The 70,772-nt window shown below is 50.5% G+C and overlaps 4 protein-coding genes and 1 pseudogene across 4 annotated transcripts; 1 reads left to right on the forward strand and 4 right to left on the reverse strand.

Annotated features, from left to right (window-relative positions):
- Positions 1–12,280: 12,280 nt before the first annotated feature.
- On the reverse strand, positions 12,281–13,950 carry LOC136453124 (NDR1/HIN1-like protein 13). Its single transcript, XM_066453698.1, has 2 exons — positions 13,843–13,950; positions 12,281–13,353 (listed from the first exon to the last, which is right to left on the reverse strand). Exon 2 carries the CDS (start codon positions 13,318–13,320, stop codon positions 12,427–12,429), a length of 894 nt encoding a protein of 297 aa, XP_066309795.1. The 5' UTR covers positions 13,321–13,353; positions 13,843–13,950; the 3' UTR covers positions 12,281–12,426.
- A 20,633-nt stretch (positions 13,951–34,583) lies between these two features.
- Positions 34,584–37,632, reverse strand: LOC136455151 (protein Rf1, mitochondrial-like). Its single transcript, XM_066455294.1, has 3 exons — positions 37,431–37,632; positions 35,823–36,523; positions 34,584–34,859 (listed from the first exon to the last, which is right to left on the reverse strand). Exons 1-3 carry the CDS (start codon positions 37,630–37,632, stop codon positions 34,584–34,586), a joined length of 1,179 nt encoding a protein of 392 aa, XP_066311391.1.
- Positions 37,633–39,281: 1,649 nt separating this feature from the next.
- Positions 39,282–39,465, forward strand: LOC136455679 (U2 spliceosomal RNA; annotated as a pseudogene).
- A 10,018-nt stretch (positions 39,466–49,483) lies between these two features.
- Positions 49,484–51,996, reverse strand: LOC136455152 (uncharacterized). Its single transcript, XM_066455295.1, has 5 exons — positions 51,641–51,996; positions 51,372–51,540; positions 50,412–50,661; positions 50,004–50,162; positions 49,484–49,926 (listed from the first exon to the last, which is right to left on the reverse strand). Exons 1-5 carry the CDS (start codon positions 51,994–51,996, stop codon positions 49,484–49,486), a joined length of 1,377 nt encoding a protein of 458 aa, XP_066311392.1.
- A 5,101-nt stretch (positions 51,997–57,097) lies between these two features.
- LOC136453125 (uncharacterized) lies at positions 57,098–62,635 on the reverse strand. The gene is made up of 3 exons (XM_066453699.1): positions 62,243–62,635; positions 59,435–61,585; positions 57,098–59,195 (listed from the first exon to the last, which is right to left on the reverse strand). The coding sequence occupies exons 2-3, from the start codon at positions 61,551–61,553 to the stop codon at positions 57,535–57,537; spliced, it is 3,780 nt and encodes a 1,259-aa protein (XP_066309796.1). The 5' UTR covers positions 61,554–61,585; positions 62,243–62,635; the 3' UTR covers positions 57,098–57,534.
- Between the last annotated feature and the right edge of the window lie 8,137 nt (positions 62,636–70,772).

Genomic DNA, 70,772 nt, shown 5'->3' on the forward strand with positions numbered 1-70,772 from the left:
AGCCCCTCCTTGGGTGACCGGCTCCTTTGGGTCAGCCCTCGCGGACACCGCGCCATGTTGTATGGCGGCTTGTGCCTCCGCCACCCAGTGGGCGGTGGAGCTAGGGCTCACCTTGAGCGCCTTAAGGGGCACCAAGGTGGGCACCTCCGCAGGTCGCTTCTGGCTAAAGACAAAATACTTACAGGGTCAGCATGAGACCAAAGAATGAACGGAAAATGCTGCAACTCTGCCGAACATACACTTACCTCGAGTGGGGCTACAGCCGCTTTGGCATGGCGACCCTCCTCTACGAAGGCGGTGGCGGCGGTAGAGGCGCGGCCTCTGTATCCGACGGCGCCGGCCGGTCCTCAATGGACCCCAGCGCCCCCTCGATCCTCTGTAGGGGCAGTTGCGTCGCCCCCACCGCCACCTGCTCCACCGCTACCGTCGAGCCCACTGGGCTAACGGTACGCTTTCCCAACGCCCGTGCCTCGGGTGTGTCGGCCTCGGCCCCAGGGCCGGCGATCGCTGGCCCCGAAGCGTCTCCTCCTCCTCCTCCTGGGAGCGTCGGGCTGCTTGCCGACGCCCCGAGCACCGTCTCCCCGATGTCGGGGAGATGGTCCAGGGGACCCCACCCCATCTCGCTCTCGTCATCTCCGCCCGCAGAGTCCGTCGACAGCGACAATGACGGAGATGACCCCACCGGGAGACCGTCCTGCCTCTGCTGCCGACGGTGCTTCTCTAGTTCCTCGTGTGCAAGGATCTTCCTCATGCGCTTCGCCACCTTGGCGTCCTTCCGCCTCTTCTATGCCTCGGCATGCGCCCAGTTGGCCGCCCGTCGTCGTGCGTCCTTAGGAACGGGTGGCGGGGAGTCTCGCACGTCCCTCATCCCCTGTAGGAACGATGAACACGGATAAGAGAATAAGAAACGGTGAGAAACAAGGAGGCCTCGGGGGCTGCAGCGGCGCATGACTTACCAGCGAGAGGAACCCCCGCGACAGGCGCATCGCGAAGGGGGTCAGGCCAGCGCTCCTCAGCTTCGCCTCCACCATTTCCCTCACCCGGCAAAGAATTTCCTCGTCGGAGAGGGCAGAGGCAGACATCTAGATGCCCTCGATCGGCTCATCCGGCCTCATCTCGAACAGACACCGCCACCGAGCCATCAGTGGCAGCACCCTCCAGCGGTGGAAGGCGGCCACGACCACAGCCACAGTAAGGCCGTGGCCCCGCAGCCTCTCTAGCCCCTCTAGGAGCGGCTGTAGCTTGGGCTAATCTTCCCTCAGGACGCCATACTTCCACTTCTCCGGACAGCTCTCCACGATTCGCCCAGTGTAGGGGGGGAGTTCGTCGTCGTCGTTGCGAAGGTAGAACCAACTGGTGTACCAGCGGCGATTGGTTGACGCGAGCTGGGCCAGGATGTAAAGGTGCTGATGGTCCTGGCGCACTTGGAGAGTGTAGCCACCGGCCCTCATCGCCTTCCTCGTGCCCGACGTACCCGTTGGCTTGGTGGTATGCCCCGCCCGAAAGAGGTGGAGCCACAGCTCCCAATGGGGAGCAATCCCCAGATACCCCTCGCAGATGGCGACGAAGATGGCCGCCTACGCGATGGAATTGGGGTTGAAGTTGTGGAGCTCCACGCCGTAGTAGTGCGGGAGCGCCCGCATGAACCGGTCTGCCAGAAGGCCGAGGCCATGCTCGTGAAAAGACATGAAGCTCATGACGTAGCCGTCGCAGGGCCTCGGCTCCGGCTTGCCTGACAGAGCAATCCACTCTGGCCTGTTGGAGTCGGTAACCGGACGGAGAAGACCGTCGTCGACGAGTGACTGGAGTGTCTCCACGGATACATTGGACAGGCCCCAAGGGTCCACCTCGATGACAACAACGTTGCCGGCCATGAGTGTGGTGGAGAATTTGCCTGCGGCGGTGAGTCTCTCTCTCTCTCTCTACCTCGCTCGTCTCCCTTCTTCTTCCCGGTACTCTCCGCTCTGGCGACAGCTCAAGGGCGGCAAAGGCTGATGTAGGCAAGGCAAAGAGGGGAGGGGCGAGGCTTGTCACGTATTTATGCAGGGAGAAGGTGAAACGGATGGGCGACGAAATCGGGGAAGTTTCCCTCAGATCCGGCATAGTTAATCTAGATCCGATTTTACCGCCCATGTGCCCACCTTTTCCTCATTAATCGCATGAACAGTTATGTTCCACCCGCTGACACAACGTCACGTCCAGCCGCTGCAGCGGTAGGCGCCATTCTGCCTCCTCGAGAAAATTGCCTCAAAAGGCGCGCCTACCGTTGTCAAGCCAATGGGGGAGATATCCCCCACCCTATTCCTTTCAGACAAAGGAACTAGGCGCTGAGCCCATTACAGTCCAGGGGTTTGAAGGCTGGGCTCTCGAGGGTTTCGACAGCTGCCCCAGGGCAACAGAGTCAGGGACGACTATAGGCGAGCCCATACGGGGCCGAGACCCAAGCAAGCCAAACGCTTGGGACGCCCTAAGTCATGTCCAAGACCGGCAGGGAGGTCTCCAAATGGGATTCCACCGTAGGGAGGCACCGAGCCACCGGGGCCTAGCGAACGGCCCCGGCACCCACTAGAAAAACCCTCTGGTACTCTTGGAGTGCGTCTCTGGACCGCTAGCCGACCCCTAGCGAACGGGGCACGGGCCTCCACTCGGACTTACCCGATAACAGCTTACCAGAAGTGCCACCGCTCGCACCCATCGAGGGTAGCCTGGTATATTCCACCCCTCCTTCTGAGCGAAAAGGAAGCGCGAGGGTCACACAAAAAGTCAGGAGAACTCCCGATCGCCCTCTCGCTCCATGCAGAGGCTCGGGGGCTCTTCCTGCGATCCTGCCGAGACCCTGCGACCCGAACTCACACTCGTGGGCTCAACGAATACGATAAAATCCCTCGACTCAACGTGGAAAAAGACCCTAGAGGAATAAATCCACTCCCCCAGGGCCTCGGGGGCTACACCTGGTGGGTGTGCTCGTGCGTAACCACTAAGGCCTTGAAGTATGAAACACTATCCCGTCAGGAGCTACCGCAGGTCAAGCCTCGTCAAAACCTCAAGAAGAGTGCTCACGCTCTCCTTGAGGCTCGGGGGCTACTGTTGGGTATCATAAAATAGGGTACCCTGAGCGTATACCGAAAATATCGCCTAGACCCCATTTAACACAAAGCCAAAAGGCAAACTGTTGGTTAACCCCTGGCCTTGTCTGAGCCCACCGACTCTCTGCCTCGCTCGAGGCCTCGCACGGAAGGCCTCGACGACCTGCCAAATCTTCGCCTCGCTTGAAGCCTCGCATGGGAGGCCTCGGACGGGGAACCAATTCTCTGTCTCGCCCGAGGCCCCGCGCATAAAGCCTCAGACGAGATGTCGATTCTCCGTATCGCTCGAGGCCGGCTCGGCAACAACCTGTCGCTTCTGTCTCGACCAGTATCCCCGACCGAGCGTCACATCCCATTAATGCGCCAACCACTCCCGCGATATCAGCCGGACAACGGCTTGACACTGCGGAGCGGCCGACGAGACAGGAGGTCGCATCAACGCCATACCATCTAGGATAGGATGGGGCAGGGGTTACCGGCCACTGTGCTCTGGTGCTGTGCCCACAATTAGCGCCCGTACTACACCGCGCCACCTAACCCCTGCCCCAGGAACAACGCGGCGTGGGGAGTCAAGTCTGGGCCCCCATAGCCTCGGAATCAGCACACGGGACCAACTGCACCCCCCGAGCCTCGGCAATATACTTCAGGGTCTCGGCAACCTCAGGATTTGCGCCCGCCGAGCCTCCCACGATGGCTTGGCCTCGGCACCAACTGAGTCTCGGCTTCTCATGCAGTCAACACACGGTGACCGGCGCGTCGACCGCCACGCCCCGCTTCAAGCTAACACCAGAGCTCCCACGACGTACAGGGTCGGATGTGACCGACGCGTCGCCCCAGTACTTCAAGGACGGGACCACTCCGTCGACCACGCCGCCACAGTAACAGGCTACAGGGCTCGGACATACCGCCTTCGTTCGCACGACGTTGAATAGCTAGCGCATGTATCACCCATGTCCCCCCTTCAACTAGAAAAGGGAGGGACCAGGGTCGTTCTAGGGGGCGGACGTTTACGATTAGGCCAACGCCCACGCGACGAACTCACGCATAAACACACGGACGAACACACGAGCTTCCCCGCTGCTTGAGATCAACGTCTCAAGCAACCCACGCCGCCCCACGTAGAGACCTGGGACTAGCTCCCTCTCTCGCCCCGCTTGTAACCCCCTACTACGAGCATTTCGGTGCAAGGAATACAAGATCGAACTCTCAGACTGGACATAGGGCACCCATTGCCCGAACCAGTATAAACCTTGTGTCTTTTTGCATCACCATCCGTGATTGGGCACACGCAGTATAAATTTACTAGTTGGTTGAGGGCCCGCCGGTCCGAAACACCGACAACTAGCAAGTCCCTTAAAACACAGTTTGAGTTTCTATCCATCGAAAGAAGAAACATAGTTTTTTTTGGGAAATGTGTATCCTTGAATGATGTTTTTATACATGAATTCGGGTAGATAAGGCTAAGGGTCAATTTGAGACTGCTACGTTTCATGTTTTATAGTCAAATAGATACACCTCTTTAAATTATGTTTTTTTTAAAAAGAATAAGTTGGGAGATCACCTAAAGAGGTGCTCTAGAAATTCCAGAATTTTTATGAAGTTACTTCAATGTACAGTTTGTGGAGCATAATTGATGGAGCAGTTCTAAACCGCCCTAAATCTTAAGTATGTATTCGCGGCTCAGGGATAACTTAGGGCAAATGATAAAGTTAAATGATACAGATTGTTATGTTAAATTTAAATAGAATGGACCAAATTGCTTATCCGCATTGTTAAATTTCAAAACAAAGAAAACTCTCAATACTATAAAAGTTACTATTTGGATATTATCTGGAGTTAAATATTTTTACCATTACAGTTATTAAATAATCCGTATAGTTTAGCATGATAAGATTTACTCTCTTCGTTCTAAATTACAAGATGTTTTGTTTTTTTAAATACATTACTTTTCTATGTATCTAATGTATATATATACATAGCAAAAGTTATGTATATAGAAAAGTTAAAAAAATCTTACATTTAAAATGGAAGGAGTATTTTTTTAAAAAAAATTGATTATTCACATGTTAATTTGTACGTTAAACCAATTGATGGGCCAAAGTAGGCATGGTGACTTAAGAAAAAGTGAGAAGCGCAATCTTTGTAAAACAGATGTAGTAACAAAAAGGAACATTTAAAAAGCTCAAAAGCAAACAAGAGAACATTTTCTTTGCTTGATAAAAGCGGGCTATAAGATACTTTACAGCCGTCTCTCGGTCCGTCTATATAGTAATTAGCTTCTCATCATTGTGTGATCTATTTGTCTCTCGCACATATTTTTTTGGTTAACATTTAGCCAGCTTTTCTTCTCTCTCCTCTTCTCTCTCTCCTCCGAGTCAATATTTATCCAGTTTACCGCCACTTATTATACTTGCTCCTACCATTTTGGACTCATGCAAAAGTTCAGATAGCATGTGTTTGGTTGGAGGGGTGAACCGGGTTTAGGTTGGTTAGATCCATTTTCGAGAGCGTTCATCCGCTTCTACGGAAACGAGTGGACGGGCTTCGACCCAGTCGCGCGTCTCGCGTCCGTCCGTAGAGCCCGCGGCAGCGCCGAACAGCACCGCGGCCAGGGGAGTGGCGTGCGGCCAGGGGAGCTGCGGAGGCGCGGCCATGGGACCTGCTGCGGTGGCGCGGCCACGGAGCAGCGGCGAGCGACCAAGGGAGCTGCGGCGGCGCGGGCACGGACCTGTTGCGGTGGCACGCGGCCAGGGAGCTGCAGCGGCGCGCGTCCGGCGTGTGGACTCGGAGAGCGGAAGCGGCGCGCGGCCACGGGATCTGCGGCGGCGCGGCCAGGGAGCTACGGCAGCGTGGCCAGGGAGCAACAGCGGCGTGGTCAGGGAGCAGCGCGTGGCCGCCGTGCGGCCTCGGGAGAAGGAACGGCGCGCGGCCGGCGTGGCGTCGATGAGCTAGCGAGCACGAGCAGCACGAGGCGGAAGAAGAAGTTGAGAGGCTGTCACGCGGGCCCCACCAATTAGTGACTTATCTCACTCTTACAGAACCTGTACAACCAAACATTGAACCGGGTTCAAACCTAACCTCCTAAACAAAACACTGAAGTTCGCCCCATTCAAAAATAAAGGTTGGTTCAACCCATCCCCGGTGATCCCACAACCAAACGCACGCATGGTACACCAGTAAACACCAATCGAGGTAGGAGTAAAATAAGGGCATGTTTGGTTTGTGTAGTAGCTACTAAATTTAGTAGTCTTCAGTCACTTTAGTAACTTTTTAACCAAACGTTATGACTAAAAGCTACTAAAAGAGTTTTAGTCCTCTCTAATAACTCTAGAATTACTAAAAATGACTAAACCGTTTAGTAGCTATTAAAATTTAATAGCTCGAACCAAACGCCCCTAAGCACCACTACATCAGCAGCGAATGGCTGTGAATTAAAGAACACTACGTCCCATCACCACGGATGAGACCTGGAGTAAATCACAGCAATAAGCGCGAGTCAAAGCGTCAGGACTGGCCGGAACACCGAGATAGCTGCTGAGACGGACTTTTAAGGGCGTATTAGGATCCGGTGACTAAAATTTAGAAAGTTTATCGGAAGAATGTTGTATAGGATATTCGAGTATTAATAAAAAAATTACATAATCCGTCAGTATTCCACGAAATAAATTTTTTAAGCCTAATTAATCCGTTATTGGCATATGTTTAATGTAGCAAAATATTGTTAAATCATGGATAAATTAGGCTTAAAAGATTCGTCTCGTAAATTAGTCGCAAACTATGCAATTAGTTTCGTAATTAGTCTATATTTAATACTCCATGCATGTATCCAAACATTTGATGGAACAACGATTAAAATTTAGGAAGGCTAACCAAACACCCCTAAATCCATGGTAGTAGGTTGTAGTACCTGACAACGCAGGGATCTCTCTGTAAAGAATACACAAAATCCTTTACCACACCATCCTTAGGCTTTTATTTTAATATCCTGTTACCATGCTTTGATTTTGTAGAGTGGTACTCCATCCGTTCTAAATTATATTTCATTTGACTTTTTTACCTCAAGTTTTATCGCTCGTCTTATTCAAAAAAATTATGTAAACATAGTTAAATTAAGTTATTTTTGAAGAACTTTTATTAATAAAACAAGCAACAACAAAAGAAGTGATATTTAATACAAATTTTTGAATAAGACTAGTGGTCAAACTTGAGATAAAAAAGTCAAATGAACTATAATTTAGAACGGATTTAGGGGGTGTTTGGATCTAACTACTAAAATTTAGGAGGTGTGTCAGGAGGATGTTGCATGGGGTGTTCGGATATTAATAAAAAAACAAATTACATAATCCATCAGTACTCCACGAGACGAATTTTTTAAGCCTAATTAATTCATCATTAGCATATGGTTACTATAGCAAAACATTATCAAATCATGGGCTAATTAGGTTTAAAATATTCGTCTCGTAAATTAATCGCAAACTATGTAATTAGTTTCGTAATTAATCTATATTTAATACTTTATACATGTATTCAAATATCTAATAGGACAATGACTAAAATTTAGGAGGGCAAGCAAACACCCTTGGTATACAGAAGTCTAGTAGATGGAAGTCGGCACGACGAGCACGGGAAAACACAGGGAATGGCTGAGGCTTTTTTTCCCTAAAAAAAAACTAGGGCCCATTACCACTGTACGGATGAGATTGAGACCTGGACAAAATTTCGGCAATAATAACCCCAGTCAAACCGCCAGGAATGGCCAGAACGAGATAATCGACAGGGAAGTCATTGCAATTCCAATTCCATGGTACTCGTCACCTGACTCCTGCTCAGTAGGGTGTAGTATTCCCGTTCGCGACGACGCTGCTTTTAGGTTGTGTTTAGTTGGAGAAGCGAAATTTTTTTTTTTTCACATCGGATGTGTTGAAAGGATGTTGGGAGGGATTTTTGGATACTAATGAAAAAACAAATTACAGAACTCATTAGAAAACTGCGAGACGAATCTAATGATACTAATTAATCGGTCATTAGCACATGTGGGTTACTGTAGCACTTAACGCTTTCCATGGACTAATTAGGTTTAAAAGATTCGGCTCACGATTTTATTGAGAACTGTGTAATTAGTTTTTTTTCGTCTACATTTAGTACTTCATGCATGTGTCCAACACATACTCTTTTACTATAGGAGGCAAAAAAAAATTTGAAAACTAAACAGGCCCTCAGTCTCCTGCTCTACCATCTGCACAGTCAGACTGCTTTGGTCACATCGGCATACTGTACATGCATCTAGTAAGGCTATGTTTAGTTCGCGAAATGAAAAATTTTGGATGTCACATGGGATGTTTCGGAGATGTCGGAAGGGGTTTTCGGATACTAATAAAAAAACTAATTACATAGCTCGGCTGGAAATTGCGAGACGAATTTATTAAGCCTAATTAATCCATCATTAGCGCATATTAGTACTGTAGCATTTATGGCTAATCATGGACTAATTAGTCTTAAAACATTCGTCTCGCGATTTCCAACCAAACTGTGTAATTAGTTTTTTCGTCTATATTTAATACTCCATGCACGTGCTGCAAGATTCGATGTGATAATTTGGGATGAAAATTTTTAGGAACTCAAACAAAGGCCTAAGAGTCGAGGCCGACGTCGGCAGAAGCCGTCACGAGTAACCACGGGAAAAAACGGCGGGAGCAAACCACGAGCGTTGCTGTGCCTGTGCAGTGTGCACGACGTTTTTTCCGCCCAACTGCGCAAGGCAGGCTGTGCGGCTGCAGCAGCAGGAGTCGCCCTTCCCGCCCAGACGGCGCCAAGCTGGCGGCGACGCGGGAAAGGAAGGGACGCGAAAAACGCCGCAATTTTGGTCGCTCGGTCCCGACGGCCATGAGCTGACGATGATGGGTAGCGTTGCCGGCAGCGCACCCCGTGTTTCTTCTTGTCTTGCGGAACGGAGTACTGCAAGGTAGTACAAGCTACGTACAGTACGCAGTCAAACTCGTTCGGATGCGAGCGAGTACTAGGCCACGTTTAGTTGCACGCCGAATCGGCGTCGCTGGAAAGCCTATAACACTGGTATTTCGTTTGTATTCGGTAATAATTGTCTAATCATTGACTAATTAAGCTCAAAACGTTCGTCTCGTAAAGTATAACTAAACTGTGCAATTAGTTTTTGATTTCATAAACATTTAGTACTCCATACATGTACCGCAAGTTTGATGTGACGAGAAATCTTCTTTTTGTATAGTGCCAAAGTTTAAATTTTGGTGCAACTAAACATGGCCCTAGTCCCATTCCCATCAACGTGTAGTAGGATCTCGCTGTAGCACTAGCAAGCACGGATCAGAATCATCAGTGCAATGATTTTTGGCTCAATTCAATCAGTAGCATGACGCGGTCCCATCAGCGCATCCGACCGGCGTCCAGATCAGAGACGTTATCCTTCCCTTGTGCTCGACTGCGCAAAGCCAACACGCCGAAAAGGGGCCGATCCTGAACCTGATCCACCCCCACCTGTCATTTATTGCCGAAAACGACCCAGGCGCTAACGCACGCGGCACCACGAGCATGTTTGCTCCATGCGCGCAGCTGCCAGCAGCCAGCCAGCCAGCCACGCATCTCTCTCGTTCGCCTCGCCGCGCCTGCACTGCACATGCCGCGGCGGCGGGTCCATTTCTAACCCGGCCGCATGGGCCACAGGGGTTGGTGCCCTGGCCTTTTCCAGGCGGCAGGCGGACCAGGATGGCGTCGTCTCGTCCGCCTACAGCGACCTCGTCTCATCGCTCGCCACACGCTACGGCTAGATATGATCACACGCTGACGCTGCGACGCGCGACGAGCTACCAACCTGGTACGGTGCGCGAGCTCATCCGAATTCATCTGCGTCTCTAAAGTTGTCTTTGCGTTTGCTTCAACATAATGCCAATCAATCATGCGCTGCATGCATCAGCCTGGTGTTTAGCGTAGCGAAGCTGACCGAAGCACATAGTATTGATCGATCTGCTCCTCGTGCTCCACCAGTTTCCGACGGCAACGGCCAACGGGAGTACGGGACTTTAGCTCTATTTGAAGAATCAAAGGCACTCGTGCTTTTGACGCGCTCAATCTCATCAAGCAGCCTGATTGTTTGGCTGTGGCTTGTCGTAAACGATCGTAAATTTTTAGCCGGAATAGTATTTTTCTCTCACATAAACCAGCCAGCGGTACTTCTTCACGAACCAGCAACGATATGAATCAGCCAACCGAACGGGCTGAGATCGTCCGAGAGTGAAATCTTTCCGTGCTGCATGTGTGCGCTGCATGGCAAGCGGCTGCATCGTTCTGTTTGAAATCTGCGTGTTCATGTTGTACGCACGTCTCCTTTTTGAGGTTCGTGGAGGCGCACCAACAATGTGTTCAGAAATTCAGAACTGGAAGCGGATATGCAGATCTCAGCATTGAAGCGCAAAAGCAAGGAAAGAAAATAATAACAAAGCTCACGACAATTTCACTGGTGTAGATTTGGACGATAAGCCGGGCGCGGCCACCACGTGGATGGCCCTACTAAAGTTAGCTGCCCGGACATCACGATTCACCAGAATGAATTGACCAAGAACCGGTCTTAGACTCTCCAACAACCGCGGTCCAAAATATAAGACTTATTCATTTTTTTGGTAGCACTATAGACAAAGGATTCAATATTTATTTTTGGTCTTCTCTAACAACAAGACCCAAAAAATACATCTTTCTGCAAATGGGTCTCTAGAAGAGAGGATACTCAGATTTATGTTATACCTCTCTCAGCACCTAAAATAGATCGTCCATATAGATACTGTGTAGGAGGCTATAGGTATTGTGTTGGAAACCCATTTTGAATTATAAGTACGTAGAGCAGAAATGCTCTTTGGGCCATTCCTTGTTCTGGCATTGGAGATGGATGGATGGATCGAAATGCTTTCGGTATTTCAGAAATTCATCATTCGGATGCTGTTGTCAGGCTCACCTATGCCCTCAGACTCTTCCGATGCGTCTAATTCAGGATTGAGTTTTTCCTTGCCAGAGGACGAGCATTCCACTTATATATATAGTCTTCAATAGCTAAGGAAAATAAGAGTACAGTGTACAAAGTTTTTTAAAAAGATCCATCATAAAACTAAAAACTAAGAAGGAAGAATTATCTTGCTGTACATTTATTTATACGATCAAAGGACATTTTACATATATATGGGTATGCCAATGCTCCCACATCTACTATGTTTTCTTCTTTCTCCCTCTCTATCTGCACTCCCTCGAGATCAAATCTACTGTCCTTGCCCACCTTTATCGCTACCCACCATCCATTACAACAGCGTTGTCGCAACCCATCCTTCCCTAACCTCTGCATTCTTTTTTTTTTACCTTCTCAACCTTTTTTCTCACTATGTTACCCTACCACCACCGCTTCGATCACCATCTTGGCCGTTGGCGACCTCACCGTCCCACCTCCTACTATCGTCGCCTCCACCCTAATGGCAATTTTGGAGGGAGGGGGGGGGGGGGGGGTGCCCCTCGCCCCGGTTGTCGACTCTTTCCATTCGGTTGTCTTCCGCCACCTCGCTCGTCACTCATTAATTGAACACAGAATTTACATCAAACAAAAATAGTAAAATATGGTCTAATAAGATATATTTGCCCCTACTAAAAGAATAAATGTGCCTGGGTCGACGCTGGCGGCAAAGTGGGCGGCCCGGGCAGTTTTCAATGCGTCCAGGAAATCGAGGTGGGCCTCGAGCACGAGGTTGTGGAGCACGAGGAAAAAGAGGCCCAGCGAAACGCATGCTGCGTTGAGCAGCCCAGCACGTCGAATCGAGCGTTGGTCAGCGACATCGGACGGACAGCGAATCGTGTGCGCGGAGCGCAAGAAACACTCTTTAGTGCCGTGTAGATTAAGCGGAAACTTTTAGATCATGGTGCAAATTTGAGTTGTACCTGGACAAAACATTAGAGTCAATTTACTTGACAGATTTACCCCGTATTCAGGTGATCATGCCACCAACACAACAGGCAATGTTTGGAAGTGAAGTTACAACTGGAAATCGTGTCGCCAAGACGTGTATTTAGTTCCAAGTGTTCACAGTCAGTTTTCAATAGCGTTGTTCAGGTGCAACGTAACACGAGTAGTCAACTACAAACAACGGTTTCCTCAGTCTCAACTCTTGAGCAAAAGAACAGGTGAGCAACTCACCAGCAGCACAAGTCGCAAGACAATTTCGCAGCATCCATGACATGATATTACGATGATATGATCCATATTGCTCGATCAAACCAACTTACAAATGAGGAAAAATGCATCCTAAAACAAATAAGAACTGTTTTGCTCATGTAATCAGTTCCCCCAGGACAGGAGGTGCACCTTGACGTCGCACGACCTGGACACCACCTTGGCGTCGGCGGCGAGCCTGTCGACCGCCACGGTGCAGTGCGCCCGCACCGGCACGGCCCACGTCCTGACCTTGCCGAGCTGCAGGCGCACGGGCACCTCGACGTCCACGTCGAACGGCACCGACCGGAGCCGCTCGGCCGCGGCCATCTGCCCCCGCACGCGCTGCGAGAACCGTATCCGGGACCCCTTCGCCTTAGCCACGAACACCGTCACGTTCCGGGGCCCCTGGTAGAACGCCGGCCACGCGCCGTCGGCCAGGAGCACGCCGTCGTACGACACGGAGACGCGGCCTCCCTCGTAGCGCACGCCGATCCTGCCGTTGGGGTTGTCGGCGCGCACGGTCGCGTCGAACCCCGGCGAGAACACTCCCGGGGACGAGGAGGCGTCGTTGCCGAGCCCGGCGAGGCCGGACACGGCGAGCGCCTGGACCGTGTACGCCGGCCGCTTCGGCCTGAGGACGAGGTACGCGACGCCGGCGAGGGCCGCGGCGAGGACGGCGAGCGCGACGGCCCCCGCGAGCAGGCACGCGCAGACGCGGACGCAGGAGCGGCCGCGGCGGCGCTTGGCGCGGCGGGTGTAGTGGTCGAAGAGGCGCGCGTTCTCGGGCGGCGGGACGCGGAAGACCTTGTCCTTGGGCACCTGCACCACGTACGTGCCGGGCTGCGACGGCGGGGGAGGATGCTGCGGGACGGGTTTCTCGAAGTGGAAGCTGTAGAGCGGGCTGGAGGAGGGGTCGGACACGGACTGGTTCATCTCGCCGGAGAAGTCGGAGCTGGAGGACGCCGGGTGGACACGGCCGTGGCCGTGCCCGTGCCCGTGTCCATTCTCGTGCATCATCGGCTGCTCCTCGAGGCGCTCGTGCGAATCAATCTGCATGCAATGCACACGCGCGCGGGGTTATAATGAGGCCATAATGATCACTCAACGGTGTGAAACTGTGAATCCGTTGTTGTTGTTGTTGTTGTTTGAAGAAAAAGATCTAAAGCATGCCGTGTTCTGCAGTAGTAACGAGAATTTGGAATGCCATGTGCTGGTTGCAACAAATTGATCGTTTCAAGTCCCAGGGTAAACTCTCCAGAACCCAGATAAGATAAACTCTCCTACCGCCATTTCGCCTTTTGGAAGAAAGTTTTACACGTCACAACTCACAAGAACCACCAACTGCTACAGATCACGAGCGAAGCACCTAGGACAGACATCATTGACGACGCAACTGGCAGCTCTTGCCTGTCGCCGTCGACAAAATCCGGTGCGAGAGACTACAAACTGATGTGTGCGACGAGAAAACCTTGGCTCATCACGCGCAAACGAACGCAGAGGGCAAATCAATCCAAAGATGAGAGCGAATGAGACGTGTACCTTGCCCGCCTGACTACTAGTGCTCGTCGTTGCCGATGCCTCTTCTCGAGGTTGCCCGGTGTAGTGTCTTGGGGATTCAGAGTGGCGCGCGGCCGGCCTCGACGCGGGAAGCGGCGGACGTGCGAGGAGGTAAAGCTGGTGAATAACTGGGGCTGAGCAGGTGTGGACGGGGAGACGGAGACGGGAGAGGCGGCAAAGGTCTGGGGGCGAAGGGGGCGGACTTTATACGATGCGCGGGCACGGGGGGCCAGGCGACGCGATCGCCGACCGATCGGTTGCGGTGCTAGTGTTTTCCAGGGAAAGAAGAGTTGGAACCGTGTCGTGCGCGGCGACAGGTTTAAGGAAAACGAAGGAACCGGCCTGGACTGATCTGATCTGGGAGCCATCGGCACTGGGCTGGGCGCACGCACGGCAGGCCACGCGTGTTCACAACCATCGTCCAATGGCAGGCTTATCCGTTTGACGGTAACTCGGCTCCTCCTCAAGCTAGACGACAGACCTACAAAAAGTATTCGTACTAGTGGCTGAATAGCTTCACAGTGAAGGTATGCCCACGGTAGCACCGTAGCATACCAATCTGCAAGCTGACAAGCTGTAGCCTGCTCGTTGGCAAGCGTTTCGGGCGGCTGCTGGCCACGGCCAGCTGCTACACAGCTCAGAACGCGCCTGACAGTGGACCACGCGGGTCAAGGATCAGACTGCTACACGTAACCAAGCGATGCGGTGAAATTTTTGCATTTTGGTCTCTTTTCAAAACATTTTTTACAAAAAGACCTATACCAAAACGTTTGCTGAAAATAGACCATTTTTAGGCGTCTTAGAACATGACGCCAAGGTATGAGAGTCGGCGTCGACTGACACGACGCCGAGGTCTTGCCACGTTACGGACGACCCCGGTCGACGGCGACACGGTGGCGTATGGGGTCCGACACGTCGGCGTTGTGTCAGCCAACGCCACCGGCCCAACCTCGACGCGGTGGGACTACACGCCGAGCTATTGGCACCATCCGGCGCGCGGCCCAGGCGGCCAACAACGCTTCGTGGCCCAATAGCTCGACGCGGGGTCCCTTAACGCCGAGCCACCAGACTCGGCGCGGCCCGACTCAACGCCGAGGTCTGGACTCTTGAAGCCGCGCCGCGGCCCCCTTCTTCTTCCTCCCTCCATTCTGAAAGCGCCGGCTCTGCTCTCTTCGTCTCCCCCACGCCCCTACGAAACCCTAACCCCCAAATGCGACCCTAGGTGCCTGGATCTCGTCTCCCGAAGCTTCCTCGAGGTAATGGTCCATCTTCTCCTCCAATCTATCCGCGTAGATGTGCTTGCATTGTCTCTAATCATGTGGAATCATGGGTGTATGGTGTTTTGGTATATGTGTATTTGCATTTGCAAAATGTATGACTTAGGTTGATTGAGTGCATTGTTGTTTAACTGTTTTATGTGCTGAACATGTTAGGTTAGTTTGGTTTCTAGTTATTTTGGTCATTAGGATTCTTTGTTTATTGTAGGTGTCATTAGGGTTAGTTATTTGTTGGTCATTAGGGTTAGTATGTATTTTAGTTATTTGTTGGAAATTAGATTTCAATTTTTTATGACTAGAAATGATTATGTTGTTGGGGTTGAAAAAGATGAAATGATATATTTTAGTTTCTACTTATTGGATTGAAACTCGCATGATATATTAATATGTGACACTACTTGTTGTGTGATGGCTGTAGATGGATAAATTAGTGAGGTTGCATCATGGAGGCCGTATTGTTAGAACAAGAGATGATAATTTGGAATTTCTGGACATGTGTGAGGAGTTGTTGATTTTTTCTGAAACACCATCTTTGATCCAGTTAGTGGAGCGAGTGAAGGTTAAGTTAGGCTGGAATGAAGGAGACGTGCATGTTCAGTTTGAAGGTGTCATAGATGTTGGGTCGTCGAATGGTCCTCGGATCAAGCGGTTGCTCAAAATTACAAGCGAGTCTGAATGGAATGATTGCAAGGCAGTTGTATTGGCCTCAGAAGTGTGATCTTTAGATTTAGTAGTAAGTAAGGAGTCCGGCTTAGGAAATGATAACTTCGAAGCATGCCCATCTTTCCCCGCTCACATAGGTTATGGTCCTTTGTCTGAAGAAGAAATACTTGTCACACAACTAGGCTACGGTGGTGGTGAAGTGTTTGGATCGCTCGAGCGTGATGGAGGTTGGTTTGAGGGCGGTGGAGATGAGGAGGAGAATGCGGTTGTCGATGGTGAGGGCAATCATGATAGTGATGAAGAGGATGATGATTATGTAATTGGTGATGCAAAAGAAGGTTTGGACGACGCTAGCGGAGACTTTTCTATTGAGGATGAGCTTAGCGACGAAGATGATCTTAGTGGTGAAGAATACTTTGGTGATGCTAGGGCTACGAACCGTTTTGACATGGAGATAGCTAAAGATGATGAATCCTTCGTAGAGGAGATAGCCGAATACTCTGATGACGATCGCCCTGTTGGTCGTCTCAATTATAGGGAAATAGAGATATTATCTAGGGCCTTGCCTTGGAGAGATCCACTAGTTGGTGATTTCGAGGACCTTAGCCATGGTCACAGGGCAGTAGCTGATGGTGGGCCAAGTGATACAACAGTGCCTGATGTTAGCGGTTGCCTCATCATACGGAAGGGCATATTGTTTGCTACCATGGATGAGTTGAAAACATGGTTGCAAGAGTACTCCATTGTACACAACCGATCTTTTAGGGTCATCAATTCATTCAAGGAGAAGAGATACACTATTGCTTGTGAAGAACAACAGTGTGGTTGGAGAGTATGTGCTAGGAAGAGGAAGGCAGGCAAATGGAAGATTACCTCAATGAAGCAACCACATGTTTGTGCCACTGATGAGGCAGAAGAGAACCATCTGCAGCTCAATTCTAGGTTCATTGCAAGGCAGTTATGCCCCATGGTGAAGCATATGCCAACCATTACGGTGTCCGCGTTGGTTGAGATCATCTTCTAATGGTACAATTACTATGTCAAGTATGGAAAAGCATGAGGGCAAAGCAGCGTGCACTGGAAATAATATTTGGAAATTGGAAAGAAGCTTATGAGCGCCTCCCTATAATGTTGAACGCAATGAGGGCTATAAATCCTGGGATGCACTTCGAGTATTTACCTAAGGAGGGTGAAACAAGGAATGGTAGCCAGGTATTTGGAAGGGCCTTTTGGGCGTTCGAGCAGAGCATCGAAGCATTTAAGCATTGCAGGCCTGTCGTCTCAATTGACGGGACCTTTCTTACAGGGAAATTTGAAGGCACAATGCTTGTTTGTATTGGGACAGATGCAGAAGACCAGCTTGTGCCATTTGCCTTTGCGATTGTTCGGAAGGAGGACACGGATAGTTGGTTTGGTTTCTCAGGCTAGTAAGACAAGTGGTAATTGGTCTGGGACGTGATGTTTGTGTGATATCCGATAGGCATGCTGGCATTCTGAATGCCGTAGAACAAGAGATTCCTGGTTACGGCCAAATATATCACCGGTGGTGCACCAGACACCTTGCTCAGAATCTTATAAGGCGTGATCACACAAAGGACAACTTCAAATTATTTGAGGAGGTTTGCAGGCAGCAAGAGGTTCAATTATTTAAAGACAAGCTAGATGCCCTGAAGTTAGCCACAAATGTTGATGGCAGGCAATTCTTGAGCGAGTTGATGGCGTCGAAGGATAAGTGGTCACTTGCATATGACACCGGAGGTTGGAGATGGGGCTTCATGACTAGTAACATGGCAGAGATGTTCAATAGCCTTCTAAGAGGTTGTCGTGGTCTGCCTGTGACTGCTATTGCCTCATTCACCTTCTATAAGTTGAATGCTTGGTTCGTTTCGAGAAAGAAGCATGCGAGGTCTCTATGGACAGCAGACAAAGCTTGGCCACTTTTAGCATCTCAGGAACTAGCTTTCTCAAAGAAAAAGTCTAAACGACAGAAGGGTTCATGTTTCGATCCAATCAACCATGGATATGAGATTCTAGAGGGTGGTGGAACTAACATTGGTGGTGAAGACCGGGGTGCTCGAAAACATAAAGTAGTGATCAATGAGAACAAGTGTACGTGTGGAAAACCGACCATATACCATAGGCCTTGCTCCCACATGATTACAGTCTGTCGCCTTAGACGTGTTGACGCTGAGGTCCCTCTCCGTATGGCTACGGAGTTCTCTTTGAGGAACCTAATGAGCACCTGGAATCCTCAGTTCAAGCCATTTCTTGACGAGAGTCAATGGCCTACTTATGATGGCCCCAAGTATGTGGCTGATCTAGGTTTACTCTGGAAGAGTAGAGGACCTAGGCGGCGGAAGCAGTTTAGGATGGACATGGACCGAGCCACGAAAGGTAGATCAACCACGAGTAAGGTTGGGACACATTTTGTAGAGGACACCCAAAAGAGTCGTTGCTCTGGTTGCCATAAGACGGGCCACAATAAGAGAAAATGTCCTGAACTACTTAGATAATAGGTATCCACCAAGCTAGCTACTTGAATTGCTTTGTGTAATAGTGCATTGGTTTACTTTTGTTTTTTTATTGTTATGTTACTTCGTACCACATATACATGCTTTAACTTATACTAATGCTTTGGCATTCCTTATGTTGCAGGATGGATCGGTTCCCCCTTCTTGATCCAAGGTTCGATAAGCACCACCGGGCTCGGAGGATCGAGAACGGAGAGGTATATTCAATAATTCGTATGAAACAATGCATTGTTCATCTTTTGCTCTATAGTCCATGCTCTTTATAAAGTGACATGAACTAATACTTTTTCATGCTTGTCTTTTTTTTGCAGGTTTTGAATGTGCTGAGGACAATGACACATGAGGCCTCTACGACCATGGTCTACGACAAGAGGTACACGCCCCTCCTAAAGCTGGCAAACCTTGCTACCGTTGCTCATGTTTGTCATCGAGGCACGCCACCTTTCAACCCAGCGGCGCTGACGGCGTTGATAGATCGGTGGCGTCCGGAGACACACAGCTTTCACCTACCGTGTGGGGAGATGACGGTCACTCTCGAGGATGTTGCCATGATCCTTGGAGTCAAAATCCAAGGATTCCCAGTGACAGGAGACATGAAGTCTGAAGGATGGCAGCAGCGGGTTGAGCACTTCTTGGGACGTCCCCTAGCGGCAGTTGAGGCTGGCAAGAAACGGCGCAGCAGTGGGGTGTCCCTGAGGTGGCTTCGTCAGCAGTTTCGGGAGTGCCCACCCAACGTAGACGCACAGACCGTGACATACTACTGTTGGGCCTATGTCCTGCACATGTTTGGTACGGTTCTCTTCCCTGACGGCACTGGAGACACGGCGTCCTAGATGTACATCCCGTGCCTTTGGAACTGGGAGGATGCCGGCAATAGGAGTTGGGGCTCAGCTATACTTGCCTTCCTGTACCGTCAGCTTTGCGAGGCTTGCCGCTGTCCTAGAGGCGCGCACGCTATAATGTCAGGGTGCATCACACTGTTGCAGGTAATAAAGCAAAGTTGTACAAGTTTCCACTACAATTCAATGTTTTTTCTTAACAAAAGTGATTAACATGCAAGTTTCCACTCTTTTTTGTAGATTTGGATGTGGGAAAGGCTTCTAGTTGGGAGACCGCATTAGCTTGATCCCCCACAACCTTGGTTTCCTCAAGGAGACGCAGTTGTCGCCCCTACCGTGGCACACCTCTACGAGCGAGCCCATAGAACTTACCACGTGTCACGCCACGCGTACATCAGCTTCACCAACGAGCTAGACACCCTTTTGCCACAGCATGTAAGTTTCCCACCCTTTTGGCCTAATCGAGGATATGTGCACAAATTGAGAGTCGACTAGTTGATGACGACGTTGTGTACAGGTTGAATGGCGCCCATATCGGCGGAGGCAAGTCACGGATCTCAACTTGAGCTCCTTGTGCATGGTAGATGAGGACGTCTGGACGATGAGGACCCCCCTTATTTGTTTCTATGCAGTGGAGTACCATCTCCCTCACCGTGTAGCACAGTAGTTTGGTAGGCTACAACCTTCTCTGCCCAAGGATTTCTCCACCGGTTGGCAGCTCCACAAGTACGTAACATGCAATATTTTGTTCGTTTCACATGAATGAATCATTGAGTAGGCCTTCATATTGCCGCTATGGTGTAAAATTTGCAGGTTCAGCAGACAAAAAAAGAAGAAGATCACCAACTGGCAGCTGGAGCACCAGCGCTACATTGATGAGTGGATGTTGATGGAGCAGAACAACATGGGCATCCACGCCATCCATCGTGACAAGGCATTCGATGATTACCTTGTTTGGCTTGGTCAACGAACAAGGCTTCAATTGAGGCCTGCTTGGACAGAGCAAGACATTGCTGACATTGCGAGCGAGGATGAGGGCAACAACCCATATGACCAAGCTACCCGAGAAGGCAGGCAAGTTAAGATCGCCCCTGCGTTAGCCAGAGCTGTAAGTGATACAACTATTTCCATCTCTAAGGTCTTTACTGTGATGGAGACTTAAATTCTTGTTTTTGTTGCATAGAGCACGGAGATAATGAGGACAGTGGCCGAGCAAGGAAGGGCATTGATGATTCCTGTGGGCGATCCTGATGAGGCCTCCATGTTACGATAGTACATTCAGGTAGTCTCCTATCATTCAGTTGATGTTACATCTTTATATAGTTTTGCGACCAACCCCACTTACTAATAGTGCTTTTAAAATGCAGCGTGCCATGCATCACCTCCGAAAGGTAGCTACACGCCTTGGATGTAGACGTGCCCTGGATATGGCAGTCCCACAACAGCTTGGTGCTGGACCTTCTACTGCACATGTTGGAGGGACTTCATCTTCACATGGTCCTTATGATGATAAAGGAGAACACCAGGGAGAAGATGATGAAGGACAGGGAGAGTACTATGAGCATGAGTATGATGAGATTGGCATGTCCCAGCTTGAAGATGCACCCCAAGGAACTCAAGGCCCCTCCGGTTCTAGACGTCCACAGAGGACGCTCAGACCAGTGGACAGGTACACTCCAGGTACCTATCCGTTTGGGAGGGGAAAGCGTTATGCTCACCGTCCACGTTAAGGTACATCTTTTGATATGGTAATCATGATACTTGGCTCAGATTTTAGCAAACACCAAATAGCTATGTGAAGGTAGTCTCATTAATGGTTTCTAACTTAGCTCAATATCCGCTAAAAGTTGTGAAAATGGACTACTATAGGAAAAAAGAGAGACAAGGAGAAAATGATGGAGCATTAGACAAGGAGCGAGCTAAAAGATCCAAAGACTTCATATGCTATATTTTATGCATGGACTATGTATGCATTGGACCTTATGTAATGCACTATGTATGGACCTTGTACTATGTTTGGACTATGTTGGATGATTGATGAAGCATATGTATGGACTATGTATGGATGTTGAATGTGTTGGACTATGTTGGATGTTGAATGTGTTGGACCTTATGTATGTATGGATGTTGAATGAATGTGTATGTCGGTGTGGTCATTTGTTATGTGAAATTCTGTATGCTCATGTATTCTGTCATGTATTCTGTGTATTATGTGTTATGTGTATGCTCAGTTCATTGTTTTTTGGTGAACCCAGGAGCTCGGCGTCAATTGAACACACGCCAAGGGTGGGAACCTCAGCGTTTAGTCAGTTGACGCCGACCCCTGGTGCATACTAGAATCCTTTGCCTCGAAGCGACGAGGTGCCCAAGCTTGGCGTTCCGTAAATTGACGCCGAGCCATTAATCTCGGCGTGAAAATATTAAACGCCGAGGTAGGCGTGTAATATGACCGACGACTCCCATGGCCCAAACGTCAGCGTGGCTCGACTCGGCGCCTAGCTGTCCGATCTCGGCATGGGTCATGGTGATCCAAACCCTAGGGTTGGCGTGGGCCGACTCGACGCTGAGCCTCAGCCCAACACTTCACGTAAACGGCCAAGCCAAACCCTAGGGTTGGCGTGGGCCGAATCAACGCCATGGTCATCTACCTCGGCGTCGTCCGACTTGACGCCGAGCCTATAAATCATAAGAGTATGCACCTTTGGTATAGGTTGAAATCCTATTTACATGATTCAAATGAAAAATCTTTCTCAACGATTCCTCTTCTACTAACACGAGTTATACTAATAAGAGTAGACATGCTATATTTATGTTTGTTCCTGCAGGAAAAACCGAAGGTTGGTTCGATTTCAATCCCCTATTTTTAGAGAGAGACAAATCTTTTTTCAGTTTGGGAATCAACCATAGTACATGAAACTTAGAGATAGGTAAACTGCAATTTATGAAATAGCGAATGCACAACGATTACACTCACATCAAAACTAACAATGGCATGTCGCAAACTAAACCTAGCATGCCTTAGGGGATTGAAAGAAACAAGTGATACAGACGTTGCAAAGGTACTACGATTACACACTCACATGAAAACTAACAATGGCATGTTGCAAACTAAACCTAGCATGCCTTAGGAGATTGAAAAGAACAACTCATACAAGCATTCCACATTCGGATTGACTAACAAAGGTTGGTCCTAATAATGCTCCCACATCTTGAACTGAGTTGCGCCTTTCCCATAGTATCTTCCAGTTGATGGCGGCGGTGGCGGTGGCGGTGGAGAAGGAGGCCCGTGCTTCTTATGGTACGAGCACTGGCAGTACAGATTATTGCATAGTGCCTCCTCTGCATCATTGCTGTTGTCGTCGTCCGACTTGTCCCTGTTACCACTTCCAGGGCCATACTCTAGGTCAAAGATGCGTCCCTATAGATATGTGATATACTATTGATGGGGATAGATAGGAGGAGGGTCGACCCATCTAGTGAAGCCACAGTTATCTGGACAGCTTGAATCCTGAAAACCCATCTACCAATAAGTACTACTACAAACCAAATGCAAATCTAAAAAAGGAGAGAGTTCAAAGAAAATACAAATCCTCGCGGGCATCTGAAGAAACAACGGCCTCCACCGTCACAGTCATTGTACATCTGCACAACGCAATCCAAACCGTGGCGGCATTTTGGCCAATCTTCAATGCGCTTGTCGTATGATCTAAGAGGTCTCTCATGGGTGAAGTCACTCTTCCTCTCCAAAGGAAATTCCTCTATTAGTTCTTCAAAAGAATCAGGACCCAGAGAACCCTCCCACACAATCGGAGGTCCCTTCCTCACCCCCTTTCCTCTCCCTCCGCCGAAACCCTTTCCACTCGAGGAACCTCCGCTCGACATTTGCTAAAACTAAACCAGAAAACAAGTTGTGTGGATGTGGAGCAAGACATGGAGCACTATATATAGAGATGAAGGCAGGTTCACCATGAATGCTACTTGACAAAAAACTTGTGTGCGTACTCATTTATTGAATCTGCAAAGGCTAGATGCTTCATCTGAAAAGCCTACATCCATGACTGGTCATTTCATCTAAAAAGGCTACACCTGTGTTTTGTCACTTCATCTAAATGCAGTACATCACTCTGATATTAATTCATTGCGTATACGGATACAACAGTAAACGAATCTAGGCTTTTCAGTAAGTTTTCAAATAGACTTTTCATTGACTGCAACTGTACTTGTAGCCCTTTCAGTAACTGCAACAGCACAAGTAGCATTTTCAGTGATACAAACAGTAGCACTACAGTCCTAGGATAGTTAACGAAGTACAGGGCATAAGACCATCTGAAATAAAAGCATAGTGCATTACAACTCGCCATGTACGCAGCAACACGCCTCCTTTCCTCCTCTTCCTTATGCTCCTTTTCTATAGCCTCTTGTCTGTGTCTCTGCTCAAACCTCTCTTTAACCTCCGCATCCCACTCCTTCAGGCCTTATAGATGCTGCTTGTCTGACTCCTTGATCTCAGTGTCAATCCACTGCTCAAAGTCACACAGTGGTGGAACGGTCTGCAAGAAAAACAAATTGTTACAAAACAAATAAATAAGCAATACTTAATATCACAAGAAAATTAATTAACACACAATAAAAATTCCTCACAATCGATGCACGGCGCTGTTGCTTTGTAGGTTTTCATGCATAATTGGGACACATTCAGTATCTCTGTCTATATGTTTTGTCATCTTCAGAGATGTCTACCTTGCAAGGATCACCACAAAAGCACATGGGTCGAGGAACACCTTCAGGGAGAGGCTTTAGGTCGTAGGGATTTATCCTCTGGCGACCATAGCTACAATTGAAAGAATTTAGTCATATTAACGGAGAACCAAACCTAAACCTAGGGTTTTCTATTTGTTGCATAAATAATGAATAAACATTGGGATTACCTTGGAATACGAGCTTTACCACGCCTTGGCATCCTAACATTACGTAGAAAAAATCAATTCAAAGTACCTTGCAACGAATGTAAAGCTACTAACACTAAATCACCATACCTCCCAAATAAGCTTTTCATTACAAACCCTAAGCAAATTTGAATCTCAACAAACACAAAATTTAACTCAATGATTATAAACCAGAACATATACAACAACAACAACAACAACCATACATTTGGGTCATTCAATCATTTGAACCACCATACATTGCACGAATGACATGAACATGAACCAAACCTATAATGCCAAGTTCAAAAAAAAAAACACAAACAACCGAATCTAAATGGATGAAATGAAATAAGGGAAAGAGGAGTACCTTGGCAAAACGTTCTAGTCATAAAAAATTAAAATCTAATGACCAACAAATAACTAAAATACATACTAACCCTAATGACCAACAAATAACTAACCCTAATGACATCTACAATAAACAAAGAACCATAATGACAAAAATAACTAGAAACCAAACTAACCTAACATGTTCAGCACATAAAACAGTTAAACAACAATTCACTCAATCAACCTAAGCCATATATTTTGCAAATGCAAATACACATATACCAAAACACCATACACCCATAATTCCACATGATTAGAGACAATGCAAGCACATCTACGCGGATAGATTGGAGGAGGAGAGGGACCATTATCTCGAGGAAGCTTCGGGAGACGAGATCCGGGCACCTAGGGTCGCATTTGGGGGTTAGGGTTTCGTGGGGGCGTGGGGGAGATGAAGGGAGCAGAGCCGGCGCTTTCAGAATGGAGGGAGGAAGAAGAAGGGGGCCGCGGCGCGGCTTTAAGAGTCCAGACCTCGGCGTTGAGTCGGGCCGCGCCGAGTCTGGTGGCTCGGCGTTAAGGGACCCCGCGCCGAGCTATTGGGCCACGAAGCGTTGTTGGGCCGCCTGGGCTGCACGCCGAATGGTGCCAATAGCTCGGCGTGTAGTCCCACCGCGCCGAGGTTGGGCCGGTGGCGTTGGCTGACACAACGCCGACGTGTCGGACCCCATGCGCCACCGTGTCGCCGTCGACCAGGGTCGTCCGTGACGTGGCAAGACCTCGGCGTCGTGTCAGTCGACGCCGACCATAATACCTTGGCGTCATGTTCTAAGACGCCTAAAAATGATCTATTTTCAGCAAACGTTTTGGCATAGGTCTTTTTGTAAAAAATGTTTTCAAAAGGGACCAAAATGCAAAAATTTCACAGCGATGTGCTGGCTTCATTTATGCTGCGGTTAACACGTAGCCGATCATAGGAGAGCGAGTTCTTTATATTATGATTATGACTATGATTGCAGTCAAATATTCCTGCTGTACGAAGTGTTCAGGTCAGGTGCCCCAGGAATGTTCGCACCAGCGGCCAAGGCCGCGAGTAATGCGCCCCACGCTCGCGCGGCCGGCAGCCGGCGAGGCGGCGAGGCCTGCGCCCGTGCGTCGGCATCGGCACGTCTCGTCGTGCTGGTCCACGATGCCAACCCAGAGATAAACCAGTTCATTATGTCAAGATAATTGCCCAAGCAATCATATATAGATGCAGCAGATAGTATATTAGTATCATGGACCCTCACATTTTTCATCTTGTTCTGCACTCAAATGCCGTAACTTGCAGGTAACTGAAATCATTGCTTAAGCAGTGGTATTGTGTGGATTCTATGGTGAATGTGACAAAATAGACCGACCAATAGATGATCTCTAGATCGATCGTGTGCACATTCTGTGTACACGGTTTAAATTCATCACTGGTAACAAAAGCATGAACCATCAAAACATAATGTCACAAATTGTGCCACGGCGGAATACAGTACAAAATAATGTGTAGGAAATAACAGGACATGATACATGAAATGGATAACAAAATTCAGAGATGACTCGATGAGAAACAGGTAGACCCTGATATGGACGCCGTGCCTGCTGCAGTGCTGTTGCGTGATCAGTATCACTGTATCACCCAATAGCTGCCTAATACTAGGAAAAAGGTAACAAAGCAGGACATGACACTCTCAATGAAACCATGGCATCTTCTTAAAAAAAAATGAAACCATGGCATCTCCTCCATGGAAAATGCCCACTACTCCGTTCTTTTAGAACACACTATGCTTTTTTTCTAAAAAAAGATCATATGCATAAGTACAATGCATAGTCCGCAGACAATTTTTCCATGGCTGATTTATATATTACTGTCTTTCTATGAAAAATGAAAATCACTTATTTAAGATGATGAGATCAGTGAACTTTACATATAGCTGAAGGAGAGCACTAGAGAACCCTTCCTCAATTCCTGGAGGAGCAGCCACGGGAGACCTCTCCATGGTGTGTGAAGCCTACATGAGACTAATTCTGCAGTTTTGCGAGCATAATTTCAGCTATGCACGCCTTGTCCGTGAGATTGTTCAATGAAAATTGTAATAAAGCTGCTCAACTGATGAATTCTCAGGAAAAAAAATCCGGTCAATTGAATTTTGGAGAGATAAAAACAAGTTGCTCAATTAATTTTTTTGGGTGATTTTTGGAGGGATAAATACTGCCCAATTAGGCATGGGATAGTTCGAGTATGATGTAAGCCTTATTTCCTGCACGAAATGCAGGAAAATGAAAGAATACCCTACTCTATACTGCGCTTCTCTTGTTTTCCTATTTTATCTTACAAGGATGGGAACGGTTCAGATTCTACATGTTTGGGCTTCAGAACTCCGGAGAACTACTTAGTTTGGTGAAATGATCCCAAAAATACTGTTAGAAATCTCGAAACAGGTCCAGATTCTGCATGTTTGGGCTTCAGGTTGGAAATCATTTCAGAACAATACTACATGACAAAGTACCCAAAAAATACACTGTGTTGTCTCAAAGATTACATACAACCCTTATTGCTATCTGATATTGGTGCCATTCAGAGTAAACCAACTGTAATGATGCACACTAAAGATGTTGAACAATCCTAGCATTTTATCCATACCTTATTGAGATCATTTTTTAATATCCTGGACCAACTTTTACCACTGCATTTTTTAAAATCATCCTGTGTCCAATCATAAGGTACGTTCCCAATAACAGCATGTGCTTATGCTGAAATTTGGATTATACTGATGCTTATGCTGAAATGTTGTGAGAGGAAAACACTGTTCCATGGCTGAAAAGTAGCTCAAGCGAACAGGGTGAAGTATCTAATGGGAAATGTTTAAAGTGCAACCATCGAGTACAACTCAATTACAACGCAACCACTTGGTCATCATGCAGGGAATTCTCTTGCTAATTACTCATTGTACCTCGTGCAGTGGACACTTAAATAAGTACAGAGACATCTCCCGCAACTAACCCAGCTAAACATTTCAATCCAATGGAAGAATATTAGAGGTGTGTTGACTGCAAAAGGAATGGGGAAAGTTCTAACAGCATTTCCAAAGAACTGCAGAGATGCGCTATATGCACAGTTGCACTCATGATCAACACAGCATACGAAAGGCGGATACTACGAGATGAAAAAAAAATCAGGAGTGTCTTGTACAAATATGTATAGGACTAACTCTTAACATAGCTTGTGTGAGGTAAAAACAAAGCAAATATCTTACACTGCTAACTTTTTTTTGGGGGGGGGGGGGGGGGGGGGGGTTAGGGCAGGGTTTCTTCACAAATTATGCAATACATGCAGCTGATTCCTGCTGTCAAGCTAACTAGGACTGCACGCAATTATTTTACCTGTTGACAACTGATTCCTGCTGTCAAGCTAACTAGGACTGCACACAATTATTTTACCTGTTGACAAACTTGATTGTGAAGTGCAGTAACAAGAGAACATTTCTCTACAAGAATACCACAAAGCATGGCCAAGAAAGTTAGAGCACAACACAGAATAGTCACTCCAAATTTAAATGTCCCATAAAGATGATCAGAACTGTTGAAAACTGAACTCAAGTTTTTTCAACACTCAGTTGTTGGCTTCATTGAGAAAACGATATTTTTCAGACAGGGACTGCCCTGCTTATGTCACACTCATTTGTTGGCTACTTGAGCGATCTAACTTTGCGACGCTGCTAGGATCGAGTGGCGTGGTGAATTAAGTGACTAATCCTTTAAAAAATGTTTGTGAAAATGCTAACACACTTGCACTTGATGGTGTACACTTGATGGTGTTGGCACATTTGCAAAGGAGAAGTTGTTGGAGTTGAATTGGATCAACTTAGAGAAGAGAGAGAGGTTTTTCAGTGTACTCCAAACTATAGGATGGCTCTTGATTTGGAATTCTGCATTGATCCATTGTGGTTTGGATCAAATATGCAAGTGGGTTTGTAGCCCTCTGAATAAGCTTTCCAAAATGTCCAAGATCATCGAAATCGGAGTTCAGAGCCAAGAGTTATAGCTGTTTTAGCGCTGAAAGGTATGTAACCGGACTCTGTGACCGGACACGTCCGGTCAGTACCTGCGAGTCTGGTCAGTGTTTTTAACGCGTCCAGGAGCGACTGGACTCGCGGAGAGTCCGGTCAGTGATGACCTGACGTGTCCGGTCATCAAAAGAGCTCTCTAGAACCTCTCTGGAAGTGACCGGACTCGAAGAGTCCGGTCATAGGAGAAAAGGGAGTCCAGTCAGTTGTGCAGAGGCGCGTTGGTGACCGGACTCGGCCTCGGCGCGTCCGGTCGCTGGACCTAGGTGCGTCCGGTCAGGAGTATGAGCATGCAGGAGCTAGCCGTTGGCGAGCAACAGTCATCTTCGAATGGCTAGTACACGTGGTGCATGAGGAGCGACCGGACTGTGGACCGGACTCTGGGGTGAGTTCGGTCAGTGCGCAGAAATCAGGATGAAGGGGGTAACGGCTATTTTAGCCCTTAGGGCTATAAAATGAGTGAGTGGCCGGCCTTGGCACACACTTAGCACCCTTAGGACTTTAGTGTCCATGCTTGGGGAGTACTAGGAGAGCCTCTAACTCACTTGTGCACATAGTGGTTGCATCCGATTACGAGTGAGTGTGATTCTAGTACGATTGCATTGTGAGGTTGCATTGAGTGACACTAGGTGATCGAGTTACAAGCCGGTGGTGCTTGTTACTTTTGGAGGTTGCCACCTTCTAGACGGCTTGGTGGGGGTCTCCATCGAAGCACGCAAAGAAGATTGTGCGGTGCTCCGGAGAAGTGATTGTGAGGGGGATTGTGCTCACCCCGCGGGAGCCGTAAAGAGCAACTCTAGTAGAGCGAGACACGAAGGACGACAAGTGGTCCGGTAGGGTCAAGTGCTAGAGCTTGTGGTAAGCACTCCACGTGTGAGAATGTGACTTGCGGGTCACCACTAGCAAGAGGACCGGTGGCAACCTTGGAGCTTGTCTCAACGGGGACTAGCGTGTAGGCAAGCCCGTGAACCTCGGGATAAAAAACACCACGTCATCCTTGTCTTCTCGTTGATTTGCATCCTCGTTACACAAGCTTGTATTTACTTCATTTACATTGTGCTTGTGTAGTTGCTCTTGTAATTAGTTAGCTTGTGTAGCTTGCTAGTTACCTTCTTACTTGTGTAGCATAGAAGTAGCTCCTTTGCGTGACTAATTTGGTTTGAGTAACCTTGTTAGTCACATTGCTTAGTTTGTGTAGCTAAGTAATTTGCGCTCTCTATTTTGGCATTAGTTTTCTTATTATTGAGCATTGCTAGTGAGCTTAGGAGCTTTGTGCTTTTGCTTATTAGATTGTGTAAGAGCTCCCCCGGTTGTGCAAAGTACCAGTGTATAGGTTTGTGTGACATTGCTCTAGAATTGATTAGGTGACCTCTAGCTAGGCCAGCACCTTTGTTGCCTAATTAGGATCCTGATAATGTGCTTGTGAACTTAGATAGAGGGGTGTAGTCTTGGCTAGACCGTTAATTTTAATTCCGTATTTATGTCGGTTAGCCAACGCGTTTAATTTTAGAAATGACTATTCACCCCTCTCTAGTCTGCCATCTCGACCCTACAATGGTGCTACGTGCGCTGTCACGCTCCCGAATGAGCGCCTCCGTCAGCGCCATCACCCGCTCACCAAGCGCAAGACAAGGGTTGGGCAACGAAGCGGGCAGGGACCTCCTGCCCCTTCCGGAGGGGCTAGGGAGCACCTGTAGGGCGACCTTCTCCTACTCTCGGATGAGGTCTGACTTCCTCCGGGAGTACTCCAGCAGTACCTACGACAATGCCAACAAAGGAGCTCAGGCAAGATCACGGCGCCGACCACAGCGTTAGGCTCATTCGACTAACACTCACCCCTCAGGAGTCATAGATCCCCTACTGAAGGTCGATGAACTCCCCCTCGTGACCTACCATCACAATGAAGGACCATGAAGGAGTCATAGAAGAAGGCGACCAGCTCGTCGAAGGCGCTGCACCACTTCATCAACTCTGACCACGTGTCTACCTTGGGGCCACCGTCCAGAGCATGGGCCCCCCTGCCGGCGATGCGAGGGGAGCTAGCGCAGCCATCGACGAAGAGCCAGCTTCCTCATGCCTTGAGGATGGGGGGAGGCCAGCGGCATTGGCTTCTTCCTGGTCCACCTCCGCTTCGGAGGGGAAGCTCCCTGAGTGGGGGCCACCTCCCGTGGCGTCAGATCTCACCTGGCGCGCTGGGGCCGCAATGACCGACCTACCGCGGTGGCGTCCAGCATCGTCACTCCATTCACTCGGGGCGGCAGTAGCGTGCGGCGGTGCACCTTTAGCACCAGTGGTCGGACCGAAGCCACCGCACCACCCGAAGCCCCCGCCGAGGAAGACTCCCTGCAAGTCAACATCCACGTCATCAAGCAATGAACAAGCCACCTCCAGGAAGGGGCGTCCTAGCCGGTGAGGACTCTTACCTACCGCTCAAAGAGAGCCTTAGGGTAGAATGCCTTTTCTACGAAGGCACCCCTGCCCCAGGGGAACTCGAGCAGGGGCGCTTCCTGGTGGACCAGGCGGCTGGTGACTCCCCTAAGGACAGTGTAAGGGACGTGCCACCCAACGGTGAAGAAGAACCTTTGGAGGTGGCCTTAGCTCCCTGGCCCTTGGGGCTAGGGGGAATGGAGACCTCCCCTAGATACGGGAGGTCGTTGGGCCTCAGCTCATACATCGAGAAGGGAGCCGGGCCTTCACCAACCACCGGCTCCCCCAACGCAGATCCTAGCACCATCCACACCACTCCGACCATAGACTCCTCTAGAAGATTGCCTTTCGCCACCATAGATGGGTCCCCTGCCCTGATGTACTCCCACATCGGGGTTGGCCTCGCCATCAGTAGGAGGATCTGGCGGAACAGGAACTCCCGGAGCACCGCCTGACCGGTCAGCCTAACATCCTTCAGGGCAGTGATCTAGCCTAGCAGCCCCTCGACGACCTCAAGGGCAGGCCCCTCTGGCAAGCTCTTCCAAGACGAAGGCATCGTAGGCCCTAGGCGGTCTGGGGAGTAGGCCAAAAGGGGCCTAGAGGGGTCAAAGAGGTAGAACCATTTTTGGTGCCATCCCTTTTCTAAGGTAGGGAAGGAAAGCTCTAGGTACCACGACTTTAGATTGTTGCGCAGCTGGAAGGCGGCGGCGCTGATCCGTTGCACAGATCTGTCGCCGTCCTTGTTTAGGTTTAGGCGGAAGATCTGCCTCCACAAGTCAAAGTGGAGCTCGGTGACCAAGTAGCACTCACAGAGAGTGACGAACACCACAAGGTGTGCCACCCCATGTGGGGTCTGGTCATGAAGCCATAGCTCAAAGTGGCAAAGGAACCTCCCCATGAACGGATGCGTGGGGACCCTAAACCCGGCGAGGTGAAAGGGGACAAAGGAGATGACCTGCGACTCCCCTGGCGCGGGCTCCACCACCTCCGGATCTGGCAGATCCTATCCGGAGGGGGGAGAATCAACCATGCTCAGGCCACCTCCAACATCTTGCCCTCGGCCTTCGACGTGTCCCACTCCGCCATTGTAGCTCAACCTTGGGGAGGCGCAAGCAAGTGCGATGGCGCTCGGACTGAGAAGCTATGAGGAAGCAGGAGAGAAAGGTACGCCCACTCTCTTCTCAATCTGACCCTTTCTATAACCCAAGCATGTAGGTGTGGACACGGGCCAGCCCAGACATGTAGCCTACTTTGTGCACGCCTCTTCACGGGACTTGGGGATCCACCTCCCCCTAGGCCCACCGGCTATCATCGATGGATCAGATCCACGTGCACCAAGTGCCATGGCTCCTTTGTGCACCAGATCTGTTCCACGTGGCCCCGACATCCCATCTCCCAAATGAGACAGGATAGCATGGGGGTGCGCGTGTGCATCATAAGTCCTCCACCAGGCACGACGGCCCAGACGCCATCAACCGCCTGCGCTAGGCGTCAGTGGATGGGATGCGCCCAGAAGCCTCACCCTCCGCTGGCAAGAAGGCCCCACAATGGCCTCGGGGGCTGCGCCAGCTCCCTAGATGGAGCAGTCCGACCCCCCCCCCCCCCCGGTCAACAGACGCTCGGGTGGCGCATCCCCCCAAAACCAACCAACTCCCTAGAGTTGGGTCGGGAGCCGCTGAGCAGTGAACCCAACAAGGGCCTCCATCCGAGCCTCAATGTGCTCCCATTTTCCCAATCTATGGCTATAGATGGTCGGCCCCAGAAGACCGGCTTGAGAGGATCGTGACCTATTATCGTAGCCCTCAGAAGGGCGTGGAGCTCCGGATGATCAGACGGCCCCGAGCCAGAGCCCAACGCTCTTGATCACTCGACCCACGGCATGCTCTGGTCAGAAAGGAGGGTGCCCCAAGCCTATAGTCGACAACTCCTAGATGAGTCCACCAAGCTCTCACTCAAGTCGAAGACCCATGCGACATGGACTCATGAAGGGATCAGCATCATCTTCGCCTAGCCTTGAAAGCCAAGCACCATCCATCACACTAAAGGAGAATACCCTAAGCAGGGCACAACACTCTCGCTAGCTAAAGCCATCCCCGCTAAGTTGGGTTCGGTCACCAGAAGATTGAATTCAGCCCTTCATCGCCATAACACCAGGTGAGGCCACGAAGGGCTCGAGGATCGCCCAGGGGCTCAGGGGCTATGCCCAATGGGCATGCTCGTGGGCACCCTCTGGCAAAGAGACCTAGCCGAGCCTAACTCGACCGTAGCTTCCGCCTAGGGCTCAAGGGCTTCCCCAAGCCCTGGGCTCCTGATCCACGGCATGACCAAGCCCGGTCCTTGGCTCTTGCCCGGCTAATGGTGCCAACCAAGGCCTAGGCAAAAGAAGACAAGCCCCAGTCTACCGATGCTCGGGGGTTCCCTAGCGTCGCTCCCTAGGCGTGCCCCTACCAACTGCTCCTTCGACAAGGTCATGTCCAGGACGTGACACAAGTAGACAAAGCTTCCGCAGCCTTCGAGGGCTTCTAGGCCCACGCATCAGCCCTAGAGCTGACCTCCTTCACCACCAAGAAGACTCCAGAAGGTCTCACTTGGGGGAGGCCGGTCCAAGCCGACACCACTTAACACGCAGAGTGTCAAAACTGAGCAACCGAACGACGCCCAGGCTTCTTTAGCTCCAAGACACCTCGATGGTCCACGGCGTACCGTTGAAAGCCCCTCCTAGACTCTGGCGCACGTAGACCATAGACTAGAACTCCCAAACTGCCTTGTACCTGACCTATCTTGTTATATAAGGGATAAGGTTAGACCTAGAGGAGGAAGGATGCGAGTTCGATCACCAGACACTCCATTCTATTCCATCCGCATCTGCTCTGCACCAAGAGCGGGGCAACTTGGAGACGGTCACCGAGAGCCTCTCCTCCACCGCATCCCGACGTTTCCTTCCTCATCGATGAGGGGGAGACTCCACCAGTGGTGAGGCAACCTTAGGATTAGCACCCAACTAACCCCCTACCAAACCTCTCTTCCTTTATACTCTGGTGTAACCCCCTAGATTTTAGGTGCTCTTGAGTACAAGGATCATCAGTTGCTGGACGTAGGGATCGAATTGGCCAGAACTAGGATAAACAGTTGCGTCTTCTCTGTGTGATTCTTGTGTTCCTGAGTCCACCCGAGCCACCGGAGACCCCGTACTCTGACACCGACTCAAACAACATGCTTGTCGCGGTTTTGACCCCACGACACACGGGATAAGTTAAATAGTGTCCGTATTAAGCCGACCATTGCCACACTAATCCAACGCTATAATACGACGATTATCAGTGGTTAAACTATTTTTAGATTCTCCTAGAAACAACCGCAACCGTACATGATAGTTTTTTCCCTTTTCATTCACAAATATATAGAAAAATAAAAAAACATTCGTTGAAAGATCAAATCCATGCACTGGCATTTTGGGAACTTGCTTTGCATTTCATATAAAAAGGTGGCATTGAAGAGATCAAATCTGCGCGAATAGAATTTTTTTCATTGATTCATTATATATATGTAACATATAGATACAATTTGGACGAGTACTTGTCCGGAAGCAAAATAACTAACCTAAACTATTAAAACTACTTATACTAATTATAAACTACTTTAATCTAAACATACGCCTTGCTTGCTTGTGAGGAGGCAAGGCAAAGTCGGAGTCAAAGTCGTTGGAGTCGTCATCATTGTCTTTTGTGTTGGCGTCGGCGTCATCCTCGTCCTCCTTCGGGTCGTCCTTCTCGGAGCTCCATGGAAGACTATAATCAGAAGACCTCCAATCATCGGAGGAGACGTCCTCCTTGTAGGACTGGTGGGCTGGCAAGTCGTCCTCGCTGGACAACGAGCTGCTTAGAAACTTGATGGGGTTTTCCAACATTTTCTTTGCAGATTAGAAGAGAAGGGGATGATGGATGAAAAAGAGGGGTGGTTTCAGAGGGCACCGGTCTTGAAGAATAAGTAGAGCAGTGGTTATGGCTCTTTGGCTTCAGGCAGTGAAAGTAATGGTGATTTGATGGCCTTGGAAGTTGAGGGCATTCAACAATCACGCTGAATTTTTACCGCCGGTTGACCAAACGCTAGTTTTGGACCGCCGGCCAAAACACGTATCCTAGTCGACCTGGCTTTTCATGAGACGGAGGAAATGCAACCCTAATACCACTGGCGCATCTACCGTTAACCCATTGCTAGTAGCAGTTTCAACTACCGGTTTCCTCCCTTAGGAGGCCTTGCTATCGGTCAACTAACGGTGGAGGTATCACACCGTCGCTTCTATCGCTACGACAGTGAAAGTGGCGATAGTGATAAGTCAATCTATAGTAGTGTTAACACAATTGTTTTTGCAAAACCCATTTAGAATTATGTTGTATGTGCAAATGGACCACTGTTTTCCACTTTTAATCATATTGAGGTACAACTCCTTTGCTTCAGAAAATCTCCCCGTCTGAAACAAACCATGCAGTATAGTACTATAAGTCACAACTCTAGGCGTAACTCCTTCCCTTAACATTTCTTGGAAAAGACAGTATGCATTGTCTATCCTACCAGCTTTACAGTAGCCATGAAGCAATGTATTATAGGAAACGATGTTAGGTTTCAAGTCAACTGAGACCATACCGTCAAGTATCTTCGCTGCTTCATCCATTCTACCAACTAAGCAGTGGCCATCTATTAATGTATTGTATGAGATAACATTAGGCCTTAGACCCACACATATCATTGAGTCAATGAATCTCCAGGCTTTCATGACCCACCCTTCTCTGCATAAGTTACACAATATTGTGTTGAAGAATACGATGTCAGGGCGAACCCCTTGATTCAACATTTCAAAAAATAATTCCTCAACCTTATCCCATTTGTCAACAGAGCAGAGTCCATAAACAAGGGAGTTAAAAACAACATTGCCAGGAGTCACTCCTTCATTGATCATCTGATTGAATTGGAGCACAGCATCATCCACTCTTCCTAACTTGCAAAGTGCATCTATTAATGCTCCATAACTGACGACATCAAGACTCAACCCTTGGTGCCTCATTTTGATAAATATATGCATCGCCTCATCTATCATTCCCTCCTTAGCATATGCACAGAACACAGTGTTGAAGATGTGATGATTAGGTGAAATACCATTTGCTGCCATCAAATTCAGTAGATCATGCATTTCAGAAAGAGCTCCTTTGGTATCATATCCATGAAGCATAATGCCATATATAGTTATATCTGGTTTTATGCCCTTCCTAATCATAGAATCAAAACATTTTCGAGCTTCACTACAATTTCCATTCTTGGATAGATAGTCCAGAAGCAAACCATAAGTGAAACCATCTGGTTCAAGACCACATGCAGACATTTCTTTGAACCTTAGAACCCCCTCTTCCCACTGTCCTATAGAGAGGTATCCATAGATCAGACAATTGTACGTCACATTGTCTGGCTTAACACATTTAACAATCATGTGCTGGAAGACGCCCTCGGCCCTGTCAACCGCTTCTGCTTTGCACATGCCATCAATTACTATGTTGTATGTCACAACGTTCGGTGAAACACCTGCATATCAAAGAACAAGAAAAATATCTATTTGCCATTGCAAAAAATGGGCTTCGCAAAATTGCCATATGAAAAATTGACTTCGCAAAATTGCCAGCCTAAACATGTGTACCTTGATTTTGTTGCCATCATCCCTATTTAGTTCCTTTGTTCATATTTTTTGGGAATCCCTTTCACCTAAAAAGAGGTTGTTGCCCTTCTGCTTAATTGACGTGAAAAGATGAGATCGAGACTATTCGCATCGTACGAAACCGCTCGCAAACGAAGAACCGCCGCTCGCGTGCCCTAGACGTACGCGATGTAGGGCGACCGCGATGCGGCACTGCCGACGGGCGCGCTCGCCGCCACCACACAACCACCCATGCTCAGCGCCACCACGCCGTCACCCGCGCTTGCCGGGACCACGGTGGTCGTCGGCACGACCATGGAGGAACTCGGACTGACCTCGGCTGCCGTCGGCACGACCACGGAGGAACTCGTCGCGGCCCGATGCGCTTGGCAGGCTAGATGCACCAAAGAAGTTGATGCCAATCTATGGCCGCTACTCCAGAGAGAGTGCCTACTACAGCTGCACCAAAGAAGTGTTGACACGAAAGAGAAAGCTACATATTGGATAAACTCGTTTGGACTTAAATTATAGATTTGTGAGATGAACTCATTTAGGCTCAATTTATGCATGTGTGAGATGAACTCATTTATACTCAGCTTATGGATCCGAATAAATATTAACAAAGGAACTAAATAGGGATTATGGCAACAAAATCTTTTGCGTAGCCCATTGTTTGCAATGACAAATAGCCAATTTTCTCATCAAAGAACAGGCAGTAAGCTTTATCCACTTGACCCTTACTAAAGAAACCGTTGATGACGGTGTTGTATGACACCACATTTGGTGAGCAGCTACTACCTTGACCATCGGGCATCATGTGGAGCAGCTCAAGTGCCTCCTCAGCTCTCTTTTCATTGCAGAAACCCTTGAGGACTGTGTTGTATGAAACTACAACCAGGGTGAAGCCAAACTCTGGCATTCTTCGGAGCAATAGGTCTATGGCCTCACCCACCCTCTTGGCGTCACAGATGCCCTTGAGCAGTTGATTGATGACTGTCATTCACCCTTCAGCCCGTCTTAAGGATGAGGTCAAAGGTGGCGAAGCCATTCTCCAGGTGGCCCATGCGTCACAAGCAGTCGATGAGGATGTTGTAGGTGTAAAGGTCAGGAGCCACCTTGATGGAGCAGTCACGTATCATCCGGTTGAAGAGGGAGACGACGAGCCCTGACTCGGAGGTGGAGGAGCGCCGGCTCGAGGCATGGGACACAGCGGTGAGCAGCTGGTTGAAGGTGGTAACCGAGGCCGCCCTGGCGTAGGGAAGCAATTCATCGAACAGCTTGAGCGCGTCGAGGGCGCGGCCGGCGATGACGCGCTCCAGCTCCGAACATAGGTCGTGCGCGGCACCCACGCGGCGGCGCATGCCGACGGAGCGCGGTTGATGGGGCTAATAGCTCGGCGAGGAGAGGCACGGGGCGGGCAGGCGGCGCTGGCGCTGCGTACACCTCCGGATCAGTGAAGCAAGCAGAGCACTCACGTGAGATGGTCGTAGCCGAGTGTGCCGTGTCCTGGTCCTTGGCTGTGTGAGGGTATGAGTATATGAGCTGGTGGGCGGCGGCGGGCGCAGGTTCTACACTACTGCTGGGATCCGGCCTATTCAGATCAGCACCTGCTGCAGTTGCGGTCTTCTTTTTTCCCTATATATCACCTGCAGTTGCGGATCTCGCCTCGGACCTGTTCGAATAAGCAATTCTGTTGTTTTCCCTACTAATATAAACATATATAATGTGTTATATTTCTTGGCTGCTCTGGATGAATTCAGTAATAAATAGCCTCCCGCGTGCTAAGCCACTAAGCCAGGAGACTATGTATGTCTCTGTGGGCTTATAAGCCTGGAGTGTGTTCTATGTTGTTGTCCCTGTTCATCCTCTGCAGAGAGGAAAAATATTTGCTAGGAAAATATTTTCATCCGTGTGTTCTCTTTGTAGCAGAAGATGGGCAGCCATGGGCAGGAGACGTGGCTTGGGAGATGCGCACACTGCTCCCACCAGTTCAGACTTCAAGTTCAGTATTCAGTTGGATATTTACAGTTCAGTATTCAGAGTTCAGCATTGCTCATTTGATCACTTTTGCCATCTCGACTTCACTTGCTGCTGCTGCTAGTCAATCACAAATTCAACACTGCCGTTAATCATCGATTAGCTAGCTTGGCATTCACTTTCAATTTACAATTCTTCAGTTCAGCTTTCAAAGAAAAAAATCTTTAGTTTGCATGCTAAATTAGAGGAGGGTGATCAGGTAGGTATTACTAAAGCATCTTGTTAAGTTGTTATAGACCCAGCATGGTGATGCACACAAAAATATAAGGTTCTATTTAACTTCTAAGTACCGACATGGTTAGACCCTTCGTCTTTGTTGCTTTTTTTTATGTTGGCTGTTGTTGCTATTGTCACCACGGTCATCTCCCCTGTCCGCCACACGCACGGTCAGTTGGGAGGAGGCGAGCAGGAAGGACTGGGCCGCGAGCAATGTGTGGAATTGCCAAATTGCGAGCCCAAAAGGCCCAAGTGACCGAACAGAGCAATAACAAGCGCACGTGCTGCACTGTGCTTGTGCGGTGCGGCGCTTCAGTTTAGTCCCACCTCAGCGGCTTTGGGCGAGCGGAGACGGAGGAAGGCTATAAAAGGAGACCCAGGTTACCTTGGCAACTCATAACTTTCTCGGTCTTTTGGCTAAGATTAAGTGTAGTATATGTTCTTATCGGTTTAATATATGATATGTGGGCTATGTGCCTACTTTGATATTAAATTTATATTTTGTGGGGAGGGTCCACTACAGTGCTTGCCACCGGGGCCCTTGGTCGTTGCACTATAGTCCGAGCCTGACGCACCCCAACCAATAATGAATAAAAATTTGTTGGGCTTTGTATTCGGCCCTAGTTTAAGCATTAGGCCCAATCTTTATCAAAGTTCACCAAAAAAACAATTGGGTCGTTGTGATCCTAATAATGGGATCTGTATCGTCCTTAAGCGCAGCTAGAAGTGTGAGCCAAATCTGCTGCTGTGCATTTTCAATTTTCAATTTGAAACCAGTTCCAAATTTGTATGAAATTGGGTGAAGTTTTTCGTTCTTCTCTAACTTAGCATGTTTCTACTTATGCAAATCCAGATATATACTAATGTCTCCGGCTTTGCACCGAAGCTGCAGGCTGTGCCAAAGGCGAAGGACAAATAAGAACAACACTGCAACTGTCCAAAGGGCTGCTCTTAAGATTCAGGATGAAGTTCCCCTAAAAAAAAGATTCAGGATGACGAAACAAAAAAAATGTGATGAAGGATAACGATCTCATGTCACCACACTATTGGACCATAGAAAATTTCATAAAACAACTTCCTTCTTCAGCAGAGATAATCTTTTCATTGAAAATACACAGGACTGTGTCTGATTTCAGATTTAAGAAACGTAAAATAATAAATCACATGCATTTTATGATTTTAACACAGAGAAGACTTTTCATAGGTGTGCCACACTTTTACTGAATAGAGGATGTTATGGGCACACTAATGAAGCCATTTCTTCCCTGCAAGATAATGTATGAACAAGAGGCCACCAATTGCTTCATCAACGGACTCCCGTCAACAGGTTAACAAGACAACAATGAAATCCAGACGTAGTAGGTGCTGGACTCTAATTAGTTCATCGACGGAATGCATCCGATGTGAGTTAGAATAGATCAGACTTCTAAAACATAAACTTGGTGGAGCAGCAGCAAACAACATTGCCTGCACAAGTGCAGGAGTGTCCGGTCACAAAAAAAAAGGTGCAAGTGTGCCAAAGATATACGACAGAAAGAACAATATCCTCCTCCTGTATTGGGCCAGTGCGAGCTTTTTTTTCAGTGTGGGGGTGTAGGTGTTCGGCAATGTATACAATACATGAAAGAAGAAACATAAAAGGTACCATTCTGTCATACGATGCTAAAAGAAACCTGCGCAGTAGAGGCAGATTCACCACCATTCTTAAGATCTGCCTAACTGACAGTAGGAGTATTTATATTTATTTTGAATTACGGAGTAGACATCTTCTGCTTAGTATACTCTACGCATGCCTGCTTGTAGTATTCGATAAAGCCGTAACTCTTGCCATCTGAAGTTGTACATCTTAAAAAAGGTGCCATTCAGTAACACTGCCTCAGTCTCCTATCAGGTGTCAGTGGAAGCAATCGTTTCTAATCTACTCACTCCGTCTTAAAAGAATCATACATCTTCCTCCATCAAGTCAAACTTTTAAACTCTAAATAAGGTATATAAAAATAGTATTAATATTTATATTTTCATTTAAAGTATATTCCACGATCAATCTAATAATACCTATTACACATCACAATTATTGTTATCTTTTTATATATTTGGTTAAACTTTTAAACATTTGACTTCTTGAAAAGCGATAAGCGCTTATTTTGGAACTGAGGAAGTATCTTCCGTGAAGGGAGGGCCTAGTGCAAGCAGTAGAGTCTTACCGTCTCCTCGCATTGCACGGATGAGGATAAGGTTTGTGTCGGGTACCACAAAAAGGGGTCCCCTAAGCAACAATAGAAAAGATCGCTTAGAACCCATCGAAATCAAAGCCAAGGAACAATTATTAGCTAAACACCAGACATGTCCGAGGTTTAGCTAATCTCCGCCTCGCTAGAGGCCTCGCGCGGAAGGCCTACCAGTTTTCCGTCTCGCTCGAGGCCTCGCGCGAAAGGTCTCAGCCGAGACGCCGATTCTCCGCCTTGCCCAAGGCCGGCTCGGCAAAACAACCCCGTCGCCTCCGTCTCAACCAACTCCTCGGACAAGACGTCACGTCCGATCGGCGCGGTAGATCGCTCCCGCGATATCAGTCGAACGACGGCTCGACACAGCGGCGTGGCCGACTGGACGCCAGTCACGTCGACGCCACGCCGTACAGGACAGGACAGGGGTTACCGGGCACTGTGTTCGGTACTGTGCCCATGGCCGGCGCCCATACCGCACTGTGCTACCTAACCCCTGTTCCAGAAACAACGCGGCGTGCGGAGTCAAGTCCAGGTTACTATAGCCTCGGAATCAGTGTACAGAACCAACTGCTCCCCCCACGCCTCGGCAGTCTACTTCAGGGTCTCGGCAATCTCGGGATTCGCGCCTGCCGAGCCCCCTACGACGGCTCGGCCTCGGCACCAACTGGGCCTTGGCTCTTCACACAACCAATGCACAGCAAGCGGCACGTCGCTCGCCAGGCCCTGCGTCCAGCCATCACTGGAGCTCCCGCGTCGCACCAGTTCGGATGTGACCGGCACGTCGCTCCAGCGCTTCAAGGGCAGGACCACTCCATCAATCATACCGCCATAATAACAGGCTACAGGGCTCGGACATGCCGCCTCTGTTCGCACGGCGCCGCATAGCTAACACATGTATCACCCCTGTCCCCCCCCCTTCAACTATAAAGGGGGGAGGACAGGGGGAGGAGGTAGACGAACACACACTCGACTTTCTGTAACACGCACGCTTCTCCACCGCCTGAGATTAACATCTCAAGCAATCCACGCCGCTCCGCGCAGAGACCTGGGACTAGCTCCCTCTCTCGCCCTGCTTGTAACCCCCTGCTGCGAGCATTTCGGTGCAAGGAATACAAGATCAATCTCCCAGACTGGACGTAGGGCACCCATTGCCCGAACCAGTATAAATCTTGCGTCTCTTTGCATCACCATCCGGGATTAGGGGCACGCAACACGTTTTTACTAGTTGGTTGAGGGCCTGCCGGTCCAAAACACCGACAGTTGGCGCGCCAGGTAGGGGCTATTCTGTGTGTCAGCTTCATCATCCTAGCAAGTTCCGGATGGCAGACCCCGTATGACCACTGCGTCTCGGCACGGTGATCTGGTTCGGGAGCCTAGAGTTCATGTCTCTAGGATGTGAGTACGATATGGTACTTCTCACGCCCCGAGCCCCACCAACCGATGACGACATCACGCATCAGCAGCCCGGGCGCAGACGGCGCCCGAGCGGCCGCTCTCGTCGCGCTCGCCAGGCACGACGCGAACGGGGCGGCCCTGGCACCGCGCCAGCTTAGGGCGACGCGCCGTACTCCACCGGTATCCCACGCCCAGCTGTTGGCACAAGGTCCTTGGTCGTGGACCTGTCTAGCCTGAGCCTGGACAAGGGAAAGACGCCGGTGGCGCACGACGACGCCCTGTCCTCGAGCTCTGCCCCGCCACCTCCTGAGGAGTCGACTTCGGCAGAGCAAAGCCCGGCGATGGCACCATCCCCGTACCCCTTCGGGTTGAGAAATGCCGCCGCCACCTATGCTTCCGCCTACGTTTCTGCTCACGCAGAGCCCTCAGGACGCCACCAACGCTTCGCCCTCGACTTCGGCACCACGACTTCGAATCACACCCACGCTGACTCCTCGGAGGAGGACGAGGCATGAGCCAGAGTGGATTTCTTCGGACTTCATGACCCTAAAGCCCTACGCCGCTTCCTGACCGCGAGCGACTACTGCTTCGGCTACTCCGACTCTGACGACGAAGGCACTTACAATCCCACTCGTGAGTGCTTCCACGTCGGACTCGGGATGCCGAGCACAGGCGACGAGGATGAGGGGGAAGGTAATCGTTCCCTGCTTCGCCCGGGAGCAGGCGATGCCACACCATCACGCGCTGTCCCACCGGCAGCGCAGAATGGGAACCTTGCCCCCAGACAACTTCAGCGCCTAGACCTAGAACAGCTCCGAGAGCTTCAGGCCAAGGTCGAACAAGACCGACTCCTTCTGCAGCAGCTCCGAGACACTCTCGAGCAGGAGCAGCAAGGTCGCGACGATGGCGGAGGGGCCCGACGGAGGGCCCGTGACATCCATCGCCGCATTAACGACGACGAAGGGGGTGAGCAACCCCCAATCTTCAATCGCGCTAGCCAGAACATCATGGCTGCGGCGATGCTAGTCCGAACGATGCCCGAGCCCTCTACCACGGAGGGGCGACGGGTCCGCGGCAAGCTCCGGGATCTCCTCGAGACCACCGCGGTGCAGCAGGCCGAGAGTTCCACCTCCCGACGGCGCGGAGGCGCCTCGGACCTTCCCACGGCACCGCCTCGGTAGGATAGGGAGGCCTCGGTTCATCCCGAGCCCGCTCGAGCACCGACAATCAATAGGGTCCCCTTTCTACAGCACCGCCTCGGCCACCAACATGAGGCGCAGGACGACCACGAGGTGGTCAGCAGGCGACGGTGCCACGACGCTGAGGGGCCCACCCAGGGCTACCATCCACACCGAGGTGGCTGCTACGACAGCGAGGAGGACCGCAGTCCTTCTCCTGAGTCGCCTGGCCGTCGAGTTTTTAGCAGAGCTATCCGCGTTGCTCATTTCCTGGCCCGGTTTTGGCAACCGGCCAACCTCACGAAGTATAGCGGCGAGACCAATCCCAAACTTTGGCTGGCCGATTACCGCCTGGCTTGTTAGCTAGGTGGCGCAGACGATGACCAGCTCATCATCCGCAACCTCCTGTTGTTCCTGTCAGACTCAGCGTGAGCCTGGCTCGAACACCTCCCTCCCTCGCAGATCCACGACTAGCGCGACTTGGTAAGGGTCTTCATCGGGAACTTTCAGGGCACATACGTGCACCCTGGGAACTCATGGGACCTCAAGAGTTGTCGCCAAGCGCCGAATGAGTCTCTCCGAGACTTCATTCGACGCTTCTCCAAGAAATGCACCGAGTTGCCAAGCGTCGGCGACTCAGAAATTGTCCAAGCCTTCCTCTCTGGTACCACCTGCCGAGACCTGGTCCGAGAGTTGGGCCGAAATGTGCCAACCTCGGCGGTCGCACTGCTCGACATCGCCACCAACTTCGCCTCAGGCGAAGAGGCCATTGGGGCCATCTTCCCCGACGACGATGCCAAGGGGAAGCGGAGGGACGAGACCCCCGGGGCCTCACCCCCCACCACCCCAAGAAAAATAAGAAGGGTCGCCAGAGGAAGCAAGAAGTCCTCGAGGCTGGCCTAGTCACGGCCGCAGAGCGCAAGAATCCCCGAGGCCCCATGGGCCTCGGGCTCTTCGACGACATGCTTAAGAAACCCTGCCCTTACCACCAGGGCCCGGTGAAGCATGCCCTTGAGAAGTGCACCATGCTCCAGCGTTACTACACCAGGATCGAGCTCCCAAACGACGATGCCAAGGGGAGGGACGCCGGCGACAAGGGCGACGATAAGGACGGCGGATTCCCCGAGGTGCACAATGCCCTCATGATCTTTGGCGGGCCTTCGGCGTGCCTCACGGCACGACAGCGGAAGAGGGAACGCCGAGAGGTCTTCTCGGTGAAGGTGGCTATTCCTCGGTACCTCAACTGGTCTCGGGATGCAATCACCTTTGACCAGGACGACCATCCCGATTATGTCTCGAACCCCGGGCAGTACCGACTTGTCATCGACCCCATCATCGGCAATACCCGGCTCACTAAGGTATTGATGGATGGAGGCAACGGCCTCAACATCCTCTACGCCAACACTCTAGAGCTTCTAGAGCTCGACCAGTCATAGCTCCGGGGTGGTGCCATGCCTTTCCACGGCATTGTGCCGGGGAAATGTACACGGCCCCTCGGGCGCATCGACTTGCCCGTCTACTTCGGTACTCCCTCCAACTACCATAAGGAGGTCCTCACCTTTGAGGTGGTTGGGTTCAAGGGAACCTACCACGCTGTCTTGGGCGACCATGCTATGCCAAGTTCATGGCAGTCCCCAACTACACATACCTCAAGCTCAAGATGCCGGGCCCCAACGGCGTCATCACTGTCGAGTCCACGTACGAGCATGCATACGACTGCGACGTCAAGTGCATCGAGTACGCTGAGGCTATTGTAGAGGCCAAGAACCTCATCGTCAACCTCGACCAACTCAGTAGCGAGGTGCCCGACTCCAAGCATCACGCCAGAACTTTCGAGCCCGTGGAGGCCGTCAAACTCATCCCGATCAACCCTGCCTGCCCCGACGACCGGGCACTGAGGATCAGTGCCACCCTCGACATCAAATAGGAAGCCATGCTCGTCGACTTTCTCCGCACGAATGTCGACATGTTCGCATGGAGTCCCTCGAACATGCCGGGCATACCAAGGGAAGTCACCGAGCACGCCTTAGACATCCGGGCTGGCTCCAGGCCGGTGAAGCAGCGTCTACGCCAATTCGACAAGGAAAAGCATAGAGCCATCGGCAAAGAGGTGCAGAAGCTTTTGGCAGCCGGATTCATCAAGGAGGTGTCCCATCCAGAGTGGTTAGCTAATCCTGTGTTGGTCAAAAAGAAAAATGGGAAGTGGAGGATGTGTGTAAACTATACCGGTTTGAATAAAGCCTGTCCGAAAGTCCCTTTCCCATTACCTCGGATCGACCAAATCGTTGACTCCACTGTGGGATGCGAAACCCTGTCTTTCCTCGATGCGTATTCCGATTACCATCAAATTAAGATGAAAGAGTCCGACCAGCTCACGACTTCTTTTATCACACCATTTGGCATGTGCTGCTATGTGACTATGCCGTTCGGCCTCAAGAACGCAGGGGCCACATACCAGCAGTGCATGACCCAAGTCTTTGGCGAGCACATCGAGCGAACCATCGAGGCCTATGTGGACGACATCGTGGTCAAGTCTAGGAAAGCCGAGGATCTCGTCGACGACCTGGAGATAGCCTTCAGATGCCTCAGGAAAAAGGGCATCAAGCTTAACCCCGAAAAGTGTGTCTTCGGGGTCTCCCGAGGCATGCTTTTAGGATTCATAGTCTCGGAACGCGGCATCGAGGCCAACCCAGAGAAGGTCTCGGCCGTGACCGACATGGGACCGATCCGAGACCTCAAGGGAGTACAGAGGGTTATGGGATGCCTTGCGGCCCTAAGCCGCTTCATCTCGCGCCTTGGCGAAAAAGGCTTGCCTCTGTACCGCCTCTTGAGGAAATCAGAATGCTTTTCCTGGACCCTCGAGGCCGAAGAAGCCCTCGCCAAACTCAAGGCATTGCTCACCAACCCTCCCATCCTAGTACCGCCAACCAAGGGCGAGGCTCTCTTGCTCTACGTCGCCACAACGACCCAAGTGGTCAGCGCGGCCGTAGTAGTCGAGAGGCAGGAAGAGGGTCATGCTTTACCCATCCAGTGACCTATTTACTTCATCAGCGAAGTACTCTTTGAGACCAAAACACGCTACCCCCACATTTAGAAACTGATCTACGCCGTAGTCTTGGCTCGACGCAAGCTGCGTCACTACTTCGAATCCCACTCAATAACCGTGGTGTCGTCTTTCCCCCTACGGGAGATAATCTATAACCGGGAGGCCTCGGGAAGGATAGCCAAGTGGGCCATCAAACTCATGGGGGAGGCTCTGTCCTTTGCGCCTCAAAAAGCAATCAAGTCTCAGGTCTTGGCCGATTTCGTGGCAGATTGGACCGACATCCAACTGCCACCAGCCCAAGTCCAGGCGGAATGCTGGACCATGTACTTCAATGGGTCCTTGATGAAGACTAGGGTGGGCGTGGGCCTGCTCTTCATCTCACCCCTCGGAATGCACATACGCTACATGATTCGGCTCCACTTCGCCGCCTCCAACAATGCAGCCGAATACGAAGCCCTTGTCAATAGCTTGTAGATCGTCGTCGAACTCGGAGTACGGTGCCTCGACGTGCAGGGTGACTCATAGCTTGTCGTCGATCAGGTGATGAAGGAGTCGAACTGCCACAACCCCAAGATGGAGGCGTACTGCAAGCTGGTACGTCGCCTCGAAGACAAGTTCGACGGTCTCAAACTCAACCACATCGCGTGTAAATTCAACGAGGCCGTGGATGAACTTGCAAAGATGGCATCGGCGCGGGCCCCGGTCCCCTCGAACATTTTTGCCAGAGACCTCTGCAAGCCTTCCATCGACCATGCCTCGGCGGTGGGAGAGGGCCCATCGGTCGAGCCCACCGCAGGGCTCGAGGCCCCCTCCATCGCCGAGACCCCTTCGGCCGAGCCCGAGGTGATGGAAGTCAACACGGAACCTCCCGAGGCCAACCAGGGCATGGACTGGTGGGCCCAGCTCCTTGATTGCCTCATTCGAGGAGAGCTTCCCACGGATAGAACCGAAGCCTGACGGCTTGTGCGACGAGCCAAAGCTTACGTCCGCAATGACGGCGAGTTGTACCGGCGAAGCCCATCTGGCGTCCTCCAACGATGCATCACTACCGAGGCAGGTCATGCCCTACTTTGGGACTTGCACGTGGGAGCCTACGGGCACCATGCGGCGCCTCGAACGCTCGTCAGAAACGCCTTCCACCAGGGGTTCTACTGGCCGACGGCGGTTGCTAATGCCACCAAGCTAGTACGCTCCTGCGAGGGATGCCAGTACTATGCACGGCAAACGCACCTCCCGGCCCAAGCCCTCCAAACCATCCCCGTTACATGGCCCTTCACCGTGTGGGGGCTGGACATGGTTGAGCCTCTATAGAAAGCCCCCGGGGGCTACACCCATCTGTTGGTAGCAATCGATAAGTTCTCCAAGTGGATCGAGGCTCGTCCGATCAATCGAATCAAGTTCGAGCAGGCGGTGCTGTTCTTCACTGATATCATCCACATGTTTGGGGTTCCGAACACCATCATCACTAACAATGGGACGCAATTCACCGGCTGCAAGTTCTTGATGTTCTACGACGACCACCACATCCGTGTGGCCTGGTCGGCCATGGGACACCCAAGGATGAATGGCCAAGTAGAACGTGCGAACGGCATGATCCTATAGGGCCTCAAGCCGAGAATATACAACCGGTTGAAGAGGTTTGGCAAGAAATGGCTTGCCGAACTCCCGTCAGTCATCTAGAGCCTGAGGAATACCCCGAGCCGAGCCATAGGGTTTACACCGTTCTTCCTAGTCTATGGGGCCGAGGCCATCCTCCCCACTGACTTGGAATACGGTTCCCCAAGGCTTCGGGACTACAACAAGCAGAGTAACCACACCGCCCGCGAAGATGCCCTCGACCAACTGGAGGAAGCCCAAGACGTTGCGCTGCTACATTCGGCCAAATACCAGCAAGCCCTGCGATGCTACCAAGCCTGGCGCATTCAAAGCCGAGACCTGAAGGTGGGTGACCTGGTGCTGAGGCTGAGGCAGAGCAACAAGGGCCGCCACAAGCTCACCCCGCCGTGGGAAGGACCATACATCGTCGCCCAAGTGCTGAAGCCTAGAACCTACAAGCTAGCCAACGAGAAGGGCGAAATCCTCACCAATGCTTGGAACATAGAACAACTACGTCGCTTTTACCCTTAAATTTCCAAGCATTATGTACATTGTTTCCTGAAATACAATTAAGAAGCGTTCTTTAATTGTTCTAATTTTTTGAGAAACCCGCCGAGCCCATTGCGGGCCTCGGCATTTCGATAACATTATAAGGGAGACTCAGCTCTGCCTCTGCAGAGGTGCTCGCTGTGGGGCACACACAGGACACGGCTCTGCCTCTGCAGAACTGAGCCTCCCTTGGGGGCTAGAAAGGAGGGACTCCCCCCTAAGTCCCACGCACCATTTTTAGTCATTTTTCGAAAAAAATTCTATGCCAAACTCTCTATTAGGCTCTGACAAGTCAATTGTAAAAGACCTAAGGACCAAAAGTCTATCTCAGGGCCAAAAGGCCGGCTGAGTCGTGAGACGACTTACGCCTCCGGACTACGGCACTCCCTCACCACCTTTTCGCCCTAGGGATAGCTTAAGCTCCGAGGAAGTCGTTTGCAAGTGATATGCTCAGAAACAAGACAGAGGGTAGAGGCTCGGAAATACAATAAAGAAAAACGATTAAGAAGCATAGATGCATAAGTATTTCAAAAAGGCCTCGATAGGCCACCAGCGTTATGGTAGGGTAACATAATCCCTAATCTAATTACATAGCCTCTTGGGCCTAGGTCAAGCCTCAGGGTCTCCAGCATCGGCGGACGGCATAGAAGGGACCACCTCCTCTTCGAATAGCTTGGCCAGCGCCATGCCAGGGCCCTTTGCCGCCTCCATCAGCTTCGCTACCTCCTCGTCAGCCTCCCCGTCATCATCGGGCAGGACGTAGCCATCGCTGATAGCCGTGAGGTCGACGCCGATGTAGTGCGAGGCGATAACGGCTAGGGCACGCTTAACGCCCATGTGCAGCGCCCCTCGGAGTCGCTCGCGCACTTGGCCACTCAACGCAATCAGGCGGCTCCCGAGGGAGCTACCCGACTGAACGCCCTCGACCTCGAGGGCCTCGTAGGCGGTATGGGCGGCGCTCTTCAGCGCGTCGTGCTCCCCGATCTCAGTCTCGAGCACCGCCTGCACGGCGAAAGAGGCCTCGGCTGCCCGGGTGACCTCTGTCTCCAACTCTGCGCCAAAAGAAATGGAATGGGGTTGAGCGCAAAGGAAAACAAGCCAAATAGGGGCAGAAGCCTACGGGACTCACCCTCAGCCTTCTCCTCCCAGTGTCGGGCCTCGACCCGAGAGGCCTCGGCTTTCTCCTTCCAACGCTGGGCCTCGACCCAAGACGCCTCGGCCTTCTCCTTCAGGCGCTGGACTTTGACCCGGGAGGCCTCGGCCACCCTAGAAGCCTCTCCCTCCAGCTCTATATCACACCAAGGAGTTAGGGGCCAAACACAAGAAAAACAAATAAAATAAGGGGAATAAGACTCACCCTCGGCCTTTCCCCTCTAGACCACGGCCTCAGGCCGAGAAGCCTCAGCCGCCTTGAGGGCATCATCCAAGGCACCTTTCATTAGCTGGTGCGCACCCTGCTCCGTCCCTAGCTATCCAGCAAGGGCCTTGACAGAGGCCATGGCTTCTCTAGCCCGGGACCTTAAGGCATCCCGATCACCGGCCATGTGGGTCAGCTCCTCCTCTAACTCCTTGACCCGCGCCGCCAAGGGGGCGACCTGCTCTTGGGCCGCCACCGCCGCAGCATCCATATCGGTACCACATAGGCGGAGGTCCTCCACCTCCGCACTCCGCACCGATAGAAGCTCGTTGGCGCGAGCGAGCAGGTCCTTCTGCCGCTGGAGCTGGTCCCAGACGTCCCTCTCCCGTCGGAGGAACACTGACCTCCCAAGGGACCGGGCCTTGAGCTCCTAGATAGGCAAAATAGGGGTCATTCACTATAAGAAAACTCAAAAAAAGATGACACCACATAAGAAAAGAAGGCGCGAACCTGGGTGACCCCTGGTAGATCGTTGGCCACCACGGACAGCGCCGTCCGCAGTGACCGCTCCGCCAGCTAGTGGTATTGCTCAAAGGTGTCCCAGCGCCCGCCCTCGGCCACGTCCTCAAGGGCGAACAGAGGCTCCCCCTCATGGTCGTCCCAGCTCTACCACAGGACACGCGGGTGATCCCACCCGCGGGGCTCGGGTCGTACCCGCACGAGGGCTGAGTTTCCCTCGCCCGGGGTCGGAGCCGGCTGTTCCACGGTGCCGGCCACCTCGGCGTCGACCATCTCCTGCGCCCAGGAAGTATCGTCGGAGGAGATCAGGTGGACCTCTGCCTCCTAGGCGCTCTACCGCAACAGCGGCAGGCCTTGGGCCAGAGGCGCCATCGAGGCCTCCGCCGTCTTCATCTCCACTTCCTAGGCCACCGGCTTCGCCGCACTCACGTCGGCCTCTGCCACCATGGCCTCGGTGGTCCTAGGGGCTCCGGCCCCTGCCGCTGTGGCCTCGGTGATCCTGGGCACCCCGGCCTCCGTCGCCTCGGCCTCGGCGACTGAGGGCGCCTCGGCCCCATATGACTCACAGGCCTCGGTCTCACGGGGCGGAGGCGATCCCTCCCCTGTCTATGTTGGGCTCACCTCGACAGCCCCACCTTGGGCGACCGGCTCCTTCAGGTCAGCCCTCGTCGACGCCGCGCCACGTTGTATGGTGGCTTGCGCCTCCACCACCCAGTGGGTGGTGGAGCTGGGGCTCACCTTGAGCGCCTTAAGTGGCGCCAAGGCGGGCGCATCCGCAGGACGTTTTCGGCTGAAGACAAGATACTTACAGGGTCAGCATGCGATCGAAGAATGAACAGAAAATATTGCAGCTCTGCCAAAAATACGCTTACCTCGAGTGGGGCTACAACCGCTTCGGCACGGCAACCCTCCTCTGCGAAGGTGGCGGCGGCGGAGGAAGCACGGCCTCTATATTCGCCGGTGCTGGCAGGTCCCCGATGGACCCCATCACCCTCTCGGTCCTCTGCAGGGGCAGTTGCGTCGCCCCCGCCGCCACTTGCTCCACCTCTACCGTCGAGCCCACCGGGCTAACGGCGCGCTTTCCCAACGCCCGCGCCTTGAGCGCGTCGGCCTCGACCCCGGGGCGGGTGGCCCCCGGCCCCGAGGCGTCTCCTCCTTCTCCTCCTAGAGGCGCCGGGCTGCTCACCGATGCCCCAGGCACCGTCTCCCCAATGTCAGGGAGATGGTCTAGGGGACCCCGCCCCATCTCGCTCTCATCATCTCCATCCGAAGCGTCCGTCGACAGCGACAGCGACGGAGATGCCTCCAATGGGAGACCATCCTGCCTCTGCTACCAGCGGCGCTTCTCCAGTCCCTCACGCGTGAGGATCTTCCTCATACGCTTTGCCTCCTTGGCATCCTTCCGCCTCTTCTACGCCTCGACGTGCGCCCGGTTTACCGTCCACCGTGCCGCGTCCTCGCGAACGGGCGGCGGGGAGGCTCGCACGTCCCTCATCCCCTGTAGGAATGACAGACGCAAATAAAACACCGGGAAACAGTAAGGAACAAGGAGGCCTCGGGGGCCACAACAACGCGTGACTTACCAAAGAGAAGTACCCCCGCGATGGGCGCATCGCGATTAGGGCCAGACCACCGCTCCTCAGCTTCGCATCCACCGTCTCCCTTACCCGACGTAGAATCTCCTCGTCAGGGAGGGCGGAGTCGGACATCCGGATGCCCTCGATCGGCTCATTCAGCCTCATCTCGAACAGGCGCCGCCGCTGAGCCATCAGTGGCAGCACCCTCCGGCGGTGGAAGGCCGCCCCGACCATAGCCGCCGTGAGGCTATGGCCGCGCAGCCTCTCCAGTCCCTCTAGGAGCGACCGCAGCTTGGGCTAATCCCCCTTCGGGACGCCATACCTCCACTTCTCTGGGCAGCTCTCCACGATCCGCCCGGTGTAGGGGGGAAGCCCGCCGTCGTCGTTGCGGAGGTAGAACCAGCTGGTGTACCAGCGGCGATTGGTCGAGGCGAGCTGGGCCGGGATGTAGAGGTGCTACTGATCCTGGCGCACTTGGAGAGTGCAGCCGCCGGCCCTCACCGCCCTCCTCGTGCCCGTCGTGCCTGACGGCTTGGTGGTATGCCCCGCCCGAAAGAGGTGGAGCCACAACTCCCAATGGGGAGCAATCCCTAGGTACCCCTCGCAGACGGCGATGAAGATGGCCGCCTGCGTGATGGAGTTAGGGTTGAAGTTGTGGAGCTCCACGCCATAGTAGTGCGGGAGCACCCGCATGAACCGGTCCGCCGGTAGGCCGAGGCTGTGCTCATGAAAAGACACGAAGCTCACGACGTAGCCGTCGCGGGGCCTCAGCTCCGGCTCGCCCGACGGAGCAATCCACTCTGGCCTGTTGGGGTCGGTAACCGAGCGAAGAAGGCCATCGTCGATGAGCGACTGGAGCGTCTCCACGGTGACGTCGGATTGATCCCAAGGGTCCGCCTCAATGACAACGGCGCCGGCCATGGGTGCGACGGAGAATACGACTACGACGGTGAGCCTCTCTCGCTCTCTCTACCTCACCTCTCTCTCTCCTTATCCCCGGCGCTCTCTGTTCTAGCAACGGCGCAAGGGCGGCAAAGATGAATGCAGGCAAGGTAAGGAGGGGAGGGGCAAGGCTCGTTGCGTATTTATGCAGGAAGGAGGTGAAACGGGCGGGCGACGAAATTGAGAAAGTTTCCCCCAGATCCGGTACAGTTAATCCAGATCCAACTTTACCGCCCACGTACCCACCTTTCCCCCATTAATCGCGTGAACAATTACGTTCAATCCGCTGACACGGCGTCATGTCCAACCGCTGCAGTGGCAGGCGCCGTTCCACCTCCCCGAGAAAATCGCCTCAAAAGGCGCGCCTGCTGTTGTCGAACCGATGGGAGGAGGGAATATCCCCCACCCGATTCCTTTCAGACAAAGGAACTGGGCGTTGAGCCCGTTACGGTCCAGGGGTTCGAAGGCTAGGCCCTCGAGGGTTTCGACAGCCGCCCCAGGGCAATAGAGTCAGGGACGACTATGGGCGAGCCCATACGGGGCCGAGACCCAAGCAAGCGAAACGCTTGGGACGCCCTAAGTCGTGTCCGAGACGGGCAGGGAGGTCTCCAAATGGGATCCCACCGTAGGGAGGCACCGAGCCACCGGGGCCTAGCGAACGGTCCCGGCACCCACTAGAGAAACCCTCTGGTACTCTTGGAGCGCGTCTCTGGACCGCTAGCTGACCCCTATCGAACGGGGCACGAGCCTCCACTCGGACTTACCCGATAACAACTCATCGAAAGTGCCACCGCTCACGCCCATCGAGGGTAGCTTGGCATATTCCACCCCTCCTTTCGAACGAAAAGGTTGCGCGAGGGTCGTACAAAAAGCCAGGAGAACCCCTGACGGCCCTCTCGCTCCATGCAGAGGCTAAGGGGCTCTTCCTGTAACCTTGCCGAGCCCCAGCGACCCAGACTCGCACTCGAGGGGGCTCGGCAAACAACCCCTCCTTCCGAACGAAAAGGTTGCGTGAGGGTCGTACAAAAAGCTAGGGAAACTCCTGACGGTCCTTTCGCTCCATGCAGAGGCTAAGGGGCTCTTCCTGCAAATATGCTGAGACCCCACGACCCAGGCTCACACCCGAGAGGGGGGCTCGGCAAACAAACCCTCATGCGCGAGGGGCGCACAAAAAGCCAGGGGAGCTCCTGATCGCCCTCTCGCTCCATGTAGAGGCTCGGGGGCTCTTCCTGCAACTTTGCCGAGGCCCAGCGACCCAGGCTCACACTCGAGGGGGCTCGGCAAACAACCCCTCTGTCCGAACAAAAAGGATGCGCGAGGGTCGCACAAAAAGCTAGGGGAACTCCTGACCGCCCTCTCGCTCCGTGCGGAGGCTCGGGGGCTCTTCCTGCACCTAAAACGAAAACAAGCAACCTAAGCTCGCACTTGAAGACTCGGAAAAACACGATAAAGGGCATCAAGCCCGTTACGGTCCAGGGGTTCGAAGGCTGGGCCCTCGAGGGTTTCAACAGCCGCCCCAGGACAGCAGAGTCAGGGACGACTAGGGGCGAGCCCGCGCATGGCCAAGGCCCGAGCAAACAATCGCTCAGGACATCCCAAGTCGTGTCTGAGACCGGCAGGGAGGTCTCCGAATGGGATCCCACCGTAGGGAGGCACCGAGCCACCGGGGCTCATCGAACGGCCCCGGCACCCACTAGAGAAACCCTCTGGTACTCTTGGAGTACGTCTCTGGACCGCTAGCCGACCCCTAGCGAACGGGGCTCGGGCCTCCACTCGGACTTACCCGATAACAGCTCACCGGGGGTGTCACTGCTCGTGCCCACCGAGGGTAGCATGGCACCCTCCACCCCTCCTTCCAAACGAAAAGGATGCATGAGGGCCGCACAAAAAGCCAGGGGAACCTCTGACGGTCCTCTCGCTCCGCGCAGAGGCTAAGGGGCTCTTCCTGCAACCTTGCCGAGGCTCAGCGACCCGAACTCGCACTTATGGGCCCGGCAAACGCAAGAAAAGTCCCTGGAGGAATAAATCCACTCCTCCAGGGCCTCGGAGGCTACACCCGGCGGGTGCGCTCGCACGCACCCACCGAGGCCTCGAGTACAAAACACCATCCCGCCAGGAGCTGCTGCAAGCCGAGCCTCGTCAAAACCTCAAAGAGAGCGCTCACACTCTCCCTAAGGCTCGGGGGCTACTGTCGGGTACCACAAAAAGGGGTCCCCTAAGCAACAATAGAAAAGATCACTTAGAACCCATCGAAATCAAAGCCAAGGAACAATTATTAGCTAAACACCAGACATGTCCGAGGTTTAGCTAATCTCCGCCTCGCTCGAGGCCTCGCGCGGAAGGCCTCGGACGGCCTACCAGTTTTCCGTCTCGCTCGAGGCCTCGCGCGAAAGGTCTCGGCCGAGACGCCGATTCTCTGCCTCGCCCAAGGCCGGCTTGGCAAAACAACCCCGTCGCCTCCGCCTCGACCAACTCCTCGAACAAGACGTCACGTTCGACCGGCGCGGTAGACCACTCCCGCGATATCAGCCGAACAATGGCTCGACACAGCGGCGTGGCCGACTGGACGCCAGTCACGTCGACGCCACGCCGTACAGGACAGGACAGAGGTTACCGGGCACTGTGTTCGGTACTGTGCCCACGACCGACGCCCATACCGCACTGTGCTACCTAACCCCTGTTCCAGAAACAACGCGGCGTGCGGAGTCAAGTCCAGGTTACTATAGCCTCGGAATCAGTGTATGGAACCAACTGCTCCCCCCACGCCTCGGCAGTCTACTTCAGGGTCTCGGCAACCTCGGGATTCGCGCCTGCCGAGCCCCCTACGACGGCTCGGCCTCGGCACCAACTGGGCCTCGGCTCTTCACGCAGCCAATGCACAGCAAGCGGCTCATCGCTCGCCAGGCCCTGCGTCCAGCCATCACTGGAGCTCCCGCGTCGCACCAGTTCGGATGTGACCGGCACGTCGCTCCAGCGCTTCAAGGGCAGGACCACTCCATCAATCATACCGCCATAATAACAGGCTACAGGGCTCGGACATGCCACCTCTGTTCGCACGGCGCCACATAGCTAACACATGTATCACCCCTGTCCCCCCCTTCAACTATAAAAGGGGGGACGACAGGGGGAGGAGGTAGACGAACACACGCTCGACTTTCTGTAACACGCACGCTTCTCCGCCGCCTGAGATTAACATCTCAAGCAATCCACGCCGCTCCGCGCAGAGACCTGGGACTAGCTCCCTCTCTCGCCCTGCTTGTAACCCCCTACTGCGAGCATTTCGGTGTAAGGAATACAAGATCAATCTCCCAGACTGGACGTAGGGCACCCATTGCCCGAACCAGTATAAATCTTGCGTCTCTTTGTATCACCATCCGGGACTAGGGGCACGCAGCACATTTTGACTAGTTGGTTGAGGGCCCGTCGGTCCAAAACACCAACAGTTTGCCACTGACACCCTTCTCCAGATCCCGCACAGAGCGGGAGCTCTCTATACTGGGTACGCCTTTTTTAGGAAGTATCTTCTGTCAGCTGACCTCCCAAAGTCCCAAGTCTCATCTCACTGTTAACAACATGACTTCTCTCTAAAATAGACTCAAGACGAGCGAGGCCAGTCGAGATAAACTCTAAATAGTTAGTGGAAGCAGTGTATTTTGTTCAGGAAAAGCGAAAGCTGCACGATTGGCAGTAGAACATCTACTCTGTCAAGTTCTCAGCTGTACTGTACATGAGGTACAGGACAAGTGCTGACAAATAAGCAGATCGCTGTAGATTAAACAATTTATTCGCGGTAACGACACTGTAAATATTACCGACTCATTTCAATGGTAAAATAAAATGTACCTTTCTAATACTTCTATTGCCAACTTCACTAGTTCAAACAATACAACAAAATCTCAATTCACATGATAGAACAGATTGTTCTATGTCCCTGTAACCACACCAAACTGTCTGAGCAAAACTTACACCTCTTCAAATTACAGCCAAAGGACGGGGGCAATCAATCTAAAACAAACCCACCAAAACCTCAAAAGAACAAAAGAAAGTTAAAGAAAACGCATTCACAAAAGGTCTACATCAAAACTTTGTATGTTGAATATGTGAAGTATATGCACAGTGGCAAGCCCGTGAAACTCAACAATAGCGCTCCATCAATGCTTGCTAGCTCGGTAGCTCCTTCAAACTTCAGCCAAGGAGCATTTTTGTCTCAAATTCATCTCTGATGACATTCTATCGTTTCCTTTCAGCAGTCAATCCGGTGGTATTTATTGATGTTCACTTTCCTCTTCTCTTTCATGAGAAACCTCTAACTCCACTGCCTGTGCAGTACTCTTGGCACAACTATGGAAGACCTTATTGGATGCTGCATCAATGTCATCGTGACTCTCTGCTTCACTAGTACTCATATTGCTTGTACCCTCCACTGGTAAAGCCTCCCTAGCATCTCCTAGGTTGTGCTGACTTTCGTTATGTATTGCTTCAGTAAGTTCATCAGCCTTCGTGGATTCTGCAGTCTCTACATGCCCATACTTGTCTTCATTTTCTTCGAAGCAACTATTCACAATAGCATCAAAGTGCTTCTGGAAAGCAGCATGCATGTCGTCCACAGATTTTGCATCAATGACATGCAGCTCTCCAGCAGCCCCTTTGGGCTCTGCAGCATCAGCACCTGAGATCTGCATAGCTTCAGTATCCATGGTGGCCTCAGAAACCACACCATCACTAACTAGCTTAAAGGCAGTCTCAATATCCTCCAGAGACTTTGCATCTAGAACAGTAATATCAGGATCGGTTGTAGATGTCACTAACCCATTTATAGTGACCTCTGGCTCACTTGATCCAGCTGCTAAGGTTGCTGGTGATGGTGTATCATCAGCAGGCACTTCTGACTCATCGTGTGGTGGCTTCAACTCCATGTTCATTGCTTCAAAGGGGCTTGCTTCGAGAATCCGTCTCCGAGGATTGTAGACAGTCTGCTCAGGGTCATCATGAGATGCTCCAAATGACCAGCCAAATTCAGGGCCATTTAGGTCATCAACCAATGAGGACTGCTCCCTGGAGTCTTCAGCACCAACTTCTGACATGGTCAAGGAGACGTCAGATGTCTGAGGGCTAATAACGGAATCTGCAGCAACACTATTGGTATGGATATCATCATGGGAAGCCTGATCTGTCACCTGCTGGTCCAGTCTCATCGGTTCAACTCCAAAGTCTCCCACTGCATCTAATTCCGACAAGAAACTTTCATCAATTCCACTGCCCTCCATAGGCTCAGGATAGATTTTATCAGCCTCGTCATCAGAATCAAGTATATATCCTGCAGTTGCTTCGCCATACATGTCACTTATATCCACCTTCTTAGGTTCAGCAGCCATCAAAACAAAGGGATTCAAGATTTCTTCATGTCCACTTGATGGAGATTGGATGACATCATTAGCTTGAGGATACGAGGAAACAACTTCAGAGCTCAGAGTTCCATCAGATCCAACATCAAAGTGCTGTTCGATTACATGGCCAGTCAAGGCAGCAGCTGAATCAGTAAAAATTGCTGTTTCATGCTTTTCTTGCATGTTGAAGTTCTCAACAACTCTCTCCTCTGGGATAGGGTGTAGGTCCCGAGATATGACCGGCAATGTTTCCGTGACAAATTCAGAAGGCAGCTCCATGGACCCATGAATCAGGTTATCTAATGGCATTTCATTGTTTGAATAGGACATGAGATCAACATTTCCACCTTTCTCAGCTGTATTGCTTGCACCAAGTACAACTGTGTTTGAGCTTGATGCAACTTCAGTGTCAAGGTACTCTGGAAGGTCCCCAGAATGAGATTCACCCTCCACAGGTGGCCCGGAGGACGAAACCCATTCTGAGCATTTAACTTCTGTGTTAAGTTGGAAAGAAGGTTTAGCACCAAGGCTGTTGCTACCTGTATGATGGGACATGGTTCTAATGAATCTGTGAAAACAAGTACACCGTCCGTTCCAATTTATAGGTCGTTTTGGCTTTTTCTAGATACACAACTTTTATTATGTATCTAGATGTATCGTATATCTAGGTGCATAGCAAAAGCTATGTATCTAGAAAAGCCAAAACGACCTACAATTTGGGACAGAGAGTGGTATTAAGCAATCAAACGAAGTGGTCATATACATCAAACTTGCTTACCATCTCCATCTTCCCAGCTAAGCAGGTCAGGAACTGCATGAAATGGCATCGTGGAACTCCCAGCTGACTTGGGCGTATAATCTTCTTCACGACCTTTTCCTTTAGTTGAAGCAAGATGTGCTTCCCTTCCTTGCGATCTTTCAAAGACAAAGTGCTGTAGAGCAATCTCACGGTCATCAATGTCACTGTTGTCTTGTTCAACATCTATGGAGTTGATACCATCTGAGCATTCACTTCCAACATCTGCAAGGTCCTTTTCATCATCGTCCTTGTGATCCTCTTGATCAGCAACTGAAGAAGCGATATCAGATTCAGTAACAGAGCTCATTTTAGACTCACTCTTATCACTGAACTGTCTTTGGAAATTGCTTGCATTCCATTCCACAGTTTCAGCGACAAAATATGGCTTGAGTCTAGAAAAACGCTTCTCCTGGATCGCATCTATCCTTCCAAAGTTAAAGCTTTCATGCCTTCTGAAGATCGTGTCACAACGAGGAGACATCACAGGTTCTCCAGAGTTTAAACTATCTGGGGCAGGGACGACAACGCTGTCATTGGACTGTTCAAGGGGAAGATCAAATGAGTTCTTCCGTGCATGCAGAATTGAAGGAGCTGAGCCAGGAATTGCTGCTTCTTCAGAATCATACGGAAGGTCAAAAGGGTTCCTCCTTGGCACTGCAATGAGAGGTACATGTGCACGGAAGCGTGACAAATCATCTAAACTCCTACCAGCACCATTACTATCAACGTCTGTCAGGTTGTTATCAATTTCGAACTTTATGTTCTTCCTGGATCTTCGTCTAGCCATCAAAATTTCCAATCTGCGGTTTCTTTCCATCTCAGAATACCCAAGATCCATGAGATTCTTTTCATCATCTGCTGTCCAAAGAAATGCAGCTTCCTTCCCATCATTTTTCTTCTTCCCCTCCACATTATCTTTAGCATCAATGTCATCACCCTCGTCATTACTATCATCGTCAATTTGATGATCCTCTGAGACATGAGAATCTGTGTCTGAATCATCCTTAGAAATAGGACTGGGGCGATTGGAATCAGCACCCAAAAGTGGGTCAATCTCATCAAGAACTGGACCAATGTCAGTCATGGAAGCATCAGGAGAAGAACTCTCAGCCTGATCGGAGTCAAAACCAGATGAACCATCCTGACTGCTAACTCTTGCCCATGGTGAGCCATGAGAGGAATCAAGCAAGTTGTCCTCAACAACATTGCTAGTATCAACATTAAGCTCGCCGTTCTTTTCCAATTGGTGAATAAGGACAGAAGCAGCTTGTTCGCTAGTTCCAGCAAGCTCTTCAGTTTGCTTCTCTTCAGAAATAGCTCTCTCTTTACTAGCTCCTGAATCTGCAAATACTAGATTTTCCTCCATCTCAGCATGCTTATTAACATTATCACTAGAAGAAAACAAACCAAAGGGTGCATCTTTGTCATTCAGACCACTCAGACGGGCCTCATCAAATAGGCTAGTCTGACAGTCAGCCATATCCTGAATGAAAAAAGGACCTTCCGATTGTCTTTTCTTGGTGAAGGTGATGTCCTCCCCGATCCCAGACTCTTGGCAAAGATTGACCATAGAAGGAAACGGTGTAGGTGTTCTAGGTATGTTACACCGATCACCTCTCTCATCTTCTTCATCAGCTCTCTTCAGAAGAGGGACATAATCATCAAGATCAACATGCTCGCTAGCCCTCTCTCTGAATGAAACTGTCTGTTTATTTTCCCTCTCTTTGAAGTTTGATGCATTCTCCCTAAATTCAAGCACTGAAGGTCTCTGATTTTCTTCAAAGTGGGTATCACTGGACGAATTTCCAACCTTGGAAGTTGAAACTTCTGGAGTGCCCTTGTGATCTTCACTAGCCTCAGGAAGATTAATTTCTCCATAACTCAGTAGGATTCCAAGAAGAAGAGCAGTGCATATAATTACAGGTGAAGAAGAAAGCAGGAACACAAAGAGCCTTGGTGAAGATCTGTACAATAGATAGAGCAAAACACCCAAACCGAAAAGGATAGGGTGTTCGGAAACAAATCTATAGCTTTTTCGAACGGACAACCTCAAAACTTTCTTGAAACACAGAGCAGCCTGTTTTGCTTCAAGGGCCATCGCATGTAACCCTCTTAGCCTCCAACACAAACCTACCACAATAGAGAAGAAAATAGAGAGGTTAAGCTGAGTAGAACAAAACGGCAGTGTATGGTTTAATGGGAAGATACAACAGAATTTGGAAGCTTCAGCTATGCTAATTTAATAATAAAGCTAAGTTCCACCACGAGTTAAACCAAGCTGATTCAGGGGGGTTTCTCTCAAAAAGGAAAATCAACAAAACAAAGCTAACGCAGATCAGATCAAACGACAGTAACTGCAATTAGAGCCCATGTCGTCGTAACTGCACAAGCCCAGCTTTGAATTTACAAGCTGGACTCTAGATCAGCAACAGCAGGCACTTGTCGGGAAACCGACCAAATCTACCTCGGAATTTATAGACTCGACACCAGATCATCAGCGATGGTATACCATCATTCTAGCAATAGCTTCAGATTGTAACATCAAAACCTAATCCCCAATCCAAGGGGTAAATAAATCCGATCCTGGCACACGAACAACTACTGAGACGCCGCCACCTTCAATTCTGATCAAGCAAAGGGCGAACAGATCTTTCACCCTAACAGCTCAGCATCATGGTCCAAATCCACAGATCAGCGAAGCGAGATCATGCATCCCAGAGTCGAGCCGAAGCTCATCGAGTACAACCCCCAGTTCAAATCAGATGGTATCGTAAGGAGCGTACATACCTTTGAAAAAACTAAGCAGCAACCCAGCAGCTGCGAGCGAGGCCTGGAGAAAACTCCAAGGAGCAGCAGCAGCAGGAGAAGAAACGGACAACGGCAGTGAACCGAAACCCTGTGGCGATGTCGCGATGACAGCAACCAGGGGCAGGAAGCAACGGAGGCGAAAGCCGAGTCAAGAACAGCAAGGGAAGGGATCGCCCCCGAGGTCAAAGCCAGCAGAGCAGTGGCGTGCAGTATGCGCGAAACGTGCGCTCGTATCCGCGCGACGGGATACTAGCAGCAGAGCAGAGAGACGGACAGGACGTGGAGACCAGAGCCCAGACTAGTGGGGGGATCGGGAGTTTGGGTTTGGACCACCGCCCCGCCACTTTCGGCTGCAGTCGCGCGGCGCGTGTGGTGGAGTCGGGAGTGGGCGGTGGGCGATGGCGATCGCCCGAAGAGGAGGGGAGGGCACGGGGGAGTAAAGGGAAAAGCGGCAGCCGGAGTAGCAAGCAAGCTAGCATGCTAGTAGCGGCAGAAAGCCGGGGCGGAGTGGCGGGCCCCGCCGTTCCGTCTGCGCTGCGGCGTTGGCGCTTGGCCGGGGTGACGGTGACGGTTCCGTGCGGCTGACGGTGGTGGACTGGTGGCCCCGACGCGCGGGGCCCGGATACAGTGGGAAAGGCGACGTGGGAACCTGGTTCTGCGGCGCGCGAATGGGGCGGCGAAGGCCGAAACCCGAGCGTGGAGCAACACCACGACACGACAGCGGTGAGAATTTTCGGTGGTGTGCTGGCGCAGCTACGCTGTGAATTTTTTTAATTTTAACACTTTTTAAAAATCAATTTTAAATCTAACAGGATCAGTTTTTTTAAACTAATACTTTTGGCCGCGTTTATTGTCCTGGCATAGCCAAATGCCTGTGCCGCGCCATACATGGTGGCGCGACAGAGGGCTAACGTGGCGGCGACCGGAATCGCTGACCGCTGAAGGGGCAGGGCCTGCCGCGCCACCGAGCTTGATGCGGTAGAGCCGAATAAAACCCCGCGGCTAGTCCCGCCTGACCGCCGCGCCCGCCGCTCGCCCGGCGGTACCTGGACGGTTTAATCGGAACGCGTCGCGCCAATAGTGGGAGTTATTCTAAGTAGTGCTTGATGAAAAATTGAATCGGATTGAAACGAATATTTTTTAAGGGAACTTATTTCTTGGGCTTTTTGGCCCCATATTGTAGGATCGGCGGCGACGCGACCATGGACCCCGGCTTCCTTGACCCCTCGCGCAAGACGTCGGCCACTGGCGTCGAGATACGGCGGGACTGCCGGTTCCCGAACTAGTTGCTACTTAATCTCGCCGGCAGTGCTGCCACGACGCATAGAAACGAATATGAAATAAATAAATGAAGTCCGTGCGCAAGTTGACCACATAACATTTTTATTGGTTTGACATAAGTTTAACATAACATAACCAAATAACTCCGCAAGTTTCGGATGCCAATATTCGTTTGACCTAACAAACTAAGACTCAGGAGTGTAAGGATCCCTCGGACGCCTCTGTCTCTTCGGATTTGTTGGCAACACATTGGGAATGTAGCAACGTCGGTATGGTCGCGTCGACGGTGCGTACGGCTCGTACCCTGCAAGTATATGATACGCACGATTACTTATAATTCTTTATAATCGTTAGTTCATGGAGCATACGTATTTAAAGAAACTACCTTTGTTAGTACCTGTGAGGCTCCTTGGTTACCAAGCGGGGTACCACCTAGCTAACACATGCTGATCTCGTCCTGCGGCCAATCGTCCCACTGGTCGTGCTGTCTACCGAAGCCTAGGAGGTCATCGCCATCGTTATCACCGTCCTCGATTGTAGGGTCCTTCTCAGCGCTATGATGTGGTGGTGTACGCACCGCGAAAGTAGCACCGGTCATCGACTGAGAAGAGTCGACCGGTGTCCTCAAAGAGGCTGAAGACATGCCACCCGACCGCGCCGGGAGTGGCGGTTCCTCATAAGGAGTTTCCATGCAGCTCAGCTTCTGAGCTAGCTTCCTGCAGCTCTTCTTCACCTTCTGTATAAATAGACGTTAAAGTTAGTGTATTTCCCAAACGCATATACACTAAAGAAATATTTTTAGAACGGACAAGTTTATGTTTACCTCCACAAAAGCCGCGAGAACGCCTGGCCCCTGCCCTCTAGACTTGTGAAGCTAAAACGCTGCTTCGTTGGACATCTTTGACAATTGTGTCGCCTGGGTATAGAAACACGGTTGGACAGTTTTAGTATACATACTTAATACCAAAAGAATAACAAATTGTACCATTCAAGTATCTTACCACGTATCTTTGAAGCGGGGCTCTCTGTAGCTGTGTGTCATCCCTAGTGGTAACATCGTACACATCTTCGATGATATCTTCCTCCGAGTCCTCGTCAATCACCTCCTCAGTGTACGGGGGCTTAATATGTGTCCTCGTAGACTTATGAAGCCACTGTAGGTACTCGTCGAAGGTGTGCTGGTCGTGTGGAGGACCCGCATGGACCGGCTGTCGTACCCTGTTCTGCCACAAATGGATGTGCGCGCTGTGTGTCACGCGCCAATCCTGGGTCTTGTACCTCTTCCTACGGTCATACCTGCAACAAAACGATGTTAGTTGTACCACACATACCTCTGAATTGTAGCTTTATTATTAATCGATAACACACCCATGCAATCCTTGGTTGGTGGAGTAAAGCGGTGGTGGGCAGCCGGTCATTCTTTCAAACTGTCTGCAGACCCTGATGGGCAAGTGAATCTTGACCATATGGAAGAAAATAAGAGGGACGTCGTAGCGATACTCGTCTGACTCATCCCTAGTGACATGACTGAGATAGTACTGGAGCTCTAGAGCATTCTAAGGACATCAATGCACCTAAAATTTCATAATTGAGTTAGGTTGTGATATAGTGTAGATCGAACAAGACACATGTATGATAGTAAAGAGAGCGTAACCTGGTGCTGTGTCAGGACGTCGAGACCGTCCGTGTACTCCCTGTACTTGCGCCTCGCATTCCCTCTAACTAACTCTGATTCCGTTCAGATAAACAGAGTTGTAGGGAGTGTATCATGCCCGTTCTATTGCTGCATTGAACACGATAATAAATTAGCCATTAATAAACTCATCATATATAACCATATCGAAGATTATAATAAACCAAAGTACTTACTGGTAAACCAGTACTAAGTGGCCTCCTAACGGGCCATCATCCCCAACACCAAACCTGGAGTAGGTATGAGCAACCTCCAAGGTTCGCATACCTTGAGGTGTGACGGCAGGCAACACATAGTTGTCGATACGTCTATGCCAGGACTACGTTGCCCTAGCTATACACCGCTATGTTCTCCCACGGCTGGCATAGTATGTTAAGGAAGATCCAACTGATGGTGTTGCCTGAGGCGTCTGGGAAGAGGAAAGCACCAAGAAAGTGCTAGAGCCACACTCAAGCGAACCTATCGATTCTGAGCCTCCTCAGCCTATGGGTCCAAGTAATCAAAGCGCTCCGTGATTCAGGACGACGAAACACCGGAAGTTTTTCTAAAATTTACCAAAGAACATGAGACCCGATGGTTGTAGGAAAGCAATGCAAGTATTAAATAGGTTTCAATTTCTCACTTATTTTTCTTGGAAGCCTCGTCGTCCGGTGGAAGAAAGCCAGTAAACTGAGCAACCAGCTCCCTCCAGTGATCATTGTCAACTATCCCTATCACTGGAAGTCCCCCCAACCGAAAGCTAAAAATAGCCTTCACGTCCTGCATGATCAAGGTTATCTCACCACAAGGTAGGTGGAACGTGTGGGTCTCAGGGCTCCACCTGTTATAAGAATAGAACGACTATTAGTTGCCTCAAATTTATTACAAAAAAGTTTACATACAAAGAATACACTCACACTATCTACAGCTGCAGTAAGTAGTGCTGGATCAAGGGACGAAAGACTGTGGTTGACAATACGGACAAGCTCGAGGAAGTCGGCACGTTGTATGTACGGTGCATAACGCTCGTCTCACTGGTGCGCCCTGGTGTGCGTGCGGGGCCTCAAAGTAGACAAGGCCATCTCTGTGTTGTTGTCACTCAAGATGTGTGCTCGGTGCTGGTCGTCGTACTCCACCTCAAAAATGAGGTACAACGGGTGCTGTGTGGGAGGGGCCATCCTGTTATAAATTGATAAACAAAGTGTTAGAGTATTCAAATTAATAAAATTTAAATTAACATTATGTAGCATTACAAAATTTGAACTACTTGTTATGCAATATGAAAGCACATGTATATATTCAAAGTAAAATTAACAGACATATCACACACTAGTAACATAAATAACTTCACTAGGAATATGAGCTTTTGACGAAACTTCATGAAGTCATCAAAATCGACGTATCACGCACTAGTAAGTATCAATATTTGTAAACTAGTATCTATACCCAAAATCCCTAACTAAATAACTAACTATGAACTAAATAATAAATACCTAATCAATCCCTAAACCCAAAATCCTAACCTCAAACCTAAAAACTACCTACGTAAATCACAAACAGATTCACTAACCTAACTATCCTAAATCACTAACTATCATAAATCAATAACAATCATAAAACCCTAACTATCCTATATTACTAATTATCCTAAATCACTAATTATCCTAAAACAATAATAATCAAAATAATATGAAATCGAGAGGGAGGTACCTATGAGCGGGCGACCTTACGCGCCGGCATTCGTGGCGCGACCGGCGCGGGTGCTGCGCGGTGGGAGTGGCCGGGCGCGGCCGAGCGTAGGCGCATGCGGGCGCTGGCGGCGGGCGGGCAGCTGGCGATGGGAGTGCGCGGCCACGTGCAGGCGCTGCGCGGCGGCGGGGCGCGTGTGGCTAGCAGCGGGCGGGCGGGCAGGGGTGCGTGCGGGCGGGGGGCTCGCTCGCGATATTTATTCGACTCTGTCGCGCCACGGATCAGGGCGCGGCAGTGCCGCGCCAAGATCGGTGGCACGACAGGCCCTGCCCCGTCAGCGGTCAGCGATTCCGGTCGCCGCCACGTCAGCCCTCTGCCGCGCCACCATGTGTGACGCGGCACAGGTATTTGGCCGCGCCAGGGCAATAGGCGTGGCCAAAAATGTTAGTTTAAAAAAAAATAACCGATCGTGTTAGAGTTAAAATTAGTTTTCAAAAAGTGTTAAAATTAAAAAAAATTCTACACTGTCGGATCAGAGACGGGCCGCGCCGCCGCGGCTGGCACTGCGCTTCGCATCTCGCTTCCAGTCAGCTGGTGCTCCGCTGAATGCTGCGCGCTGACAGTGACGGACGAATCGGTCCGACAAATGGGCAAAGTGGCGCGTCCAGCTATGCTTAGGCCCCCGCTTCGATGAAAAATAAACCGAAATATTGTTTCGACTAATTTGTTATTAGAGAAAAATACAGTTTCGATTGAAAAAATAAGTTAAAAAACATAGATTATAAGAACCGAAACACATTAGTATTGTACGGCACGTTAATTTTTGTTTATTCATCTACAGCGTTACTACTGTCGTCCTGCAAGTACGGTAATAATCGTACTGTAGTCTTGAACGATCTTCATCTTAGGTTGCTTTTTTCATTTTATTAGGTTGCATATCTCTCAATTGTCAGTGGCTCCGTACTTGACCTGTTTGGTGTTCGTCGAAAAGTGCCCAGGTGTTTGGGCTCGCCGGCCGGAGTTCGATCTCCGTGGGGAGCAGAATTTTCGGTCTCGTACCTATATTTTTTTCGTGCAGTCCTAGATAATCACATGGTGTTACAATGGGACTATGACGTGTTCGTCGTCTATGAGGCTTGTGGAGCTTCGGTGATCTCCAGAAGGACGTTTGAGGTGTATAAGTTGTAATTTCTAGTGGTATGAGTGTGTTGTGTTGAGTACAGATACTACAACTTGTACACTGGAAGATAATCACATGGTGTTACAATGGGACTACGACGTGTCCGTCGTCTATGAGGCTTGTGGAGCTTCGGTGATCTCCAGAAGGACGTTTGAGGTGTATAAGTTGTAATTTCTAGTGGTATGAGTGTGTTGTGTTGAGTACAGATACTACAACTTGTACACTGGGAGTCTAGGCTAAAAAAAATGGGACTACGACGTGTCCGTCGTCTACGAGGCTTGTGGAGCTTCGGTGATCTCCAAAAAGACGTTTAAGGTGTATAAATTGCAGTTTCTAGGGGTGTGCGTGTGTGGTGGTGTGAATGTATTGTGTTGAGTACAGATACTACAACTTGTACATTAGGAATCCAGGCTAAAAAAAACTAAAAAGTATTATTCGTTTATTTGTTACCAGATAAAAACAACGTTTCTTCACCGAAAAAGTACCACTCGTACGATAAACGAACAGGGTCTACGAGAATAACCCTCAACCGATGACGTGGAATACGCACATGCACTGCCGCTCTCCGTGAGTCGTGCTCGTGCCTCGTGCGACGGAAAAATAAAGGAAAAGCTGAAGCAGTGCTCAATGCTTCGATACTGCCTGCAGAGCCGTTCTCTAGGTCGAGAACTAAGGCCCAAGCCAAAAACCAAAAATTTTCAAGATTCTTCATCACATCAAATCTTGCGGCACATATATGGAGTACTAAATGTAGACGAAAAAAAAACTAATTACACAGTTAGCCGAGAAATCGTGAGACGAATCTTTTAAGTCTAAATAGTTCATAATTGGACAATTTTTGCCAAATAAAAATGAAAGTGCTACAATAACCAAAAGCCAAAAATTTTCGGAACTAAACGGGGCGTAAGGGCGTCCCCGTTGTCCAATCACGAAGAGAGAGAACCAGAAAACTCATCTAGCTAGCGCCGACACAAGCGCTCAGCTCGCACATGTTCCAAACTTTTCCAAGTCACTGACATGTTTCCTGCTATCTGCCTTTTTATTTTTTAATATTTTTTAGTCTCCACGGCCACTGGTGATTTAGAAAGGTCAAAATATTTATATGTATTTCTATATGTATATATAGTCTTCAAATACACATCAATTAAAAAATAATATTCAATGCACTAAAATGACTTGTATAGAATATCTAAAAGTTCATAAAATGGACAAAAGTAATAGTAAATCACTTGGCACTTAACATTATTTTAAATAATTTCTTCTAATATTTTGAGATGCAAAGTCACTGATGCCAGCCTCTAACAGAGCACCATGTGAGATCTATTTTGAGTTACGACAAAGGCACAACCTAAATATGAATATCCTTTCTTCTGAAGACTCATTTGTAGAAATGGTTTTCTTTTAAGTCCTATTATTGGAAAAGATAAAAAATATGTACGAAACCCTTTAACTATAGCGCTACCTAAAAATAAAATAGGTCTTGTATTTTAGGTAATATTATCGGAGATAGTCTCGTGTAGCAAAATATCGATGCTTGGAATGGGAGAGAGAAGGTCGAAGCATCGATTGGCACATTGCAACTCGAGATGCTCAAACGAAATATGTCGGCATCGATGCATGTTGGCTCCTCGATGCTTACTCCAGTTGCATGCACGGACAGAAGAGAGGAAAGCCTGCTATCATCGTTTGTTTTTCTATTTTATGGGTCCCATGTCGATGCTCACCACTGCAGCTTGCTCCATCGATGCTGAGTTACTGCAGTGGTTTTTGGACAATCGATGCTTACCACTGTGGTTAGATCTGAGGCCTAGGGCGGTAGCACACCCAGCCCACCCCCAGGGCCGGCCCTGCCTGCAACCGTTTTTTCTTACTATCAATCAATCTAACAAGGATCCTGCCTTTGTCACTGTGCAGTGGAGCAGTGAACCAGCGTACAGATCCAAATCCATCCGGGCTGCAGCTGCAGGTGCGCAATAGTCAACCCCTTCTCGACCAAGAACAGACGCGGCGACGGCAGCAGCAAGCAGAAAAGCTGAATTTTTTACATTTTAGTTTTTTTAGTTTCTCACAAATAGATCTCTGAAGAAAAAATTTCAGAATATGAATCCTTAAGCTCGGCGTCATTAATGCTGGCGCTAAGCTTTTGGACTCGACGTGAACGTGGAAGATGACGTGGTAAAGAGTCTGGCGCCGAGCTCGGCGCCGTATATCTTATGTTGTATTGTAGTTAGGGTTCTTAGGAAGAAATCGGCGCCGAGCTTCGTGCCCGAGCGTTCTTCCTCTTCTTTCTCCTCACTCTCGGGTTTTTTCTCTCCCCACCTCACGAATCGACATATTGGATCTTGGAAACTTTGATTTAATCCATAGATCTTCGAGAGCAAGGTATCCTCGCCCCCCTCCTAGTTTTTTTTGCATCGATTCGGTATATATGAGTCGGATTTTTTAACGTAATAATCGTCATCACTTAGGATTTCATTCTATCCCTCAATATATGTATTATACAAACGTAGGATGATGTTAAGACATGAAAAAGCTAGCAAAACTAGGCGCATGTAGTTATGTTATGTGTTCATTGTTGTGCATCAAATGGGAAGCCCTCGGTTTAGGGTTTAATGTTAAGTGCTTTTGGTTCTTAGGAAGAAATTGGTTGTATTGTAGTTATGGTTCTCATTGACATTTATTTGTGA

This window comes from Miscanthus floridulus, chromosome 5 (assembly GCF_019320115.1).
Source record: "Miscanthus floridulus cultivar M001 chromosome 5, ASM1932011v1, whole genome shotgun sequence".
In the NCBI taxonomy this organism is placed as follows: Eukaryota; Viridiplantae; Streptophyta; class Magnoliopsida; order Poales; family Poaceae; genus Miscanthus; species Miscanthus floridulus.

Bases quoted from the DNA above. Each gene is read 5' to 3' on its own strand.
- LOC136453124 (XM_066453698.1), bottom strand. From the start codon at position 13,320: ATGATGCACGAGAATGGACACGGGCACGGGCACGGCCACGGCCGTGTC.
- LOC136455151 (XM_066455294.1), bottom strand. From the start codon at position 37,632: ATGACAGTCATCAATCAACTGCTCAAGGGCATCTGTGACGCCAAGAGG. The intron at 36,524-37,430 runs GTAGTAGCTGCT...TTTGATATGCAG, and splicing joins CATGATGCCCGATGGTCAAG to GTGTTTCACCGAACGTTGTG. The intron at 34,860-35,822 runs GTTGAGGAATTA...TAATCTGCAAAG, and splicing joins CTGTTGACAAATGGGATAAG to AAAATGTTGGAAAACCCCAT.
- LOC136455152 (XM_066455295.1), bottom strand. From the start codon at position 51,996: ATGGGGCGGGGTCCCCTAGACCATCTCCCTGACATTGGGGAGACGGTG. The intron at 50,662-51,371 runs GTGAGCCCAACA...TTGCCTATCTAG, and splicing joins CCCAAGGTGGGGCTGTCGAG to GAGCTCAAGGCCCGGTCCCT. The intron at 49,927-50,003 runs GTGAGTCCCGTA...CTTTTGGCGCAG, and splicing joins CTGGGAGGAGAAGGCTGAGG to AGTTGGAGACAGAGGTCACC.
- LOC136453125 (XM_066453699.1), bottom strand. From the start codon at position 61,553: ATGGCCCTTGAAGCAAAACAGGCTGCTCTGTGTTTCAAGAAAGTTTTG. The intron at 59,196-59,434 runs GTAAGCAAGTTT...CCCATCATACAG, and splicing joins TAGCTGGGAAGATGGAGATG to GTAGCAACAGCCTTGGTGCT.